We start from the raw sequence: 72,089 nt of genomic DNA on the forward strand, positions 1-72,089 counted from the left end.
TTGGCAAAAAGAAATTTTGAAAAAATTCAAAATATGATAAGTTATATTAATTTTTCTCATATTTATTTGACACGCTAATATCTCGCTTAATAAAGCGGCACAAACGAAAAAATCTTTTGATTTTAATAAATTAGTTATTTCTAATGTTGTAGGTAAAAGAAAAGTACTAATATTTGCTGTGTTTGATATTTTTTTTTGATGAAATTCGTAAATAAGTGTTAGTAAGGTAACTTGCCGCTGTGGTGCGCTCAGTGCGAGGAAAAGTTTTCTTTAATATCTTTTTTAATTTTTAAACTATAATGCTTAAATTTGGTGAATCGCCGGCACAATCGCGGCACAAACCAATGGTAAAAAGAAATTTTCAAAAAACTCAAAAAATAAAAAGTGGCCATACCAACTTGCCACTTTGTTTTGCTAATAACTTCCGTATTTTTGCAACACAAACGATAAAATTTGGTGAATCGCCGGCACAAACGAATGGTAAGAAGAAATTTTCGATAAACTCAAAAATAAAAAGTGGCCATACCAACTTGACGTCAAGTTGGTACGGCCACTTTGTTTGGCTAATAACTTCCGTAATTTAGCGGCACAAACGACAAAATTTGGTGAATCGCCGGCACAAACGATTGGTGCAGAGAAAATTTTAAAAAGTTAAAATAAATAGGTGGCCATACTAACTTGACGTCAAGTTCGTATGGCCACTTTGTTTTGCTAATAACTTCCGTAATTTAGCGGCACAAACGATGAAACTTGGTGAATCGCCGGCACAAACGATGTGCTAAATTTGGTTAAAAAACTCGGTGGTGGCCATACCAACTTGACGGACGTCATTTTATGTATCTACAACAGCATTCGGCTGGTACAATTGTTATTGTTTTTTGATTTTCATTCAGCTTTATTGTTGGCCCTTACTGTTTATCCCCCATCAGACCAAATGGAAAAACAAGGTTAAGTCTCCCCCTCACACCAGGATGTATTGGAGGAAACTCCACGAGTCCCGTTCCAGTCAGACTATAACTCTGACGTGCACGCAGTCAGGTGCAAGCATCTAATCGCCAGATTGGATCAATGGACCCGAAATGTCCGTGACCTATCCCCTAGTTCCCCTGAAGCCTTGGAGCTGGGACGCAATTACGCCTCCATGTTTTCCTTGCTGTCCTAGACTATGGACAGGGAAGCATGGGAGTGGATGTGTGCCCTGCCCCCGGAAGTCAGTGGCCCTCTTGCCTTGTCATTATCAGAAAGGCACGACCTAGCAGAGTCAGCTCAGCTAGCCATTATATTACCCTTATTGGCAACAACCCCCACAACTCACTCCCCCCCCCCACCCGACAAGTCAAAGGTCTCCAGTCCCAGCGACTGATGAATCCATCATTGAACTAGCCCGACGACAGCTCCAGGAGTTATACATTCCCAGCATAGCCCCATTCGAAGGAGATGTCCTTCGCTATAAGGCTTTTAAGTCGACCTTTGAGTCCGAGGTCCATAAGTTGTCCTTATGTGCTGCCAGGCGCCTCGAAACTCTCAGAACTTCACTAAGAGGCCCTCCTTTATCCATCGTTCAAAACGCTCAATCCTCTGAAGAGAGTTACCGCTATGCCTGGGAAATGCTCGATTCTCGTGATGAAGGAACATCGCCAGCGATGGAGGCCTTCCTGCAATTTCCGGGAGCTGATCCCAGCATAGAAACTTGCATAGCGTGGTTGTCGCGCAGACAGATCATGTTGGACTCTTTAGAAATCCCGCACCCCCTAGACTGTTGTGCTACGTCATTCTCTCTGTCCTCTCCCCTGCCTTTCAAGAGGAATTTAGGAAAAAGTATTTGGGTTCCTTTGACATACTACCCACCAGTGCCCAGGTGCTTGATTTCCTTAAAGATCAAGAGGACAGATTTTCACCTAAATTGACTCTTAGTCGATCAGTACCTACCTCCATAGGCCAGCCTACTCCTAGTCAGGTTTCACCTTCTCCTGCACCTCAACCTCGTTCTACTTCCCCCGTACAGGAGACTGGGACCGGAGCAGTGCACTCGCCAAAGCAGTTCAAGGGCTATACGCCCAAATCTGTCAGATTTGTATCCCGTCCTCCTAAAAGACTATCGCCCCCTCCTCACCGACACCAGTTCGTCAAAAGTCTCCTTCCACTACCCGTGCCCCAGCTTCCTCAACCTCCTCGTCCCTCCAATGCTACCTTTGCGGGGACTCACACTGCATGTCCAAATGTACCAAATATCTAAATATGTCAGTGAGTGATAAATGTAATTTAGTAGTGGAGAAGAAATTATGTGTTAATTGTCTCTCTATTTATCACTCCGTGTCTCGATGTCCCTGCCAGTTTGTATGTGCAAAATGCCATGGAGGGCATCACACCTCCTTGCACCCCCTCCACCATCTGCCAGTTTTAGTCAGGGAAGAGCCAATGCCGCCGGTATACCTCCATTGATGTCCCTGCACACTTTTCTGCCTCCAAAGTCTAGGATCTCCTCCCAAAAAAGTCTACTCCCAGGACTTACCTGAATCCCCCTCCTTTCCCATGACGCCCCCTTCTTCCAACCAGCTCTTTTGAGTCTCATTTGCCTTTAGGCAAAGCCAGGGAGTCGGAGTCCCGATCCTCGCTGCCTTCCTCGTCAGACGAATTGCCCCCCCGTACTTCCCATAACTTTTTTTGGCCGACATCCGGCACCTTCCCCCCGACCGAATTATAGGTCCTTGGCAAGCGCGATACCCCTCCGTTGTCCACCTTTGCCTATTGTCGTCGCAGACACTGTCGTCTGTCGAGGATTGTCAGCATCTAGCGGATAAACATTTAACCGACCCAACGTTTAATGAACCAAGCCCAGTAGATGTGGTATTTCAGCCTCGGTTTTTGATCCCATCGATCTTAGTCAGATGATTCGCTCAAAGAATGGTTCCCCCCATGCTCGATTGACAACCCTTGACTGGATCATGTCTGGAGAAGCTGCCCCCCGAGAAGGGTTTGTTTTGACTCGTCCGTCCAGGACAACAGGTCCAATTCTAAGCTGTACCGGCCCTATTATAAAATTTTGTTTAAACACAAGTATGGTCATTTAGCCGCCCCTAAGGTAATCATTGATCCAGCTATCTCAGAAGACAAGCCGTTGACAGGAACCCTTCCTTGCAAGTCTTAGTCTGAACCATCTGGCCAGTTTAATAACCCAGAATTTCTATTGGAGTCAGATCAGTCGGTTCCCTCTGGCATGTCTCTACCCTCTGCTCAAATTCTTTCAAATTCCCAACAGGAAGTCATTTCTCAGCAATCTGCTCCTCCTTGGCTAGTCAGCTTCCTCCTCCTAAACCACAACGTCTAACTAGAACGCGGCGACCGCTGCAAATTCTTATCACCCCTGATTCTCAACCTCTTCCTCCTACCATAATTTCTGCGGAAGTTTTTACAATGTAACAGCTTTTCCGTACGAAAATAATTTTTACAGTATGATTGTAATTATTTCAGGATTTTGTCCGGTTTAGTTAGTGAGAGTTCGGTAAAATCGAGGAGTAAGAAAATAAGCCTTGGAAATTTAAGAGAAATGAAGAATATGTTAATGAAATTATACTTGAAGAGCACATGGTTGTGTGAAGAGGGCAGCGGAAAAAAAGACAAGCGACGCGAGCAACATATGCAATCTGGAAAAAAGTATGAGTTGTGAATTGGATGTTGTACCGTTTTGGTTGAATCCCAAAACAAATTGAAAAATAAAAAAATCACCCAGGTGGAATTTAGCCGCACAATTCCGGGGGGGAAGAATATTCCGCCAGAGAAAAATCTCTGCTTCTCGAAGGGGAGCAGGACGGAATAGCGCCTGAGTTGTGGTGACCTTCCAATAACAAAACTGAAGAGAAGTGCCGATTGATATCAAAACTAGGCCTGGGATTGATGTAAGTGAGACAATTTTGTTAAGAGTGGGACTAGTACTCGTGTTGTATTAATGACAATTTGTTTTACATAACTTTATCAACCAAGTTTACTTCTTATTTTGTTCCACTAAATTTAGCATTAAGTAGGGTTTGTTTTAATGTATTTTTTTGTAAAGAGACTTTTTGGTTTTATGAACAATAATAAGTATTTTCTTAACCCTGAATCTTTTATTTGAACCTTTCCTAGCAACAACAGCACATGTATATGGAATTTAAATATTTAGTAGAATATTAGTGTGGCTGCCTGGTTCGAGTATCGGCCTATAGGGTCGCATAACACAGGTTCGCTTACTGGGGAGCGGTTACTAGGTAGCTATTTTTTTTTTATTCTAATCTGATTTATTTATAAGCATTATTATTTTAATTTTAATTTCAATTATTATTACTTTGTTGTTATTATTCTCTCTTGGTGATTCTGTTCACTGCCCGATAATCCACACAAAAGCGGTACTTCCCATCCTTCAGCATCGCATCGAGCTCCTTATTTATGGCCTCTTGTATAAAGGGGGACACTGGGTATTATCGCTGTTTCAGTGGAGGATGATCTCCCGTGTCGATGATATCTCCGACTCCTCTTTACTTCCTTTATCTCCCCTTTCCTCCTTACCCCCATGGCGCCACTGAGCTGGCCTCCTCGAGAGCTGAAGGTGGCGTAACAATTTGGCGCCCAACGTGAGGCTTGAATAAAACAAATAATAAAAGAAATTAAGGGACCATTTTAAGATTTTCATCTCGAGCCGGAAGTAGAATTTTAGGTTCCCTAAGATGGATGTGTATAGGCTGTTGAAGGAAGAGTTGCAGTACGAATTTGAAATAAGGAACATAAACTCTGAAGGTAAGTGAATCCAAGGATATTTCTTCTGATTCCAGTTGTATTTCAAACTTAGACACTAACACGGAATTCACAATTTATGAGAAGAAGTATCTGGTGTTGAAAGGAGCGGTGGAAGAATGTGAAGAAGGGGCCGAATCTAGTGAACTGAAGCGACTTAATACGCGGCTGTTGCACATGTTCCAGCGATGTAACCGGATCTTACCGGAAGAAGGGCTGGTAGGTCAAATTTCTGAGTTAAAGAAGGCGATACAGGAGTTGAGAATCAAGCTAAAGAGTTTAACCCTGGGTACATCATCGACGGAGCAATTTCCAGTGTCAGATTATGCAGGGAGAAAAGAAGGGAATCACGATAGTATCGTAGAAGAATTGGACCAACTAGAATTAGGGAGGAACCCCCAACCTACTCGGTCAGACATCAGATGGAGTGTAACACAGGAGGCTTTGTCACCAATTACCCTTCCCGAGATGCGAGCTACCGCTTCTACCTCTAACAAGAATGACGTACCTCATGTTTCTCGACGGGTCCCGAAATTATACAAGTGGGTCCTGACGTTTTCAGGTGAGGATGGACTTTAGTCAACTTCCTGGAAGATGTTGAAGAACGAATGGTCTCAAGAAGTGTATCGCAGGAAGACGTTTTTCGGGGATTCGATGATTTGTTAACCGGCACGGCTATTGAAATCGACCCTTCGCCTAGAGACAATATTATTGTAACGAAGTTGACCTCAGGAGAGAAGAAAGGCCTAGACTGTCCTGGGAGGTGGCTGACCAAAGTCAATAACGGTCCACCACTGTGTAAACAAAAGGCCGAGCTTTACCTGACCCGGAGAAGAAAGGGCTAGATTGTTCGAGGAGTTTAGTGACCGTAGCCTATAACGGTCCACTACTGTGTAAAAGTAAGCTAAGGGAGAGGCCCCATTTGGGGTGGAGGCAGTATGTGTTTTCCCAGCCAGTGAGTGGAAGGTGGAAGTGAGACAGACGGAATTAAAGTGGGGCAATCCCAGTTGGAATGGGGTAGTCGCAGTTGAAGTGTGGTAGACAGAGTTGCAGTCAGTCATGGTTGGAGTCTCGGTTGGAGAGAGTTAGTTTGGAGAGACGGTTTGGAAGTGACAGTTCGAGAGAGAGTCAGTGTTGCGGAGTGCTTCTGAGTTAGCCAGTTAGGCGGTAAATCAGTTACTGAAGCAGAGCTTTGTTAGTGCGATTGAGTCTAGCGCAGTTCGGTGCAGTGCGGACCAGTGGTCAGTCGTGGAACAGTTTTGTGGTGTTATGTAGTGAGTAAGTAACAGTAAACTGTAGTGACTGTTGTAAATGGTAACTATAATGAATAGCATTAGTTGCTAATAAATGTTAGTGTAATTAATGTTAATGTGTTAATAAATCAAATTACTACTTATAAGTTTAGCGAGTTTTATTATTTATCAAACCCACATAAATTAAATTAACTAGTGGCAGGCACTAGTTGCAGTGGTGAAGTTTTAAGTAAAAGGAGAAAAACGTTTATATTGGTGTCAGAAGTGGGATATGATAAAACCGCTAAACGAGTAAGTGTTGATTCTATTATTTCGAGTGAATTGACGAGAAGTTTTGGAATATCGCCTTGGTAGACAGAGGAGCTCTATAAAGCAGAACATGGAAGAGTTAATAGCACTGATGAAGGAGATAAAAGAAGATCATAAGAAGTGGAAAGACGAAATGATAGAAGATATGAGAAAGTGGCGGAACGAGATGAAAACAGGCCTGACGGAATAAAAGGTGAAATAAAAAGAGAAGTAAACGAGATACCAGAAGGAATGAAGGCCGAAACAGACAAGGTCCAAGAAGCGGACAACCTCCAAGAAGAAGACGAAGGCAGCAAGGATGATGCAGGAAGCAGGTTGGACATTAGAGGTAAATGTGACCAGGATAAAGGAGGACGTAGCCTGGTGGAAGTTTGAGAAGCTGCGTGGGCAAAAGAAAGAATAGGTACGCTGGAAAACTGCAGCTGACAGAAAGAGCAAGACCAAGGTAAGAAAACCATTGTTCAACTAGCAGTGGAATGGAGCCCTGAAGCGACCAGGGAGTAACAACTTCTGGGTGAGGACACGGGTCTGTCTCAAGTGTCAGGAAGAACCGGACTGGGAAGATATTGCACCCAGCAGGCGGGACGTAGGGAGCTACAGTATCCCAGCGGAATTCGCTCGCCATTGAAGTTGGCATTTTGTCGCGAGACCGTGAAAGCGTGGACAGAAAAAGAAAAGGGAGATAAGTACTCCTGCCAGGATCGAGAAAGGAAGTACAGCTATCGGAAATTTACAGAGGTATCACCGGGAGTAACTGTGAGTGAAGAGGGCATGGGCCAAGCGGAGGCTGCGGTTCTCTTTGGTAGGCTCCATGAGGATGGTGTAAACTGGGGTAGTCGCAGCACCGAGGGAGTAACAAGGAAGGGAACCAGCCGAGAAACCAATGGCGCCCTGAGATAGGACAAGGTAGGAACTTCGTGCAGGAGGATAGTCATCGATATGGCAGGGCCTTCTCCTGATTACAGAAGAAGAATGCGCTGTAATCTGGCTGCGATGGACCACTTCAGTAAGTGGGCAGAGGCCCACGTCTTAGCAGGTCAGAACTCGTCACCGGCAGCTGCAGCATCGACGGTCTACCAGATCCACCATCGACGGCACGGTGGAGCGAATCAACAGGACCCTAGAAGGCCATCGGAGGCTTTTGGGGAGTGAAAATCAGGAGGACTGGGCTGAGTATACACGTCCCATAATGATGGCGTACGATCGGCAGCTCACGGGACCACTGGGCGAACGCTTGCAAGCTTTGTGTTTGGTAGAGTGCTTCGACTGACCGGCGACCTTCTATTTGGCAGCTTATAAGCGGAAGAAGTCTTGAGCAGCTATGCTGGGGAACGCTTAAGCTACTGCCCTGCGTGACGAAAGAGGTTTCTGTTCGGACGAACAGTTCTAAGAGGGGGCAGTGTAACGAAGTTGACCTGAGGAGAGAAGAAAGGCCTAGATTGTTCTGGGGGTTGAGCGACCAATGTCGGTAAAGGTTCACCACTGGGTAAATAAAAGGCAAAGCTTTACCTGAGCTAGAAAAGAAAACGGCTAGATTATTCAAGGAATTTAGTGACCGTAGCCTATAACGTTCCACCGCTGTGTAAAAGCCAGCTAAGAGAGCGGCCCCAGTTGTGGTGGGGGCAGTTTGTGTTTTCCCCAGCCGGTGAGTGGCAGGTGTGAGTGAGACAGACGGAATTAAAGTGCAATCAGTTGGAGTGGGGGAGTCACAGTTGAAGTGTGGCTGTCAGTCTCGGTTGGAGAGAGTTAGTTTGGAGACACGTTTTGGAAGAGACTCTTCGAGAGAGAGTCAGTGTTGCGGAGTGCTTCAGAGTTAGCCAGTTAGGCGGTTAGTCATTAGTGAGTAGAGCTTTGTTAGAGCGAGTGAGTCTAGCGCGGTTCGGCGCAGTGCGGAACAGTGGTCAGTCGTGGAACAGTTTTGTGGTGTTACGTAGTGAGTGTAAGCGCGTAGGGCTTACACCCAGATGCAGAGAGGAAAGCGAGCGTAAACGCAGTTTAAGAATCGATAAGTGCCCGAGGTTGACACCGCGACAAAGTAACGCAAATAAGATAGATGAAATACTTAAAAGAAATATAGAAAAGAGAAGGGTAAGAATGCACTTACCTTTGAGGTAGTGTAGATGAAGGTACTCAGTCTCAGCTTGATGATGAAGATGATGCTGTTGAGGGGATGGCAAAGGAAGTAAACGGAAGAAAGGGGTGTGCTTGTTTGAATGTGTATTGAGTGTGTGTGCGTGTGTTTTCAGCACAGAGATGTGTAGGGGAAGTAAGGGTCAAATAGACGGAAACAGACCAGAAGTAATCCGTAGAAGGTTTCTAGGAAGCGAAGATGGCTAGCGGTGCAAGGGAAGGCGAAGCAGGTATAGAGCCCAGAAGTGCGAGAAGCGGCCGGTGATGATGTGTTGAAGCGGAAGTGCGGTAACAGTACTTGAAGCGAACAGCTGGAGCTTGCTGGCAGAACAGTGCTGTTGAGCGGGGCAATATGCAGAACGGCGGAAGCGCACTAGATGCGTTGTAAAGCAGGTACAGAGGCACATACAATCTAGCTTGATCAGTGTCAAAGGCGTACTGAACTACAGCTGACGGAAAAAACCCCACGGTTAAGAGAGAATAGAGAAGGGGAAGGTTGAAACCATGGGAACTGAGAAATAAACAAACCACAAAAGAGCAGAAAAATAAGATATTAGCGGCGACAACAAAGGAAAAGATTAACGAAAAATAACGCGTACTACAAAAATTGTTGGAATAAGGAGAGAGAGAGAGAAACAGAAAAAAGGCGTGATGGAGAACTGTCAAATGGTACGCGGCTTAACAGTGAGTAAGTAACAGTAAACTGTTGTGACTGTTGTGAATGGTAACTGTAATGAATAGCGTCAGTTGCTAGTAAATGTTAATGTAAGTAATGTTAATGTGTTAATAAAGCAAATTACTACTTATAAGTTTAGCGAGTTTTATTATTTATCAAACCCATATAAATTAAATTAACTAGTGGCAGTCATTAGTTATAGTTAAAGTTTTAGTAAAAGGACAAAAACTTTACAGTATATTAAAACACCATCTCTGTTAATGCAGATTAACGAGTATCGTAATTTGAGATGGAAGTAAAAGAAATATTACGGGATGAACTATTTTTGTGGCTATTGTAATTAATTATTCATGTCCCGCACTATTGTAATTAATAATAGACATTCTTATGTGTTATACTGGCTGTTATATTAAAACGATTGCAAAACAGGCGTTTTTTTGGGCATTATATTTGACCGTAAAATAATAATCCTTGTTGATAAAAAATAATAATTGTTATTTATGTAAAAAGTGTTCTGAAGATTGGTGGCGTCCCACACTCTCATTTCATCCTTTATTTCTTATTGCGTCTTATTCCTGTATCCCAATTTCTCCTTCTGTCCATATCCTTGCATAGTATATTCCCCTTATTGCAATTTTCTTCAATCTGGATGAACCATAATCCTGTACCTCTTAGAACTCGTGAAGATTTAAGAATATTAATTCTGCCTTGTGCACGAGAAAACGAAACCAACAGAGGGCAATCAAGTTTTCCCTTTTGGCCCAAAGGAGAGACGTATATAGCATCGGAAGGCACATCTACCCTTAATAACTCCTTGTTGAATTTCACGATGGTCTCAGGCAACACATCGACGGAAGTACTCTTAATACCCTTAAATATTAAATTATTTCGTCTCTCTGGGATTTCTAATTCCTCCAAACGTGCTTCAACTTTTATATTCAAAGTTTTTAAAGATGATAGCTCCGATTTCAATTGCAAATTCTCCTCCCTCAGTAAACTAATTTCAATCGCCAATAAATCAATATCAGTTTTTCTACTGAGAGGGGCCAGCTTATCCTCTAAACCTTCCACCACTTCATTTCATTTGAGAGAGAAATTCAGGAGATGAAATTTTGGCCATGGTTATGGTTTCTGTTGAAGAAATCTTTTTCACACCAGGTTGCGTATCACCAGGAGAACTTCTAAGCCTTTTTAGGGTAGAAGACGGTGAATCAGACATACATTAAATTAAGGCAATGTACAGTAATTACAAATATTTTTCTACAATTATAAGTAATTTCTTCTATATGTAATTAGTGAAACCAATTGGCAATGAAATCAACAGTAATAAATCGGTTGAAAATGAAATTGATAGGTTGTAATTATTTACGTTTATTTTTACGGCTATACAGACTTATACTTTTAGAGGGGCCTTTGAGACTTAGAACTCTGTGATGCAGTTTAACGGAGCGTGACGCGTGCCGCTTATCGCTGCCAGCTGACAGATAACTTATCGGCTTATGACGTCAAATCTCTCTCCTAGTAGTACGTCAAGCAAACGTAAGCAGACATACCTGAAATGTAGCTCCAATGCGAAATTTCTACAAATTATTTTAATACTTTTCACAAAAACGCCTTGGTAGATTTTCTTAAAAAATCACTCAATTGTTCAAATCACATTAATGTCAGTATTTGCAAATTTTGAACACTGAAAAACGTCTACAACCATACAAACTCAAAAAAAAAGTGAGGACAAGAAGTACTCAGTATCACAGTTCACGAGCAAACTCTGCTTACAGGTGTATCAATATTAATCAATGCAAATAATCGATATGGTAATCGACAGGAGTTATCGATATTACAACTGCCTTCTTTATTAAGATTTTAAGTTCAAAGTTCAATTAACTTTAACTTCATGATAACAAAAAATAATAATTAAAGTTAAAAAAGCAGTTAGCTACATGTCCAGACTTTTTGGAGCATGTGCAGGCAAATTAACTATAAAATGAAAACGGGAATAATATGAGTCTTCCTATGAGACTGCAACGACGTGTTGATACAGGTTTGTATAGTTGGTAAACAGAAATAATAAGAGATATGCTAATTAGTTAAGGCTGCGACAAGTTGCGTCATAATAAGTTCTTATTTCATTTAATTTTTCAAAATATTAATAAATGCAGCGCACATGTGTTAGAGTATAATAATAATTGTATATTTCTTATAGATTGAATCGGTATTAATCAATACATATAGTCGATATTGCTTCTGCCTGCTGTATTAAGGACTCATACAATTGGCTGGTGGTTGCGCATGCACAGATGATTATTTTAGCAGTGTAAATCATTTTCTTATTTATAAAACAGCTGTTGGCAATATATAAATTAACAGATATAACAAAAGCTGTGGAAGGGGCTTGTTACAGAGACTTGTCCAGAGAGGTAATCATTTAGAAAAAGGATGCAATTCTATTGGCTAGTTAGAATGTGACGTAATGTGATGTGGTGGGGGGATAATGCTAGAAGCTAGCTAGTATGGCAGTCCAAGTGTTAGTTCGCGTTTAGTTTTCAATGAGTATAGGTCGCGTCATTAGCAACGGAAGCTGACCAGGTGGAGGGGGTAAGTAAAGAATTTTTTATTACATAAATTGAGGTTAGCCATTATTATTTAAGTTAAATATTTTTTGTGATGGTGGGGGTAATTTAAATTTTAAAAACATTTTTTGGTGAGGGGGTTAGATTTAATAAAAATAATTCCAAGTTAAAACAAGAGAACAGCTAGAGAAGCGTGACTACCACTGTGGCCAACTGATAAAGATGACTTAACATCCAACATGAAGGTCGTAGGATCGAATCCCATGTAAGAAATAAAAAAGTACCCCTTCCATCGGTGGGCGATGGGATGGAGGTTAAAATAGAAGAGATCGTTCATAACTAGAGTTAGCGAGATTACCACTGTGGCCGACTGGTGAAGATGACGTGTCTACCAGTACGAAGGTTGTAGGATCGAATCCCAGATAAGAAATTTAAAAAATCACCCTCCTGTCTATCAATGGGCGAGAGGGGTGGAGGAATGTTTCATTAGCTAGTACCATCTTGTGGTCATCAGCTGGTATGAGGTCTGCCATCTAGTAATTTAAACTAAACCTTAATAGAACAAAAAAATTGAAGCAGTGAGGCTACCACTGTGGCTAAGCCGTTATGATAACGTGACACCCAGCACGAAGGTTGCAGAAATTAATGCCATGTTAGAAAAAAAAATATATAAAAAATACCCCTGTTCGATCCTCGAAAGTATGTTCGCCTAATGTTTAGTCATCTTTTCTTAGTCTGATAAAGTTTATTGTTTGAATTATATTTCTATCATTAAGTTACTTATATGTCTTGTCTAATTTTTGTTGTCTATTTTAAACTACTATTTAGTTGTCATTAGTCTATATATATATATGTTATGTCCTTAGTCTAGGGAAACTTTACTAGTTTTTTTTATTTTTTAATTTTATTGTACCTAAATCAAATTTCAGTCTGTGAGTGTCAAACCCCATTTGTCCGCCGTAGCCCACTTCACCTGAAGTCCCATTAACCTCCCATTAACAAAGTACTTTGCCCCCTTTCTCCAGCCCCTGATAAAGCCCAGTCCCCTTAGTCAGTCAGTCGGTAGTTCCCCATTGCCATTCCCTTAGTCAGTCAAAATTCGTAATGTTTCGGTATCAAGTCACTGTGCAACTCTTATATGAGCCAACTTCCAGACAGAAGAGCCAAGCTTCACTATTCTTTATCAGTATCAGCTTTGACTATACTAGCACTTACAACGTCAAGATTGCGCCCTTGCGGTTTGTCAGGTACAAGAGTTGTCTCGCCCTTACACATCAGGAGCACCAGCAGTCCAGTCAGCAAGCTGCTCCTGCCCCCAACTCAGTGGGTGGAACTCTGGCGAGTCACTACGGGGGAGGATGTTCGATCCTCGAAGGATGTTAGGCCCCTTGCTTAAAATTTGTCTGTTGGCGCTAACAGCGCATCATTTCGCAGTTGGCAAAACTTCGGTTGAGGAAGGAGAGGGGACCGCAGAGAGTGTGGAAAGCTCTGTTGCCAGTTGCCCTTGGGTGTCTCAAGAGAGTAGGGGGTTAATGTCTAATTTTGTCTGTGTGTCCGCCATTGTCAGGTTTTTAGCGTCGGTCTAGCTGGAACAGTTTTCGCCAGGGACTTGACAACCCCTTAGCCTCCCGGTTGAACGATGTACTTTCGTTTTCTTTTGATGTCTCGTGAGAGTTACAATAAGTCTAATTTTAAAGTCAGAAAACCTATAAGTCTAACTAGTTTTATGTATTTGGGTCATGATCCGTTTTGTGAGTTCAAAATTGTAAAATAAAATTTTATTGTATTTGTCTAAATCGGTTAAGGTATTCTGAGTGTCGGTGACGACCCCCACTCTTTCCTTTTTTTATTTTGTTATTTTATTTTATTTGTCCCATTCCAAAGCTTTTTTGAGGAAGGAGAGGGGACCCTTCTTATCAGTGGTAGCGTGGAGGGGGAGGTTAAAATAGAATAGAAATAAAATAGAACGTTCATAACTATAGCTAGTTATTAAATTTAACAAAATTTGTAAATGAAATGTGTCTCGCGTGAACTTTCCTGTTGCACCAATGATCCGGTTTTGAATTTTAAACCCCTAATTAAAGCCAAATTTTATGCATTTATTTTACGTATACACTATGAAGCTGTTTTCCGCCCACTAATGTTAAATACCAAGTTAGATTATATTATATGTAAATTACAATATTTTTATTGTAATGATACCTTATCAACTAAAATATCATCTAACCACGCTAATCTCCTTAAAGCACATTGAATAAATATAGGTTTAAACATCCTTATTTTACTACACATTTTCAGTATCTTTTCTAAATTAGAAATTGTTGCATAATTTGGAAATTTATCACTGAATTCTAAAAAAATAAGTTTTTCTGATTACCAATTTATTTATAAAAATAAAATCGTTCTTGCGCAATAAACATACTCGTATTACTCGTAAAACTGTTTGGTCCTTGCCACTAAAGTACTCACTTGACATTGAGACGTCATTATTAATATTAATAATAATAGTCTTTATTAGATATAAGACTGCTCCTGGTCAACGACCATCAAGGCAGTCGGTCATCTCATGCATTGCATAGATTAAATAAATAGCTTTGATATATTGCTGATAAGATACTAAAACAATACAATAATATAGAGATAAACAATATAAATGGAAATTAATGCAAAACGAATAAATAAAACTCCAAATCAGTTCTATTAAACTTATTTAATAAACTATTTAAAGGCGAAAAATAAGGCATTTGTCGAGAGGATGACCTCCGAAAAGGAAAGAAAAATCATATCCCGGTTTTTGATCTTTGAACATTTAACATCATACATACATAAAATAGCTAAATAAAATAGCCCAGGAGGATCGGGATTTCATGCAGGCAAAAGGCAAGTAATCCTCGACAACTTCAACCGCTGGGCCCAGCAGCGAAAAGTCCCAGGTAGGAAGGGGAATCTCCAAAACAGTGGCAGCCGGCAAAGAAGACTAAGGCCAAGGCTGGGGAGCAATCCTACAGCGAGGCCTTCTCCTTTGTCAAAGTTGCCATTGTGCAGGAGGGCATCCAGAGACTCAGCTGGCGCCGGAAAGGCCATCCAGTATGCCGTGCTGAGTGAATATGATAAAATACCGAAAGGCACCATGCTGGTGCGACTGGTCAAATTTATGTACAAGCCCGGTTTTATAATGGTCACCTGCTCGGACCAGTTAGTGCAGAGTGGCTTAGGGACATTGTCCCAAAGCTTAGACCGTGGGAGGGGTCTAAGCTACTACCACTTCTCGGAGTTGACATACCAAGGCCTGAAACCGCGACCGTATTCATCCCCGATGAATTGGGAAATAAACTAGAAGCCGAAGTGGTGCTCAATAGCTTGGAGGTGGGCAACGAAAAGTTGCTCACGGGCAACTGGAGAGTGTGGGGCTGTGAGCCTGTGGAGGGCGGCCGGGTTTGGACGTTTTTCATGGACAGGTCCTCACTCGAAGAGCTGAGGAGGCTTAATATGTCCCCCTTTTTTGGCTGGAGACATGTAAGGTTTAGAGCAGTCTATTAAGATCAAAGGCCCGGAAGAGGCAAAGACATCAGAGGATGAGGAAGGGTTGATGTCGGAAGCCACTGGCCCCGTTGTGCCAAAGGGACGGAGTGGCTTGGAGGGAGAAATGGAGACCCTCCAAACAGCTCTGTCAGAATTGCTCATTAGTAAGGGTAATTAGAGGATGGTGTGGGGAGAAGGAGCCTTCCATGGGCGGCCTCCCGGGTGGATGCGGAGTCTTGCCCCAGAGGCACCTATCTATCTTTGATTTTGCTCTCTTAAACAATCAGTTCTATTTAACTTATTTAATAACAATTTAAAATAAAAACAGTAAATATTAGAAAAAGTGTTCGTGACAAAACTGTAAATATTGGAAAAAGTGATTGTGAATTAAAAAAAAAAGATTTTTTTCCTTTCATTTTCTCTCTTTATTTTTAACGGTGAGTGAGTATGTCTGCAGATAGTGGGGGCCAAGGGCCTCCAGAAAATCAGAAGATAGCTACAGGTAAGTCAGAAATTATGAATTGTAATTCATAACAGAAAATTCAAACTCCCAACTAACAACTAACAATACGCTGACTGACATTAATAACATTAACCAACACGTTGAAATAGAAGAGGATTCTCTAACACCAAAAATTAACCCAAATAAACGACCAGCTGATTCTAATAATAATGGTTCAAGGAAAGTGCATATTTATGAAAATAAATTTTCGTTAAACCAAAATAATACAACAATAAAGAACGATTATATGAACAAAGCCTTAAATAATAGATATAAAATGAACGACAAAGGGCCTTATGTAGTGAACCTAGAAGACAACCGCGGAAATCTGGGGAAAGTGCATAGAATGGCACTAGGAAAGTGGCTATTGAAATCGACCCTTCGCCTAGAGACAATATTATTGTAACGAAGTTGACCTCAGGAGAGAAGAAAGGCCTAGACTGTCCTGGGAGGTGGCTGACCAAAGTCAATAACGGTCCACCACTGTGTAAACAAAAGGCCGGGTTTTACCTGACCCGGAGAAGAAAGGGCTAGGTTGTTCGAGGAGTTTAGTGACCGTAGCCTATAACGGTCCACCACTGTGTAAAAGTAAGCTAAGGGAGAGGCCCCATTAGGGGTGGAGGCAATATGTGTTTTCCCACCAGTGAGTGGCAGGTGGGAGTGAGACAGACGGAATTAAAGTGGGGCAGTCCCAGTTGGAGTGGGGGAGTTGCAGTTGAAGTGTGGCAGACAGAGTTGCAGTCAGTCACGGTTGGAGTCTCAGTTGGAGAGAGTTAGTTTGGAGAGACGGTTTGGAAGTGACAGTTCGAGAGAGAGTCATGTTGCGGAGTGCTTCAAAGTTAGCCAGTTAGGCGTTTAGTCAGTTAGTGAGTAGAGTTTCGTTAAAGCGGTTGAGCCTAGCGCAATTCGGTGCAGTGCGGACCAGTGGTCAATCGTGGAACAGTTTTGTGGTGTTACGTAGTGAGTAAGTAGCAGTAAACTGTTGTGACTGCTGTAATTACTACTACTACTGGCGCTACAGCCCATTACTGAGCCTTGGCCTCCTCAATCCGCTTCCGCCAGTCACTCCTATCCATTGCAGCAACCTTCCAATTCCTCACTCCAAGCAGGTCTCTGGCATCCACGCTTACCCCATCATTCCAACTCAATTTAGGCCTGCCCACTCTTCTGATCCTATATACTTCTTCTTGCAGAAGCCGTTTGGGTGTTTTCAAATCAGACATCCTTGCCACATGGCCTGCCCATCTGAGCCTGCCAAGCCTAATTATCTTTTCGATGTCTGCTTCCTGGAATAGATGCTGCAATTCCCGATTCTTCCTTCTTCTCCAAATCGCGCCCTCTTTAATAAGGCCAAAAATTCGTCGAAGAACTTTTCTCTCGAAAACTTGCAGCATCCCCTATCTTTTTTTGAAATCACCCAATCTTCGGAGCCATATGTTAACACAGGACGAATCAGGGTCTTATAGAGAAGCACTTTTGTATTTTTTGGTATTAAGTTGCTTCTCATATGCTTATTCAATCCATAATAGCATCTATTGGCCAACATTCTCCTTCTTTTTATTTCTAGGGATACATCGTTATCCCTAGAGATTAAGGTTCCGTGGTATATGAATGAATCAACTTGTTCAATCATATAATTGCCAAGTGTTACGTGCGCGGGATGATCTGCAGGTCCTTCGGCTCTTAAAAATTTGGTCTTGGCAGCATTTATTTGTAGTCCCACTTTTCCAATCACTCTATCCAGATTAAGGAAGGCCCTTTCCATATCTTGGAAGGATCTTCCAATTATGTCCACGTCAACTGCGTAGGCTAAAACCTGGACAGACTTGTGGAATATACTGCCGGATAGCGGGATTTCTGCCTCACGCATTACATATTCCAAAATAAGATTAAACAGTAGGCAGGATAGAGCATCTCCTTGCCTTAGACCTTTAGTGCTGTTAAATTCCGATGAAAGACACCCTTTAATACGCACTGCGCACACAGTGTCTTTCATTGTCATCTTACTCGTAATTAAGCGAACTAGTTTTGGGGGTATATTTAATTGTAGCAGGGCGTGGGACAGTTCTTCTCGTTGGACACTGTCATAAGCTGACTTGAAATCTATGAAGAGATGATGGGTTTGGAGACCATATTCTCTTCCTTTTTCTAGTATCAGTCTTGGTGAGAACATTTGGTCTGATGTTGATTTATCTTTTCTAAATCCACATTGGTATCTGCCTATCTCTCTCTCAGCGTAAGGAAGCAATCTTGAATACAAAACATTGGAGAATACCTTATATGCACAATTAAGGAGTTGTTGGGGCGCGGAGCGGCATCACTAGCGTTCACCCCCACCCTATGAAGAAGCACCCGGGTACTAGGGGTAGACGTATTCTAGACTAAGGTGTGTAAGCAGGGTGTTAGACGTAACTTGGTGTTAAACGTAATCCTTTCTCTTTAAACGAAAATTTAAACGAACCATTCATTTTTAATAATTTAGACTATTATTCAGTGTTTAAACGAACTATTGAATTCTTTTATTGTTAATGCCTAAACTTATATTTGTTACTTAAACGAACTCTTTCTCTACTTTTATATTTTATGTATCCTTATTTCATAAACAACAAATTTTTTGTGTTATCATGTAAATATACCGTTTGTATTCGACACCATTGTGTCCATGCTATCTTTCTATCAACATAGAAGATTTTGGTGACCCCGACGTGATTTCTGTTCACATAAACGACCATCAAGACATATACCATTATACTGGAAACGGCTCAGAAAAGAAGAGCTTTTTCAATTAACTACGTCAGAGAACTAGACATACAGAAGGTATTTGTTACCATATGGTCTGTTCCTTTCTATACTGCACACTTCCTTGCATTTTCCCGCTCTAACTGATAATCCTTACATTTTCCCGCTCTAACTGATTATCTTTTCGTTTTGGCGGCATTTAATACTTTATTTTTTAAACTTTAGAAGTAACATTAGAAGTTTTATTTGTTATATTTCTTTGAATAACACCGCATCTATAAAAAAAATATATATTTTTTATTCTTTGAATTTAACTTTCATAGGAATTCAAATACGTTTTTAGATTCTTTTCTATTTCGTTTATTTTGTTAATTTTAATAATAATTTTGCATGTAAATATTTTTAATTTAGCATTTCATTTTAGATATATTTTTTTTCTACCTTGTTTATTGTATTTTTAGGTGTTGTGACATATTTGTCAGTTATTTCTAGTTCTTTGTTTATATAGCCTATATTCGTTTAAGATGACCAAGTCAGGAGATGATTCGAACTCGAAAGAGTCGGCAACTTCAGGCGATGTAAGCGCTGAGTTAAGCATCTTAATCCGCAAAAGAGGATATATTAAAGCGAGATTAACAAGGTTAAACACATTTATTGATAATTTTGATCCGAAATGTCAGTCACCTTCAGCACTAATCATACGGTTAAGTAAAATAGAAGACTGCTGGAAACAATTCGACAATGTACAAACAGAGATCCAACTTCTCACTGAGGGTGACGAAAGAGAAGAAGAAGAAAGGGTAATTTTTGAAGAAAGGTTGTTCGATATACAATCTAAGTTTGAGGATTTAATAGCTGCCAATCAGCGACAATCCCAACCTCCTCCGGAGCTATCTGCTGAAGGGGTAGACAGGGTAAAGGGTGATGATCATCCCCAACTACCTAAAATTTCTCTACCGAGATTTACAGGAAGATTAGAGGAATGGATAGACTTTTACCATATCTATATTGATCTCATTCATGAGTCTTCAAGACTGTCTAATCTTAAGAAGTTTTATTATCTTAGATCGTGTCTAGAAGGTGAGGCATTAAACGTTATTAAGGAAATAAAGGTGACGAATGATAATTATGAAGCCGCTTGGTCTCTTTTAAAGGGAAGGTATCACAATAAACGGATCTTTGTCAAAACCCTTATTCAGGCGATCTTAGACATTAAATGTCCAGATAAAGGGTCCGCTGCAAACTTGAGACATATATACAATATTATTACTAATAAACTTGCTGCTTTAAAAAATTTAGGACAGCCCGTAGACGAATGGGGAACTCTATTAGAAACTATAATCGTGAATAAGCTTGACTCAGAAACTAAACAAGAATGGGAGGTTTGCGTGGTTAAGAAAGAAAATCATATGGCATCTGAAGACTGCGATTTTGATATTTCAGAAGTACCGCTGCCCACTTTACAAACATTCATCAACTTCCTCAATGAACAATGTAGACTTCTTGAAGCTAAAGAAGCTAAGGGTAGTCAATCCAAGCAGAAGGACTTTAAGCATGCACGGTTCACCTCTACACATACAGGGACAACTGTCCAAACGAGTAACAACAGAAATTGTCAAATGTGTAATGAACATCACACATTGTCCTTTTGTAAGGCTTTTGAAGCGCTGCCTATTAAACAACGCCATTCAAAGGCGCGGCAACTAAATCTGTGTTTGAATTGTTTAAGACAAGGACATAAGACGATACAATGCAAGAGTCCCTTCACTTGCAAAAAGTGCAATAAAAGGCATCATACACTTCTTCATTTCGAAATACAGACATCAGATTCAGTCAGTGAATCATCGAGCAAGCCTCAGCCTGATCCAGTGGTGGCACATTCGACTAGCAACCAAGAGACAATATTGGCCACAGCTATGATAGATATCATGGATTCCCAAGGAGAATTTCATACTTGTCGTGCGTTACTTGACAGCGGAAGCCAGTCAAGCTTTATGAGACAATCTCTTGCTGCGATGTTAGGCCTACATCAAACTCGAACTCCTACTTCCATTTGTGGAATTAATAGAAAATCAATCTCTGCGATGTATACAGTAACCACAACCATTAAATCGAAGGTTGCTATCTTCGAAGAGGAGTTAGAATTTTTGTTACTCAACAAAATAACCAATGATCTACCTGTAAGATCTCTTCAAATGGTTACAGAGATTCCGTCAAGTTTATCACTCGCAGATGATAAGTACTTTCAGTCTAGAAGCGTTGATGTGCTACTCGGAGCTGATATATTTTTCAACCTCTTATTAGAAGGGAGGATCAGAAGTGGGAGCAGCATGCCTGTGCTGCAGAACACCGTCTTTGGATGGATAGTGAGTGGTAGAACTCCAATTAATGACAACGGAATCACAAGTTTAAGACCTCTAATTTAGTGACCGAAGCAAACATTGATGAGCTAGACAAACTTATTACATCTTTTTGGAGAGTAGAAGATATTAAACCAGAAACTCAATCAAAGTACGAACGTAACGAATGCGAACAACATTATCTCTCCAACACTAAACGTAATGAAGAGGGACAATTTGTTGTGTCTTTACCATTTTCTCAAGATCCGACTCAAGCATTGGGTTCTTCTCGAAACCAAGCTACTAAACGATTCCTAATGCTGGAGCGAAGATTGAACAACAGTCAGACGTTAAGGTCAGCGTATGAAGACTTCCTAAATGAATATTTGGAGAACGATGAAATGGAGTTAGTACCAGAAAACGCTGAACCTGAACACAATTATTATCTGCCACATCACACCGTCATTAAAGAATCAAGCTCGACAACGCGTCTTCGAGTAGTTTTTGACGCGTCAGCAAAAACTTCGTCAAACAATGCTCTGAATGATATCTTAATGATTGGTCCTACCATTCAGCGTGATCTACTAACAATTTTGTTGTCATTCCGAATACATACTTACGTTTTTACTGCGGACATTAAACAAATGTACCGAAGAGTACTAATTCACGATACCCATCGAGACTTTCAAAGAATCCTCTGGAGGAACAGTAGTATAAATTTGGGCATACTAGGACGTTTTTCTGCGTCGGGATCGACGACCGCGCAACGCGTCATCATGACGTCACAAGCCACACCCCTCATCCTAATTTTGTGGTCCAGATGGACGAGGGGTTAGGGGTGTGACGTCATAATGACGTCACAATACGTCAAAATGACGCAAATTAATAGAGGTATTTTCCTCCTACGTCACAAGGAACGCAAGTCCTACGTCACAAGGTATACCCCCTCCCCCTTTATGAGTGCTAGAGTGTGTGTGTGTGTGTGTGTGTGTGAGAGAGAGAGAGAGAGAGAGACATAATATATAATAAAAATGCATGCACGAGGCGCGCATGCGTCCTTATCCCAAATTTTTTTTTTTAAACAAGGATCATACCACACAAACTGATCTTTTTGTGTACATTATTATTGATACACCTTGACCTTGAGCCTGCTAAATCAAGGACATATCCTGTGTACATCCACATCTCTCTCATTAAAGGTGAGCACATCCTATGTACTGTTGTAAAATATGTAATTATGATTAAATAATAATAATAATGTGTTATCTGGAGTAAGGTTGGGGAATAACGGCTTCACTGACAGGAAATGCGTCAACGTATTGTTCTTCATAAGACAAGAATAATGTGATTTAATACTTACCACCACATCAATTATACCAAAAAAAAAGCAGTTTATGTTAGTTTATACAAATGAAATAATACTTAATTTAAACTTTAACTTTGAGGGGGGGGGGAAACAGCATGCACGCGTGTTCCCGTAAGATTATGGTGTTGTTGTTGTTGTTGTTGTCTACATCGTTAAATAATACTAACAGACTGCACACATGCACTATTAAAGAAATAGAGCCACTGTCGCCAGCATACGTAACATCGACAAGGTAACGAAAACAAGAACGAGGAAGAATTAGATGTTAAAAGAAGGAAAACAGATTATTTGGAAAAGAAGGCAGCATTAAAGGAAGAATATTCTTCTAGAGAAAGAAGAAAAGATAAACCAGTTAAGGGAAAGATTAGAAGACTATTTTTACACCCATTGGAAGAATTTACATCCGAATGTGGAGTATAAGGTGTGTGCATTTACCGTTAATAATAAAGGTAAATATACGTATGTGGGGGGGGGGGGTATTGGTCGAAAAAGATGGAAATAAAGAGGTTTATTACTTAAAAGGCTGGCATGTTTATTAATGTATACAACAATAAAGAAGAACTTATTAAAGAGGGATACGTTATTATTCCGTACAACGGAATGGATTTAATTAGTCTACCTACCGAAGAAACGTTTGTGACAAATGGTCTTACAACGTATCATGGGCACACCTTCTCCAAGATAGAAAAAGTAAACTTTTACACAGATGTATGGAGAAATATGGAGAATATTTCTTTTACACAAGAAGACGTGAATCAAATTAAGAACATTAACATTAATAAAGAACATATTAACTTTCACGATTGTAGCCGTTTAGAAGAAATCACCGAAGGGACAGAATTGATAATTTCTGGTATTAAGTTGTATACAGGAAGAATCGACGATATATATTACAGTTCGAAAATATAAATAGGTTCTACTGCTCGAATTACTGGCTGGAAAGGGAATTGGCGGATGTGGATTTAAGATACAGAATAAAAATTAAAGTAGATACCTTTAAACATACGCCCAGTAGGAATAAGGAAATAGTGGTATTTTGCGTGTAACATTAGAGAGAGAAAACATGTAAAATAATATTATAATAAAAGATGTTGTAAAACGGATATTACAATAAAGTTTTGTAGTTAAATGTAGAATAGAATAGAATAGAATAGAAAAAATTCTGTATTTCGTTTTGTCACAATACGGGGGTTCTGTGCTAATATATAATATATAAACTAAAATAAATTTGCTAAAGACATAATAACTAAAATAACAGTTCCAAATCCAGTTAGAGAGAAAAATAATAATAATAACAATACAAATAAATAGAAAATAAAAATAATAACAATACAAATATAATAATAATAAGAAATAACCAAATAGTGCTCTCTACATATGTATAGTTTCTTAATTTTATTCCAAATGTATAGTTTTCAGAGCTACTATTCATTTAGAATAAACGATCTTATTTTTAGGGCCTCAATAATAAAATAGTACAATTTATTCAGATGGTCAAGAGACTCAATTATTAGCCATTTTTGGTCTAAATTAATTTCATTTTTATTGTGTAGTGCTTGAGGTAATTAATGTTTCCTGATAGAATCATAAATTGGACACTGGATCAAGACATGTTCCATACTTTCTGGTTTAAGCAGGTTACACAATGAACAGACGGAGTCAGTATTTATTGCATGAAATCCACCTTTTCTAAACCATATTTTAATAAGCTTATTGCTGGACACTCTTACTCGTAATTTATCAATTGCGCAATTATATTTTAGATACTCCTCTGACATCCCCAAGCCACTTATATCTCTATAAATATAAATGTAACTAGAATTGACCGCTCGCTGAACATCCAAACTAAGTACATGGTTGGTCCATTTTTCCAATATGTTTGGTATTGCCCTTTTGACATAATCTAAATCATTACAATAAAATAAATCGTATTCACCTAGAATACAAAACCATTGACGCAGCTGGGTGAACCAATTTCTAGTGCAGTGTTTTTTTATCTAAGCTGACAAATTTCCTTAATGCGTTGAAACAAAGTTTAGGCATCCGGTTTAGGCAATCGCTTCTCGGCCTTTTGGCTAAGATCAAAGTGTAGTATCTGTAGTTAAATGTATATGTATTAATAAATCTGCATTTACTACACTAATTTGCGTTATTTGTAATAGATCCCTACTCTCCTTATTCCTTTGGATATGGCATTAAAAGAATTTGTTTTAGATAAATTAGTACATGTGCTATTTGGTTAAGATGATAAATATTTGTTAAAATATTGGAAGGACTTCGGGTACACGCGTCAATCTTCGGAATTCAATTGGTGGAGAGGGGGTCGATGAAACTGTTTCGTGGATGGCATAGCAATCTAAAATCTTTCCTATATGATGAGCAAACCATACAAACCGCGCGTGTATGTTGGGTGATTCACACAAACTTGACACACTAATTGAGGGTGTTATCAAGTGTATTGGACATTAAAAAAATTATTAACGCATAAGGAAAAACAACACACTCGTTAATTATATAAACACTTACATAATGCCAAAAAATATTTAGAAATAGATATCTTACAACTGTCAATCATACATAGAAAAAAAAGAGTGTAGAATAATTATTATAAGTTTAATTTGATGATAACTATTACCGTGGTCTGTTAGAAGGTGCAATGAGTCATCCTGCGACATACTGAAGGCTAACTCTATTGCAATAAGATCTATGACGCCGTAGGAAATGATATCTTTCTCGCGCGCTTTTTTTTTCTTTTTATTAATTTTCCTTAAGTTTGTAATTGGTTGTGTTACCTTCATGCCTCCCATATCTCTCCCCCTCTCTCTCTCGAGCGCAGTATATAAAATCGGTGAATAGTTGTGAGGGTTTATCCAGTAGCTCTTATGTATTACTACATGCAGTACATCATTTGATTTTTTCATCATTTAAGAACCAGGTAATTAAGTTTGACATTTTTTTATTTTTGCTTTTTAACTTTTTTTTTTTTTCAAAAACAAAAAACATTTTTTCTAGAATGAGCGATGAACTGTTAAAAAAATTGCAACATCCTTCAACAAGCCACAACCGAACTTATAAAAAGGTATCAGAATTAGAGGTTGATAGACCTTATTTGATCTTCTCTTTTGCTAGAGTGGAGAAAACCAAATTTGGTCCTGCGATTGTGGTCCAGATACGGGATATTGATGATACAACGTCTTGGATTTTTTTACCGAGGCGTTATACATCCTCTATCACAGATCAGGATATACAACATTATATGGGTATTTAAAATGTATTTTTTATTTATTTTTACTTTTTTCTTACCTATGTAGTTAAAATAATTTTTCTTTTAAGATGGTGATTTGTCCCTTATCTATAAGGGGATAAGCAAGACAAGCAAGTGTTACATGATAGCATTCGAAGCATCCAAACAACAACAACAACAACAACAACAACAACAACAACAGGAGGAGGAACCGGCGAAGAAGAAGCAGAAGAAGAAGAAGGCGACCAAAGATTAGTTTTATTTTGTAAGTTCATTATGTCTAATCCGGCCTGCGTTAAATGTGGGAAAAGTTTCTCCAGACCGTACGATTTAAAGAGACATGTTGCGACATGTTCGCCAAAGAAATGCCCCAAATGTGGTAGTATATTCCACACTTTGCTCACCTTAAAGTCACATGTTTTGACATGTGCACCCAGGAAATGTCCAAACTGTGCTAGTATATTACCCAATTTGGTGTCATTATTAAATCATGTCTCTTCAGATTGTACTGCATGTGACGATGATACAACAACAACACCCCCAGTTAGGACTAGAGGAGGGAATGTACAAAATCAAAAGAAATATCGTCTATTATCCGTTCCTTTACAGGATGGTGTGGTGATTACCGCTTTAAATAGATCGGCTCAGAATATATGCATTAAAAATACTAATAATATAAAAGACCCTGTGCTATTTTTACAAGATAAACACGGGGTACTATTAAAGTATTTACTTAAAGCCAGAGAAGATCTATTGACCTTTAAATCATCCATCTTCCTAGAATGTGTTTATAGTCGATATAGGAATTCTGATCTTGAACAATATACGGATGGAAATTTTAAAACCTCGATAGAGATTATCGACGCTAGCACCAACCTAATTCACTACCTTCAAAGAAGTTTTGCAAAACTTTTGCGGGAACTACAGGAATTTGAAACTAGTGGATCAGGTTGGAAATTACATTCCGTAGATTCCCTTGTCCTCCGATTGACTAAATATCGCCCTTTAGGTGGAAGAGCGTACATACCAAAGGAAATAGCCAATAAAAAAGCAATTGTCAATATATGCAATACTGACGATTACTGCTTTAAATACGCCATTCTATCTCGTCAACTGGAGAAACCCCACCGTATAACCATGTATAGAAAACTTAAACACTATTACAATTTCGACAATATTTCCTTTCCCACACCTTTAAAGGATATACTTAGGTTTGAGAAAGATAATAATGTATCGGTTAATGTTTATTCTCTAACCGAGAAGGAGAAGCAGGTTTTTCCTCTGATGGTTAGTTCGAATTTAGCGGCTGTAGAACACTTTGACCTTTTATTTCTTCGTGATTTAAATACCTCTCATTATTGCCTAATAAAAAATCTCTCACGGCTTATATCTCCCCAACTTAGTGACCATCATGGTGGTGTTGTTATGTGTAAACGATGCTTCAAATCATTCACTCGTGATTATAGAACAGTGGATGGGAAAACAGCCGAGGAACGATTAGCCGCCCATCAACTTTTCTGTAATCAACACAAACCATGTCACATTCGCATGCCCACGGAAAATACACAATTACACTTTACAAACTATCACCATAAACAACACATACCCATAGTTATCTATGCAGACTTTGAGTGTCTACTTTTACCCGTACACAGCGCACCCGGATGTTCATCCACATCATGGTCCAGACAAACACATAAACACCAGGTTTGCAGTGTGGGGGCTAAGGTGGTCTCTACGCTAGCCAGCTATCAAAAAGACATTTTCCTATATACGGGCGATGATGCGGTCCAGCAATTTATGGAATATTTACATTCCGTTGTTAAAGATGTGGAAGCCCTATATAAGGTGATCATTCCAATGAACGCACTATCCCACCAACAACAGGAGGATTTTGCTAATGCCACACATTGTGGCATTTGTGAACAGGCGTTCAACGGGTTAGAGAAGAGAGTTCACCATCATGATCACCTTACGGGTGACTTCATCTGCGTGGCCCATAATAGCTGCAATCTCAAAGTACAATTGCCGAATTTTATTCCAGTCTACATGCATAACCTTAGCGGATATGATGCTCATCCGATTATATTGTCTTTAGGCGTTGATCCGGGAGATGTGTGGGTAATACCAAATTCCGAAGAGAAGTATATAAGTTTTTCGAAAAAGTTTTCCGATTGCCCATCCATATGGCTTCGCTTTTTGGATACATATCGGTTTCTACCGGATACTTTGGAACATCTTATAAATAACTTGACGGAATACCCACAAATGGAGAAACAATTTCCCGACAATGACCAGAGACGGTTACTACTTAGAAAGGGCGTTTTTCCATACGCCTATATGACTGGTATGGAGAGAATGGATGAACGAGCCTTACCAGCTAAACGCTATTTCTATAATGATTTAACCGATGAGCCCATATCCGATAGTGATTACCAGCACGCACAAAAGGTTTGGTCCTCATTCCACATGAACACACTTCGGGAGTACACAGAATTGTATCTGACAACTGACATAGTTCTCTTAAGCGACATATTTGAACAATTTCGACAGGTTTGTGAGTCTATCTACTACATTGATCCTAGTTGGTATTTTACAACACCTGGCCTGGCATTTGATGCATGTTTAAAGTGTACAAAAGTTAAATTGGATCTTCTAACGGATTATGACAAACTGCTCATGATCGAATCGGGGATTAGAGGCGGCATCACTTCTTGTGTAACAAGACATGCTAAAGCCAATAACCCCTACTTACCCGACTACGACGCTACCCAACCAACCAACTATATTCTTTACATAGATGTTAACAATCTTTACGGGTTTTCAATGATGGAACATCTCCCGATTGGTGGGTTTGAGTGGGTCGAAGGAGAACAGACCATCGACATAACCACCATTCCTGATGACAGCGATATTGGGTTTATTCTAGAGGTTGATCTACACATACCTACACACTTACATGACTATTTCGCTCAGTTTCCACCACTACCACATCATCACAATAAAAAACTCTATACCACACTAGACGATAAACACCATTATGTGATCCACTATAGAAATTTAAAACAGGCTCTATCCATGGGGGTTGTACTTAAACAAGTGCATAGAATATTAAAATTTAATCAATCCCCCTGGCTTAAACCCTACATTGAACTCAACACCAGCCTTAGAAAGGCGGCTAGAAATGATTTTGAAAAGGATTTCTATAAGTTGATGAACAATTCTGTTTTTGGTAAATGTATTGAAAACAAGAGGAAGCGTTTATCTATTAAGATTGTCACGTCTGAACAAGCGTTGCTCAAGCTGTCAAAAAGAGCAAACTTTAAGGATCGAACAATCTTTAATGAAAACGTTATTGCTGTTCATCTGCACAAAGAGTCCATTTACTTTGATCGGCCCATTTACGTTGGATTTTCCATTTTAGAACTTTCCAAACATTACATGTATCATTTCCATTACCAGGTCATGTTAAAATACTATACTCCTAAAGCATTAACCCTCCTCTATTCCGACACAGACTCATATCTTTATAAAATTGAAACCGACGATGTCTATGAGGATCTAATAGTATTAAAAGCACACTTTGACACTTCCAACTACCCGCCTACACACAAATGTTTCTCAAATCATAATAAGAAGGTGTTGGGCAAATTTTCCGATGAGACTGGTGGTGATCCCATTGAAGAGGTGGTTGCATTAAGGCCGAAAATGTATAGCCTTAGAATATTTAAACGAGGAATTATAAAGAAGGTGAAAGGTATCAAACAGAGTGCCGTTAATAAGATCACATTTTCTGACTATTTAAATATCTTACATAATAGAGATTGTGTTCTATATTCCTCGTTTAAAACTATACTATCTAAAAAACATCAACTATTCACCTTTGATTGCAATAAAATGAGTTTATCCTCGCTTGATGATAAACGTTTTATTTTAGGCGATGGCATAAACACGCTTCCGTTTGGTCACTATCGGCTAGACACATAACAACAACAACATGCACACTTTAGCCAATCTATGTTTACGCTTTACATGTGATGATGAGAGGTATTTCCAACCAATTTCACTGTTAGATATAAGTATGATTGAAATATGTAAGTCTGTAAATAGAAGAAGTGATATTTCCCTATTGGAAATACCCAAAACTATTAAATGTAAATTAATCGATGAATACTCCTATTATTGTATAGATACTTATAAACAATGTTTTATCGATTTGTATTGTTTTGAAAATATCGAATTCAATGCTGGTAAACGCATGTCTGTGTCAGATTATATTGCTATATCGTATTGTTTTCCAGATAATACTTCTTTATTTCTACAACATTTTAAATCGATTAGAATAACTATTAAAATGTGTTATTATAAAAAACTTAACATTCTTTCCCATAATATTACTAATAATGACATATTATTGACCGATAGCAATTCCAAGTATAATTTTTGTGTTCAATGTTGTAACTTGCTCACACCGCCTCCTAGCGGCATTTTCTGGCATTCTTACTGCACCACCATGTGCACAAACAATGGTAATCTTCTTCTATCCAGTATTATTTGTAACAAACTATTTTGGTGCTTTAATTGCATTACAACCCCACTATTTAGTGTGGACCATCTCCCCCACCCATAGTTAGCCCACCTACACCACAAGTGTGTTCAGTTGTATTACGATCGTTATTTAAAAAGGTAACAAAATGGAAGAATGGAAGCTTGTCATGTCACACCCTTTCTATCACCAGTTTCAAGAGGATTTCTCCAGCTTAACAAATAGTAAGGAGAATGCCCTTGATTTTATGCTATTATACGTTAAACTACAGGAATTGGAAACATTATCGCAGACATTTGTGCAAAAAAGCGATTATAAAGACTTCCACTATTTGAATTGTGTTTGGTCCACTCCGAAATGTGTGGAGGGCCCGGATACGTGCAAATGCTGTCATATCTCTAGTTTATGTTTTAATATTATTAGCAAATTAGATGCACTTTACCATTGTAATTACATCGAAGTGTTTTTGTCTAAAAAGGTAAATAATTTTAGTTTTACATAAATAGCGTTGTATATATTTGGCTTGTAAACTAGATGAAATAAAACATGTATATATAAAAAGATGCGTTCGCTTTTTATTGAGGTGTTACAATGATGATGATGATGATGATGATAATGATGATGATGATGTACAAATAATAGTTCTATAAGATTAAAAACAAAAAGGTACAAATTTTGTTTTTTATTATTTAATCATAACCCCATGATACTATTATTCTTAAATATGTGCTGATAGATGTACACAGGATATGTCCTTGATTTAGCAGACACAAGGTCAAGGTGTATTATTAATAATTTACAAAAATAATAATAATAATAATTGAGATAAGGACAGATGCGCGCCCCTCGTGCATGCATTTTTTTATTACATATTATCTTACAACAGTACATAGGATGTGCTCACCCTTTAATGAGAGAGAGAGAGAGAGAGAGAGAGAGAGAGAGAGAGAGAGAGAGAGAGGTGGATGTACACAGGATATGTCCTTGATTTAGCAGGTACACGGTCAAGGTGTATCAATAATAATAATGTAGACACAAAAAGATCAGTTTTGTGTGGTATGATCATTGTTTAAATAAAATTGGGATAAGGACGCATGCGCGCCCCTCGTGCATCCACACACACACACACACACACACACACACACACACACACACACACACTAGCACTCATAAAAGGGGAGGGGGTATACCTTGTGACGTAGGACTTGCGTTCCTTGTGACGTAGGAGGAAAATACCTCTATTAATTTGCGTCATTTTGACGTATTGTGACGTCATTATGACGTCACACCCCTAACCCCCCGTCCATCTGCACCACAAAATTAGGATGAGGGGTGTGGCTTGTGACGTCATGATGACGCGTTGCGAGGTCGTCGATCCCGACGCAGAAAAACGTCCTAGTATGCCCAAATTTATACTACTAGGAACGATTCCACTCAACCAATGCAAACCTTTCGTCTCAAGACAGTCACTTATGGAACAGCCTCTGCTCCATTTTTGGCAATTAGGCAAAGCTTGCTGATGACGAAGGAAACTTATACCCTTCAGCCGCTCTTGTTCTCAAAAGGGATTTTTATGTTGATGATGTCCTGACCGGTGGAGATAATCTACAGGCGGTGATTAACTTACAAGCACAATTGAATCAACTCTTGCAAGCAGGAAAATTTGAATTAAGAAAATGGTGTGCCAACCATCCATTACTACTTCAAAATATTCCTAAAGAATATATTGAGGCGAATTTTCTGGTTGACGAGGCTGATAATTCTATCAAGGCTCTTGGCATTTATAGGGACCCTCTTCATGACACCTTTCGTTTCAGAATTAACCTACCAACACCTCCTGCAATAGTAACAAAACGGATAATTCTTTCAGATATCTCACGTTTGTTTGATCCTCTTGGCTTAGTCTCACCAGTCATAGTTACAGCCAAATTATTTATGCAAGAGATCTGGCGTTTGAAGGTATCCAAATGGGACGAACCTGTACCAGAAAAGATAGCCACAAGCTGGATTCGCTATAGGAATGATTTATCTGCACTAAACGACCTTGCTATAGACCGCAGAGTAGTACAAGGAGGAAAAACAAATAGACTTGTCCAACTTCATGGCTTTGCAGATGCTTCAACCAAGGCGTATGGAGCGTGCATTTATCTCCGAACAGTACTAACTAACGGTGACATCATTATACAGCTTTTATGCGCTAATTCAAAAGTAGCACCACTAAAAACAATGTCATTACCAAGACTTGAGCTCTGCGGAGTGTTGCTCTTGTCGCAGCTTCTCCAAAAATGTCTTAATGCTTTGGATCGAGAAATTATTAGCGATATTATTCTTTGGACAGACTCCACGATAGTTCTGCATTGGTTGAATGCACCACCTAATACTTGGCAGACCTACGTGGCCAATAGAGTATCCGAAATTCAGGACGTGACATCAGGATGCATCTGGAGACATGTTATTATTTATTTATTCAAATTTGTACAAAGGTAAAACCTGTTACAAATGGAGTTCTGCTACTTAGTACTATGACAAATATTCCTAATATAATATATTAATCACAACACAAAAAACCAAAAGCCGGAAACTTAAAATAAATTAAATAAAATTAAATAAACAGAAACTTACACATAACAAAAAGAAATTATAACTGATCACTCATTTAGAACAAAGGCTCTTAATTTCAATACATTTTCAAGAAACTTATAGATACGATATATTGTATGTTCAAAAGGAGTATTAAAAAACAGATTTGTAAATTCAGAACTGGCATCGTTTTCTGCAGTTATATTTAATTGCTTTCTAAATAGCTTGTATAACGGACACTTTATAAATATATGTGTTAAAGTTTCAGGTTCGTTTAAATTACATAAAAGGCAAAGGTTTTTTGGATTAATTTTATAGGTAATTTTATTAAGTGTAAGTTTGATAAAATAAGGGCCAGAAAGTCTTATTTGGGCGTAAATTTTGATAAATTTGAAAGGAATAGAGCTCTGAAGATATTTCTGAGTTTCATTCAACAATACTGCATTATTCCAAAATATATTAAAAGATGACTTTAAGACTCTTTCTAAATCGGCTTGAATTAAATAATTTTTGTATCTTTCTAAAGTTATTTTAATGTTTCTCTTAACTCTGACCAGCTCCTGTAAAGGACCTAAATCGTCTATACTAATGCATTTCAGGCATTCCTTGGCTTGTGAAAACCAATTATATTTGATCTCCCCTGGTTTAAGTACGCTATAATTTACAAGGGTCGTAAAACAGAGATATAGAAAACTATTTTCGGCTGCATTACTGATCTTAAACATCCAATGAAGAGTTGATTTTAAAATATTAAATGAAAGTTTTAACTGGTCAGTCTCCAATCTAATTAAGTGATTTGGTGTGGTCCGCGGGAGACACAGTAAACGTTTATAATAATTCATTTGTACTTTTTCCAATTGATCGCCATGCCTCAATGCCCATACAGGGCAACAATATAGTAAACAGCTTTTCACTAAAGACTGAAATAAATACGTTCTAGACTTCCAGGAGTTAGATTTTCCCTTGCAAAGAATGTTTATCGCTGTTCCTGTTGCTGCATTCGCTTTGGCGATCGAGGAAGATACAGTATCGTTAAATTGCCCAGACCGAGAAAAAGTTATACCTAAGTAGTCGAATTGTTTTACTTTTTCTATTTCTTGATTATTGAAATAAAATTTCCTTTGTTTTTTGGGTTCCCTTCCTAAACCTAATTTTAGAATTTTTGTTTTGTTAACATTCACCGTTAATTCGTTATTTATACAATACAGATATAGTAGGTCCAGCTTCTTTTTTATGTCTGTATATGAGTCACCCATGATAACCAAATCATCAGCATATCCTAGTGAAATAATATCGTGGTTATTATCGATTTTTATTCCGGTGGCACCATTGCTTCTAAAATATTCCTCCATATTGCCAATGAATAGGTTGAAAAGTAACGGGCTTAAAATTTCCCCTTGAATTACGCCTCGGGAAATTTTCAGTCGAGAAGTCAGACTGTTGTTACTTCTAATTCTTGCCGTACACATGCTATAAATTTTTTGAATTATTCTGAACATTTTACCGAAAAATCCGAGTTGCTTTAGTTTAGTCCACAGAATATGGTGATTTAAGGAATCAAAGGCTTGCTTAAAGTCTATAAAACAAATAGAGATTCTTTTTTCGTAGGCCAAAATGAATATTTATTATAGAGTTTAAAATAAAAACATCATCCAAGGACCCTCTATTCCTTCTGAACCCATTCTGACTTTCTGGTAAAAAGTTATTAATTTCCGATAACTCATAGATACGGAAAAATATTATTTGTGTGAACAACTTAGCTATACAGTTAACTAAACCTATGCCTCTGTAATTTTCAACTAGTAACTTATCTCCTTTTTTATGCATCATAATCAAAACAACTTCTGTCCATTTCTTAGGAATTATTTCTGTTTCCAAAACTTTATTAAACAAAACTTCTAAAAATAACAACCAGTTTTCAGGTAAGCATTTATAAAAATCATACGATATTTCATCTAGGCCTGCCGATTTCCCTGCTTTTGATTTCATAATCGACTGTAAGATTTCAGATTTAGAAATAGGTTGATCTAGAAAAGGATGACACACATCAAAATAATATTTAGTAGCTAAATTTTTAATTGAAAATTGTAGACGGAGATAATCGTCCCATTCTTTAATAGGAATTGTATTATTTCCATTTATATTTTTAAACTTTAATTTGTTTACCGTTTGCCAAAAAGACTTTATATTTGCACAGTTTGATAATTCTAAGGTAATCAAGTTATTATACTCTTGTTTTTTTGGCTTTAAGTAAGTTTCTATAAGTATACTTTTCTTTAAGATACAAATGTAATATTTCAGTATCATATTTAGCTTTCTTAACATTTCTATACAATATTCTAAGATTTTTTCTACTATTAAAACAATCCAAATCAAACCAAGGCTTCTTAAATTTTCTATTATAGTTATTATTAACACAAACTGGTCTATTTTTAAACATATTCAGTGAGAAAGCAATATCTTTCATTGTTTTAATTAAATGATCGTTAATATCATTCGGATTTTTGTCTTCGAAGACATAAGCTATATTCCTAGATTTACTCATGGAATCATGAAACAATTTGGCAAGAGTGGGATTCCATTTGATTAACTTTTCAAAAATTTGAACTTCAGGTTTACTTTTTTGGGGTGATACCAAATGACAATCAAGTAACAAAGAACACTCAACCGGAAAGTGGTCAGAATTCGATATCGTCTCAAGTACTTTTAAATCTCGGATATATGGTAGACTATTAATGTCTGCCCAAACTAAATCAATGATTGATTTGCCAACTGATGCTACGTAGGTAAAGTGTGCGGGATGATCATTAACTGTTCTTCCGTTAAGCAAAATAAACGATTCTTCATCAAAAAAATTTAGTAATGTAGCACCCCTTTTTGAATGTAGATGATCGAGACTAATTCTATGTGTTAATACTTGGGAATGGTAAGTAAACTCTCTAATATTCTGATCCATATCACCCATTCTGCAATTGAAATTGCCCCCTATTATAAAGACGTAATCAGTATGATTATTTTTTATATTCTCCAAAACTTCAAGAAAACTCTCTAAAACAGGGTTAATATCTAAATCCGGCTTAAAATAGATGGAACCAATAATTGTATGCAGAGGGTACGTAGAAATCTTTATAAAAATCCACCATTCCGAACAGTCGAGTATTTCCACATTTTTCAAACGTTTATGACAGACAATCATCAGCCCTCCACTTGGCCTACCTTTACTTTTTTCTTTTAATGCATTAGAATAAAACAGATTATATTCTTTTAATATTAATGGGGGATTTGTTAATGGAGCTACCAGCCAGGTTTCACTCAAACAAATAATCTCATAACCCATTAATGAATCAAAATGTGTATGAAAATTTTTGAACCCATGAACATTCCAAAATAACAATTTAAAAGAGTTATTTATATTAGAGCCTAAGGTTTTATTTGAATTCTGGTTACTTACACTAGATTGATTTAAACTTGCTTCATCCAGATTTGAGTTTATTTGATTTCTCCCCTCTTGGTTGATACTATAAAAGGCCTCAACGTTTCCTGTAAATTTGAAGTTGATTTCCTCTTTTTAGTTCTCTTGTTGCCCATTTTGAAAGACTGTTCAGAAAAATCCGTGTCCAGTTCCCCATCGATGTCTGTCATCGTGTCAGTATAATTGGATGGGTAATCATCCATCTTTTTGACCATTGTAGGAGTACTTTGTACAGTACGTTGATACCACATTCTTTTTCTATTGAACCAAACGGAATGTATATGACCTGCGTCTTTCAATTCTTTACCTTTTTTAAATAGGGCATTATTGAAGGGTGACATATACTCACTGATGTAGATTGGGCGTGAATTGCCATCATTGAATAAATTGGTGGTTAATTTTGGCTTATTCAGTTGTTTTTGTTTCAAAAAACTATTTTTATCTTTCTCAGAAAGAAATTTAAGAAAGATAGGAGCTGAGTAATTGTTACGCGATTTCGTTCTGTAACAGAAATCTATTTTATCGGCATTAAAAACAAAATTTATTGTTTCGCTTATTTTCTGAACTGCTAACATAGGGTTATCATTTTCTGATACTGGAACATTAAGAATTCTGATGAAATTATACTGAGTGCTTTGTAAATTTTCGTTGATTAAAGAGTATGTATTTTCAAGTTCTTTTTTCATGGCATTCTTTTCTTTTTTTAACAATAATATTTGTGTAGAATTTTCCTTAAGTTTTTTGTTAACAATTTCAAATTTATTTGTAAGATCTACCTTAATTGAATTCACCGTTGCAATCAGATTGGTATGCTCAACTTTCATCGATGCCATATCAGTTTTAATAGAATTAACGTCCAAAGAAATTGAATCTAATTTCGATAGTAGTACATTAACAAGATCTTGACCCCCACCACTTACTAAAGGTCCCTCCTGTTGTTTGTTTTCTTGTAATTCCATAACTAGTACCTTTCAGATAAATAAATAATGGTTATTTGTTATTAGATATGTCGCAAGAGCCCCCACTCTTATCACATATATACGTATAATGTATACAAGTTTATATGAACGTACTTTGTTTCACTATTATAATCACCATAAATTAATTAATTTCACGGAAACGGCTCGTTAGAATTTTTTGAAAATTTTACAGAATATCAAAATCACTTTAAACTGCAATTTCACCAAATTTTATCCAAGTTAATAGCCTAGAACCATGTAAATTATCGAATTTTTAGAGAGACGATGTTCACAAGTCAAAGTCACGAACAGAACTCCTGGAGACATGTTAGATCACAATACAATCCTGCAGATCTAATCAGTAGATCAATCTCTCCTAAGGATATCCTTACTTGTGACATGTGGTGGAAGGGCCCATCTTGGCTTTCACAAAGCGAGACCCACTGGCCTGACAGTATTCTCACTACAGAAATCGAACCGGAAATCGAAGAAAGACGTAAATTGGTGAATGCAAAATTAGCCACAAACGATCCATTTACGTTAGCAGAGAGATATTCTTCATGGAATAAATTATTGAGAATTACGGCTCTTTGCCAGAGATTTATCTCTAATTGCAAGAATCCACAAACTAAACAAATTGGACATCTTCAAGCAAATGATTTAGAGAAGGCGGAATTAAGTTGGATCAGATATATTCAGGCATTGTCATTCGAATCAGACATCAAAAAACTAAAAAATAAATTGGAAGTTTCCAATCTGCTGAAATCGCTGTGCCCCTTTATTGATTCCGATGGTCTGCTTCGTGTTGGTGGACGGCTAAAACATGCGAATCTTGATCCAGATCATAAGTATCCCTTGTTACTTCCTGAGGATCATTACATCACTCGTCTCATCCTTAAGAGAATTCACATTAAGACGCTGCATGGAGGCCCACAGCTACTCTTGGCAACAGCTAGAACTAAATATTGGCCATTAAACGGCAGGAACCTCGTTCGTTCAGTGGTAAGGAATTGTTTGGCTTGCCGAAAGGTTGCACCTAAACCTTTGCAACACATCATGGGCGACCTACCATCTTATCGAGTCCAACCAGCCCACCCATTTCTACATTGTGGTATTGACTATTGTGGACCGATTTATTTCAGAAGAGTGCTGCAACGACGATCATCACCAGCAAAGGCATATGTTGCCATATTTATATGTATGGTTACAAAGGCAATTCATATTGAATTGGTCATCGATTTAACCACAAAAAAACTTCTTAAACGCGTTACAGAGGGTGATAGCACGCCGTGGAAAAATCCGTTATATATACTCGGACAATGCTACCAATTTTGTTGGAGCTAGAAATGAATTAGCATCTTTAAAGAAATTATTGGAAGCAGAACAACACCAGACAGAGGTAGCGAGTTTCTGCGCTTCTTCAGGAATTATCTGGTCATTCATTCCTCCTAGATCCCCTCATTTTGGAGGCTTATGGGAGGCAGGCGTTAAAACGGTAAAAAATCATCTTACTTAAACGTGTGATAGGCAAACAGGTTTTAACATTTGATGAGTTAGAGACAGTATTAATTTTAATCGAAAGTTGTGTAAACTCGCGACCGCTAACTAGTCTGTCTAGTGATCCGAATGACCTGAATCCCTTAACCCCAGCTCACTTCTTGGTAGGTCAATCCTTAACCTCTTTACCCATTCCTAATCAAGCAGACCTAACTTTAAACCGCATGAACCGTTGGCAGCTGATACAGGGATTATATCAGTCTTTTTGGAAGAGATGGTCTAATGAGTATTTATCTAGTTTGCAGCAGCGCTCAAAATGGACTAAGGACTTTCCTCCTCCTGACATAGGCACACTAGTCCTAATCAAAGAAGAGAATAGGGCTCCTCTACATTGGGAGCTGGGACGTATTGTCGATCTTCATTATGGCGCAGACGGCAAAGCCAGAGTCGCAACTGTAAGAACCAGCAGAGGTACCACTCGGCGATGTGTGACGAAGCTTTGTCCTCTTCCAAGTTCTTGAAGGTTTCACCTTCAACGGGGGCGGGATGTTGGGGCGCGGAGCGGCAGCACTAGCGTTCACCCCCACCCTATGAAGAAGCACCCGGGTACTAGGGGTAGACGTATTCTAGACTAAGGTGTGTAAGCAGGGTGTTAGACGTAACTTGGTGTTAAACGTAATCCTTTCTCTTTAAACGAAAATTTAAACGAACCTTTCATTTTTAATAATTTAGACTATTATTCAGTGTTTAAACGAACTATTGAATTCTTTTATTGTTAATGCCTAAACTTATATTTGTTACTTAAACGAACTCTTTCTCTACTTTTATATTTTATGTATCCTTATTTCATAAACAACAAATTTTTTGTATTATCATGTAAATATACCGTTTGTATTCGACACCATTGTGTCCATGCTATCTTTCTATCAACAGGAGTGATATTCCCCTGTAATTACTGCACTCTAACTGATCTCCTTTTTTAATGATGGGACATATAATTGCTTTTCTCCAGGAATCGGGTATAACTTCCGTAGTTCCGGGTTAAGATTATCACACCCAGGGGCCTTACAATTCTTCATTTTGTTAATAGCATCCCTGATTTCTTCTTCATCAGGAGGCTCCATTTCATCATCATTAGGGATAGCTAGCTGGGTGCTTTCGTTTCTTGTTTCATCGTTTAAAAGATTTCCGAAATGCCGTGCCCACCTATTAAGAATTTCCTTTTCCTCCGTAGCCGTAGACCCATCCTCCAGTCTACAGAAGGTACCGTTCGGCTTAAACGGCGCTCTTGCCTGATTAATATTCTGAAAGAAAGCTCGGCTATTTCTATTTTCCTTTTGCATCTCTAACTCCGAAATTTTCTTAGTTTCCCATTGCCTCTTTTTCTTTCTGTGAAGTTTCTTTTCAGCTGTTCTCCTAGTACGGTATTCTTCTCTAGAAGCTTTAGTCCCACTTCTTGCAATTAGTTGTTTATATGCCTTGTTTTTCTCATTGGTTACACGACTGCATTCTTCATCGAACCAATCATTTCTTTTTCTAGGTTCATTAAGCCCTATTATCTCATGGGCTGCATCGTTAATGGCTTTAGAACAGTGCTCCCACCTATCCCCACCAACAGCTGAGGTAGCTAAGTTTAGTTCAATTTTTTCCTGAAATCTTGTCTGGATTTCTTCATTCTTTAATCTTAGCGTATTGAATTTTCTTATCTTTTCATTATATTCGCATAGTGAATTATAAATTCTAGCCCTAAACCTTGCAATAGACAGTAATGATCAGAATCCACGTTAGCGCCTCTGTAGACCCGAATATCCATGATCTGTGATTTATGTCTGGCACTAATTAGCATATGATCTATTTGGTTCTGAGTAAGGCCATCTGGCGATCTCCAAGTAGCCTTGTGAATCCTTTTATGTGGGAATAGAGTGCTTCCGATTGTCATGTTTCTTGCAGCAGCCATGTGAATAAGCCATTCTCATTACACTGTTCATATGTCTCCCTATGATAGAGTAATAGAATTCTTCTTTCCCAATCTTGGCATTAAAATCTCCAAGGGCAATTTTTACGTCATATCCGACAGTCATCTAGCGTTTTTTTTCAAGAAGCTCGTAGAACTCGTCTTTTTCATCTGCCTCAGAATTTTCTGTTGGCGCATGACAGCTTAGTATACTGTAATTGGAGAACCTTTCTTTTAGGCGTAGGTAACACAATCTCGGAGTTATAGGTTTAAAATCAATTATTTTTCCCTTTAATCTTTTATTCACAATAAATCCTGTACCAAATGTATGAAGCTTATCGTGGCAGCTATAGTATATAGAGTAGTTCTTTTTCTCTAGTATCCCTCTGCCAGTCCACCTGACTTCTTGTATGGCTGCTAAGTCAACCTTGTACTTCCCTAATTCATTTAGTAGCACTTGAAGTGCTTCAGGTCTGTAAAGTGTCAATCATTCCAAAATCCAAAATTAAAATCCTTTAGACGGTCGCCAGGTCGTTGCCGTTTAGTCCTTCCAGCATCTGCGTTGTTAGGTCTCGTAATAATTGGTATTTAAGTAGAGTGGGTTATCAGCCCACAGCTACCGAGTCTAGTGGAGGGGCTGCCTCCTTAGAGTTTCTAGACAAACTCCCCTTTAGGGCACTAGGGACGGTAGCCCTAGAGTGTGTAATGTATTTGACCTTATCTGTAGTGTAGGATGTGTGGTGCATGAGTGTATGCTTGAAATGTTCTGGTGAATGTGCATGATGTACTGAGCTCAGGAAGCCGTGGGGACGCTACTCCCCAAGTAACTGCATACAACAGTTACCCCTTGCGGGGGACTGCTGTAATTGGTAGATGTAATGAATAGCAATAGTTGCTGGTAAATGTTAATTTTAGTAATGTTAATACGTTAATAAATCAGGCTACTTATATAAGTTTAGCGAGTATTATTATTTATCAAACCCACATAAATTAAATTAACAAGTGGCAGTCACTAGTTGTAAGTAAAGTTTTTAGTAAAAGGACAAAAAACTTTACATTATTGACATCGCTATGGGCGGTAAAAACCGTATAAAAATAAAAACAAAAACCCCTCAAGCAGCTAATAATCTTCCAACACTGGAAACCCTCAAAGAGAGGGAAATAACAGTATATATCCATAAATTCAGGGTGTTGGATGTGCGGCCCCCCGGCCTAGAATTTGTCTTTTGGCGCTGTTAGCACATCATTGTTCAGTTGGCAGAACTGGTGAAGAAGAAAGAGAGGGGGCTCCAGCTTGTGCCTGGAAGTTCTAGCCAGTTGCCCTTGGGCATCTCAAGAGCAGGGGAATGCAGACTGTCTTTTTGTAGAAGTGTTGAAAGCGTCATTCGGCTTGGCCAGAACTTGTTGTCCTTCTGGACATGTGTATTTAGTTTAATTTGCCAGTTGAAAATCATTTCCATATTAAATTGGCAATTGCCAAGTTTGTGTTTCTTGAGTCTGGAAGTGAATTGATTAAACTAATTTGTATATTGGGTCATGATCCTTTTGATTTAGCCAGGCAGGTTTGATATAACATTGTACTTATTTTTATAAATAATAATTAAATATTAAGTCAACATCCAATAAACGTGTTATATTAAATATTGTATTTTTAAAACCAGTTCCCAGTCTGTAATATGTACGTATGTCTTGTCTATCCTGTGTTACTTTTGAATTTTGTGCTAAAAGTTAATTTTGTATTTTAAACTAAAACATATTCAGTTGGCAGTCTGTATATATGTATGTATATATGTCTGACAGTCTAGGCAATTGATGATGTCTGTCTTTGTCATTGTTTTTAGTTTTGCCTTAAAGGTTGTTGTTCGATCCTCGAAGGGAGGTGCGCCCCCCGCCATAGAATTTATCTTTTAGTGCTTTATTGCCCAGTTGGCAGCACTGCACTGGAAAAGAGAACGGAGAGGGGGCTCCAGCTTGTGCCTGGGAGCTCGAGCCAGTTGCCCTTGGGCATCTCAAGAGAGTAGGGGTGCTAACTGATTATCTCTGTGTGTCCGTCATTGCCAGGTTTTCAGCGCCGGTCTGACTGGAACTGTTTTCGCCAAGAACTGGACAACCCTTTAGCCGCCCGGTTGAACGATGTACTTTTGTTGTCTTGTGATAAATCAATTTGTGAGTGTTATATAAGTTTAATTAAGTCAGTCAGAAAACCTGTCGGTTTAATTAAGTTAGAAAACTTGTCAGCCACAGTCCCCTTCTCCATCCAGACACTCAGTTCCGCCAATCGACCACAAGGCACATAAAAAAATTCCCGCAAGGGGGGCCGCATCTCCTTCCGAGGATCAAACATCCTCCCCCGCAGTGGACTCACCAGAGTTCCACTCACTGATTCGGGAGAGGGCACAGCTTCCTGACGGGGCGGCTGATGACACCGGACGCCATCTTCACCTCGGCCACGTTGTCTCGGCCATAATGCAGTTTGGCGATCCGGCCTAAGGACCATTGCAACGGAGGAAGTTTGTCGTCCATAATGGCCATCACTTGTCCTTCTGCCGCCGGGAAGGACAGTGAATGCCACTTGAGCATGGCCTGCTGCTCAAGGAGGTACTCCTTGTGCCACCTCTTCCGGAACTGGTTGACTGTGAATTGAACCATGGTCCACTAGGACCGGAGCGCGGTTCGAGAGGTTAAGGAGTCATCGTCTGGTAGTGCTGTCATGGGTCGCTTGATGAGGAAGTGACCTGGTGTCAACACCTGCAGATCATCTGGCGAAGACGAAACGGCTGTAAGAGGCCTAGAATTTAAAATAGCCTCGACTTGACATAAGATCGTGAGGAAACATTCCATGGTGGGCTCTTGCAGACCTAAGGTCACCTTTAGTAAGCGTTTTGTAGATTTGACCGCTGCTTCCCATAGGCCTCCAAAGTGTGGCGCTCTAGGAGGGATGAAGTGCCATTCAATGCCTCTTTGCCAGACTCCCTCAAAATGGCCTTCTGAGCCTTGTCGTCATTTACTAGTGCGGATACTTCTCTGAGTTTTCTTTTTGCCCCGACAAAATTAGTGCCATTATCCGACCATATGTGGCTTGGTACACCTCGCCTGGCTATGAAGCGTTTCAGGGCAGCCAGAAATGCCTGTGTTGTGAGGTCAGTAACCACCTCCAAATGGATGGCCTTGGTGGAGAAACAGATAAAAATGGCTAGGTATGCCTGCAAGAACTTGGCTAATCGTAGGGACGCAATTTTGAAGTTAAAGGGGCCTGCATAGTCGATTCCAGTAGTAGTGAGGTGCTGGCTGAGTGCTGGAGGGTGGGGAGGTGCTGGCTCTTCCCTCTGGCACTTGTCCCATGATGGGGTTGAACGGTGATGGTTTAATACTAAAACATTTGTTGCAAGAGGCCAATTGTATGCGTACAACGTTTTTTCCGTTGGTGATCCAATATTGGCGTTGTAGAAAAGCGTGAGTGGCAGTAGGATCTACGTGTAGGTTGGAGATGTGGGCATCCTGTATAACCAGGGCAGTAAAAGGGGTGTTGCGGGAGCAACAAGGCAGGGTGTTATGAGACTCAGGGATGTTGGCCAGTCTTAATCTCCCTCCAACTCGCAACACTCCATCAGTGTTGGCCTAAGGTTTTGACTAGGCGTAGTCTAGGCTTGGGGGACTGAGCGTCTTCAATTTCCTCAGAAAGCGAGTGCAACTGGGCTCGGACAATTAGAACTCGCAGGGCATCGCTGCGTTCCTTTACATTCAATGGACCTGACATCCGATGTATTGGATTTCAAACATTGTGCGCAAATCGCAAGCACCAGGCCACTACGTTTTGCAGCGTGTACAGACTGGAGAAGTTAGCCTCCAAATCCTCAGGGCAGGGCATTACACTTGACACATTGAGCGCCTGGGAGCGAATTTCTCCTCCTACGGGGTTTTGCGAGGAGGAAATGTGGAACCATTGCGAGGCAGGTACCTTTTCCAAGATGGCAGCTACTCTATTACCCACGAACACCTTCCAATGCGGAGGTCGGGTTGCTGTGATCCAAGCAAGGGCAATAGAGGAATCAGAAAAGGCTAGGATATTTTGAGTAGTTATCTGAGGGAAAAGCAAACTGACCTTATGAATTGTAAGAACAAGTAGATGGGAAGCACAGAGCTCCAGACGAGGGGGCGTGACAGGTTTCATTGGGGCCATTCTGGCTTTAGACATGACTAGGCTAATGACAGCGTCCTTAGAGACACGAGGTAAACCACGGCCGCATAGGCTCGCTCAGACGCGTCAGCGAAACCCACTAAATAGAATTTAGGAGCAGGTAAAGACAAAAATCTGGGAATGTGAATTTTGGACAGGTCAGGTAGTGAGACAGCAAACTGAGCCCATTCTTGGACAATTAATGAAGGCAAGAGGTCATCCCAATCAAAGGAGGCCTGACAGACTATTCTAAATATTGCCTGGGCAAAAACTGTTATGGGAATTAGACATCCCAAGGGGTCAAAAAGTTTTGCAATCTGACTGGCTAATTGTCTTTTAGTTTGAACATTAGGAACGGAACGGATCAAAAAATAGAAGTGTTGGAACCACAACTTCACTTTACTGCATAATTGAACAGCTACATAATTTTTGTAAATAGGAAAAATATAATTTTTATATGTATATAGGATTGTTTATTAAAGAAAAATTAAAAAGGAAAAGAGGCAAATAGCCCATTTTAAAAAGTCTTTCTCAAGACTCTGGAATGGCAGTGTGGTTCTTTGGGCGGTACAGAGATAGCGACGCAGTCGCGACGCCAGGGCGCGGCACGGTCGACTTCGCTATAAAAAGGGCAGAATCGGCCGTGTCTGCATCAGTCCAAGATAATTTTTCAATGGGAAAACATCCACAATAGCTACTTTAGCTGGAAGATTGCTGACTGGGCCTTACTCTCAAAACCTGGATCTCTGTACCGGCCAAAGGACCTCACTGTCCGGACGAGAACAAAAATCGATCACTTAACCCCTGTATTTTGAAGAAAGAAGAAAATGCAGCACACGAGCCGCCTTAGTTCAAGAGCTACGAAGGCAAGCCGAATCGCCAGCGCTGCCGCAGTGCGAGACAAGAGCGAGGACCAAGCCCAGCACACGAGCCGCCTTAGTTCACCAGCTACGGAGGCAAGCCGAATCACCAGCGCTGCCACAGGGTGAGACACGAGCGAGGACCAGGCCAATTGGTACCGGGGTTTATCGGGGTGCTGGCCACACTGCCGGGGCTCCCAAAGCCGGTTGACTGGTATTAGCGAACGGCCCTTTTCAGGGCCTCGCACATCACTTTTGCTGAGGCCTCGCGCTAGGATCAAGCCATTCCCGGAGCGGCGCAGTCACTTCAACCAACAGAGTGAAAGGCCCTTTTCAGGGCCACTGAACTGTACGGCTTCCCCGCTGGTGATATTTTTTGTGAATGGTCCTTTTCAGGGCCATCCAGTCACTTGTACCTGCGAGCGGTGAGAAGAAAAGCTTGTATACTGGACTTCTTCCCTCGGCCGCATTAGTATACAACAATTGGTGACCCCGACGTAATGACTGAAGCGAGGGACGCACCGCTCGAGCCTGCACCGGACAAAGAGGCTGTAAGCCTCGTGAAGTTACCCCAGTTCTGGGAGGATAATCCAGCGTTAAAGATAACAAATCGAAGCTCTATTTGGGGCCTACAAGTTCAAGAGCGAGGCTGGACGATTTCAAGCCCTGGGTGGTCAGCTACCATATCAGGTGCTTACGCAAATAGCCGGCTCAGTGCAGTCACCTGGTCCAGTGCCTTACACGTCAACGAAGGAAAAACTGATCGCTATCTACAGTCAAAGCCAGGAGAGAAGGATATTAAGGCTTCTGGAACAAACACAGCTTGGCGACATGACTCCTTCACAGCTGTTGCGACAAATGCAAAACCAAGCGGGTACAGCGATGTCGGTCGGCGTCTTACGTACCGTTTGGCTGCGAGCACTACCGCAGAGAGTGAGAGGGATTCTAGCCGCTATTGAACAGGACGACCTAGACAAGTTGGCCTCTGTGGCAGACAAGGTAATGGAGGTAGACACCAACACCTCAGTTCACGCTGTGAGGGATACTGACGGCGACAGACTTGCTCGACTCGAGAAGCAACTGCAAGATTTGCATGAGCAATTTTCTTCATTGGCCACTACGATTCAGCGCAGCAACCGTGGAAGAAGTAGGTCCCGTAACCGTGACCAAGGAGCTCCTAAGGATGGGTATTGCTACTACCACCACAAGTTCGGGGAGAAGGCCACAAAGTGCAAGAAACCTTGCAAATGGGGGACCACCAGCCAGCCGTCAACAAATGGGACGCGGTAGACGGGAAGGCGGAAGCCGCTACCGCTAATAAATTCCGCCGTCTCTTGTAACTGACATAAAAACAGGGACAAGATACCTGGTGGACACTGGCGCGGCGATATCCATCATCCCCAACTGTAACAGGGCTAGGGAACGAGACTCAGGATTCAGCCTGTATGCGGCTAACGGCACTCCAATCCCAACTTATGGAGAGCAAAGGAAGAGCTTGGATCTTGGCTTACGCCGACTGTTCCTGTGGGATTTCATCGTGGCCAACGTCACGCAGCACATACTTGGGGCAGACTTTCTCGCCGGAAACAATCTGGTGGTTGATTTGGCCCAGCGCTGTCTAATAGATCGGACCACAGGACTCACAACTATAGGGGCCATTGAAGTCGTGGAGCTACTAGAACTATCTACTGTACCACCGCACGTACCATTTAGGGAGTTGCTGCTACAGTTCCCTACCTTAACGTTGGTTGGCTCACGTAAGGTACGACAGAACAACGGGATATTTCATCACATTGAAACTACAGGGCCTCCCGTATGCAGCAGGGCGCGAAGATTGCCGCCAGGCAAGTATCAAGCTGTCAAGGAGAAGTTCCAGCAAATGATAAACGACGGTATCTGTCGGCCATCCAAGAGCTCATGGGCCAGCCCACTGCATGTGGTTGAGAAGAAGGATGGAACATTGCGACCTTGCGGTGACTACCGCCTGCTGAATAGCAAGACCGTGGCAGACCTATACAATGTGCCTAACTTGCACGACTTCACGATTCAGTTATACGGCACTAAAATTTACTCGGCTTTGGATATAAACAAGGCGTACCATCATATACCAGTGGCGGAAGAAGACATTCCGAAGACGGCTATAATCACACCGTTTGGCCTATTCGAGTTCGTCAAGATGACGTTCGGTCTAAGAAACGCAGCCCAGACCTTTCAACGATGCATGGACCACATTTTTAGGGAACTACCATTCGTGTTCGTCTACGTAGACGATATACTCATTGCGTCCAAGGATGAGCGAGAACATGAAGCCCACCTAAATGTAGTGTTCCAGCGGCTGAGTGAGCGAGGGCTGACGCTAAGGACTGATAAATGTGTACTGGAACAACCGACAGTCAGCTTCTTGAGGTACACCGTGTCACCAGAAGGGATCTGCCCACTCCAGCAGAAAGTGAAAGCTATGCGGGAACTACCAAAACCAGCCACCATCTATGATCTAAGGAGATTTCTTGGGATGGTAAACTTCTACAGGAAGTGCCTTCCCCACGCAGGGATAAGACGCCTATAGTGTGGTCGAGGGAAGCAGAAGCGGCTTACGAGAAGACCAAGGAGGACCTTGCGAATGCAACATGCATAGCACATCCTTCACCGGACTCTCAGCTATCAGTAGCTTGTGACGTCAGCAACATCGGCATGGGAGCAGTGCTACAGCAACAGGAAGATGACACACTGCAGCCGTTAGGGTTCTTCTCTAAAGCGTTCAACAAGGCGCAACAAAACTACAGCACCTACGACCGAGAGCTTCTGGCAGTTTATGAGGCAATACGCTACTTCAGACCCATGATTGAGGGCAGGCATATCCTGATATACACCGACCATAAGCCGCTAACCTACGCAATGCTACAGAGCAATAAGACCTTGAGTCCCAGGAGATTACGGCAATTGAACTACATCTCTCAATTCTCCACGGATATACGCTACCAGCGGGGAAAGGACAACACCGTGGCTGATGCTTTATCGAGGATTGCGGAAGTAACTGTACTAAACAACTTTCAGAATCTAGCTGAAGCTCAGAAACGGGACGAAGAAATCGATACCCAAGAGAAAAGGGAGACTCTTCGCCTCCAGCTAGTCCCAGTACCTGGTGCCGAGTACAGTCTTTTCAGCGAGACCACAAAGGGAACACCCAGGCCATACGTACCAGGTGAATTAAGGAAGCCAATCTACGAGCATCTGCACAACCTTAGCCATCCAGGGATCAGAGCATCAAGGAAGCTGGTAACCGCTAGATTCTTCTGGCCAAACATGGAAAAGGACGTAGCATATTGGGCAAATCACTGCATACCCTGTCAACGGGCCAAGGTCAACCGACACACCTCGACATCGTTTGGGACCTTCATGCCGTCCAAGAAATTTGAACACGTTCACCTGGACATAGTGGGACCACTCCCACCATCAGACGGGAAAGAATATCTCCTGACAATGGTCGACCGAGCGACCGGGTGGCCGGAAGCGATACCTCTGACTAGCATCACCGCTACCGCTGTGGCAGAGGCCTTCTACCGCCACTGGATAGCTCGATATGGAGTACCAGTCCGCCTAACAACTGATAGAGGAAGGCAATTCGAGTCGACGCTGTTCATCCAGCTAGCGCAACTTCTAGGGATCACGCATCTCAGAACAACGGCTTACCATCCACAAAGCAACGGAATGGTAGAAAGATGGCACCGTTCCCTGAAGAGCGCACTTCGGACGAGGCTCGAAGAGGCCAGCAAATGGACAAAGACCCTGCCTACGGTCCTGCTAGGACTAAGGTCGGCTTTAAGGAGAACCACCGGGTTAAGCACAGCAGAGGCAGTGTTGGGACAGCCACTACGTTTGCCCGGAGAAATATTCATGCCTCCTCGAACTCAAGAACCAACAGACGCCAGTTTACAACTGTTACGGCAGGAATGGGCACGAACCATCAGTCCAACGCAAACGAAATGTTTTGTCAGCCCACCTTATTTTGACACCACCTTATTCAGGACCGTACCTAGTGCGGAGACGGGATGACAAAACGGCTACAGTGCAACTACCCGGCAAAGAAGATAGAGTTTCGTTGGACCGACTCAAGCCAGCCTACCTACTGGAGGAGAACCAACAGGATGCACCAAAACCTCCGGGGCCTTCCACCGCCAACGAGGAAGGAAGCGAGCATCGGTCAACTAGACCATCGAGGACCATCAGGCGGCCAGTGCGATTTGCAACGTTGCTATTCAATTAGGGCGGAGGCATGTTGGAACCCCAACTTCACTTTACTGCATAATGGAACAGCTACATAATTTTTGTAAATAGGAAAAATATAATTTTTATATGTATATAGGATTGTTTATTAATGAAAAATAAAAAAGGAAAAGAGGCAAATAGCCCATTTTAAAAAGTCTTTCTCAAGACTCTGGAATAGCAGTGTGGTTCTTTGGGCGGTACAGAGATAGCGACGCAGTCGCGACGCCAGGGCGCGGCACGGTCGACTTCGCTATAAAAAGGGCAGAATCGGCCGTGTCTGCATCAGTCCAAGATAATTTTTCAACGGGAAAACATCCACAATAGCTACTTCAGCTGGAAGATTGCTGACTGGGCCTTACTCTCAAAACCTGGATCTCTGTACCGGCCAAAGGACCTCACTGTCCGGACGAGAACAAAAATCGATCACTTAACCCCTGTATTTTGAAGAAAGAAGAAAATGCAGCACACGAGCCGCCTTAGTTCACGAGCTACAAAGGCAAGCCGAATCGCCAGCGCTGCCGCAGTGCGAGACAAGAGCGAGGACCAAGCCCAGCACACGAGCCGCCTTAGTTCACCAGCTACGGAGGCAAGCCGAATCACCAGCGCTGCCACAGGGTGAGGCACGAGCGAGGACCAGGCCAATTGGTACCGGGGTTTATCGGGTTGACTGGTATCAGCGAACGGCCCTTTTCAGGGCCTCGCACATCACTTTTGCTGTGGCCTCGCGCTGGGATCAAGCCATTCCCGGAGCGGCGCAGTCACTTCAACCAACAGTGTGAACGGCCCTTTTCAGGGCCACCCAACTGTACGGCTTCCCCGCTGGGGAGCGCCATAGGCGAGTCAAGCGCCGACATATTTTTTGTGAACGGTCCTTTTCAGTGCCATCCCATCACTTGTACCTGCGAGCGGTGAGAAGAAAAGCTTGTATACTGGACATCTTCCCTCGGCCGCATTAGTACACAACAGAAGTAATCTTGAGAAGGGTTCCAACAAAGTCCAATAATTTTTATCTGAGCCTCCAAGTCATTTTCTAAAGAGACGGAGGACATGGCCGGAAGAAGATGCTCAGGGGGTATTTTATCTGGTAATTGAGGATGATTTGATGCCCATTTTCCAAGTTCAATTTGAGCTTGACCCAATAATTTAATTAATTGATCTCTGGATTGTAGTGCCGCTTCTGGAATAAGGCTTCCCCTATTATTAAATAACAAATAGACTAGAGTAGATAGATTTTGTCTGTTTCAGGACACTTTTCCACCCCCCCGGCCTATAGTGTGTGTAGGCAAAACATCGGTTTTTTACCCCCTCCACTCAGAAGAACAACAAATATAATTCTCTCTTTAGTTATCTTGTAACCTTTGTGACCCTATTATCTCTGATAACTGATTTACACTTGTTTAAATCTAATTTATTAAAAATATATACTATTTAATAATTTGACCCAAATTAAAAAAGAATTAGCCGGTAGTTTTTTACCCCCTCCACTCAGAAGAATCTCTCTTATTTAGCTATCTTGTAACCTTTGTGACCCTATTATGTCTGATTTACACTTGTTTAAATCCAGTTTATTTAAAAAATATATAAAGGTAAAGGTATGTATAGGTGGTAGGTATTAATAAAGGTATGTACTAAGGTGGGAGGTTAATGAAAAAAAAAAAATTTATTACAAAAACTTTATTATTCCACTAAATCATTTTTATTTATCCAAGAAGGTTTCTTAAAACCTAACCACTTTACATACAGCTTATTTTTTTTACGTCTTAGAATTTTTTCTACAAGATATACATCTTTATATTTAGTTTTCTGCAGTTCTTGTGTATAAAATGCTCCTTGAATAGACTGTCCTGTCAAATCTTCCAACAGGTAAGTGTATGGAATAGTGCTGCGAACATTTTTAATTTTAAATTTTTCTGTGCTCCAATTGGGTGTATAACCTCTGCTAAATATAGTTCTTTTTTTCGAAACACGTACATAGTCTCCTTCTTTAAATCGTTGTTTATCTTTTCTTTTTTCTTTAGAAGAGTAAACATTAGCTAGTAAGAATGCTTCATTGCCAGAATTTACTTCTGATGGTGTCATACCAATTGTACGGTGTACTTTGTTGTTGTAGGTATTTATGAGATCAGGTAAATGCTTTGTATAATTGTAGTTTCCTCTAAGACTAAACAATTGATACATCATAGTTTTAAAAGTTTTATTAAATCTTTCAACAATTGAACTTTTAACCTGGCTGTAAGTACTGTAGTGATTAATTTTCTTTTTATTTAAAAATGATTAGCCGATAGTTTTATTTGTTGGAAGGGGGTAATGGACCTTAAATTAAACTGGTAATGGGTGGGGGTTCAACTTGATTAAGTGAAACACAGCGTACTGATCAGTAGATTTAGACTTTCCTTCTTTCAAGGTAGTCCTAAGCAAATTAAAAATAAATTAATAAGGGTTATCTAAGCATCAAGTATTTTTTTGTTATAATGGCTTACTACATGAAACTACTTTCGGCAAGTAACAACTATAGAAAATTTATATCTTCTTTTCCAAACATTACATTGACAAATTTGGATGTAGCAAATTCTTATATCGATATTCACCACAAAATATTAGAGTTAGAAGAGTTGGCTAAAACGTATATTATGAAAGCAAGTAATAATCATTTTACAACGTGTATAAAGTCTGATCCTTATCTGGAAAACGTACCAGACACTTGTATGTGTGATATCATTGAGTGGTTATACTTCGAAATTGACAGTGGGATATATAAACTGTTCAAAAGTGGGGGAAATACAAGTTAATTTTTATATTTTCCTCTTTAACTTCAGTTTATTACAAAATGGCTTGTGAATTAGCGTTACAGCTCACCACCAGTTATCCTTTAAACAATTTCAATTCTAAACAGCTGGTGATAGGCTTATCGCAGGATTGGAAACCAGTTGTGGCTGTAAGATCAAGTAAGAAATGTGGGATCTATCTGAACGAAGAGGAATGGTTGACTTTGCAGAAGAAGAAAACAATAATTGAAGAGTTTTTCAACAACAAGTATGAATGCTGTCCTGAAGAAATTCATCTTCAAAATTCGATCATCTTTTTTGAAAAATTCACCCATAAAACTATTGTTTTAACAGCAAAACCCTCATGGTTGGAAGAACTGTTAACTTATAAGCCAACACAAATAAATTTATTAAAGAAAGAATATTTTACCTTAGCAAATCGGTTTGAAGTTGTTAGTAAACAATTTGATTACTTAAAGAAAATTGTTGAGAGATGTGTTGAAACTTAAAAGTTGTATAAAATAAATAAATAAAGGAATTATGTTTAAATATGTCTTTGTTTTTTTTTTTAATAAGAAATCATCCAAAACAGGACAAAGAGTAATGACTTCATTAAAAGAATTATATTAGATGATTATTATTATTATCTAAAGTGTTTAATTTCTAAAATAATCTATATGGGAATACACAACTAGAGTTTTAAAAAGGAAAAAAATATTAATTTGTAAAAAACATGTTTACGGAAATAGAAAAAATTTGAAACAGTATTTAAAGGTTCGCTAACTGAAGAAGTGCCATCAATACTAGTTGATCAGTCTGAGAACAAGTATTTATTACCACAGTGAGTAACATCTTATATTTTTTTTATTTTGTATGTATTTATGTTACTTGTATTGAATTTTTAATGTGGCATTGCACACAGTGCATACATCTAATCTTTTGTAATATTATTTTGAATATATTTGTAATACTTGTAGATGGAAGATTTGTTGAAGACAAGTTTAAACCAAGCTTCCATCCAGCTACATACGAAATCCATTAAGGAGTTAACAATAGGTGAAAGCAATAAAGTAATTTCTTTCAAGGCCGTGAAAACCAAATTTGGAAGATCAATATTGACTGAGCTTGAAAACTCATCATTTATAAAGGTATAAATTAACACAATAACTCATTTAGCATTGTCAACTAGGTATAGATAATACCTCTAAATTTATTAATTACTTCTCACTTATTCAAATGGATAATCGTATAAAGAAAAACATCTGTAATAAATGCTCAACAGATTTGTCAAGCATAAGAAAAAGAAAACGTCATGAAGAACAATGTCGAGAAGAATTTGAAGGACTTCGTACGAAATGTGGAAACCAATTTGATAATTATTATAACTTAATTCGACATGAAGCATACTGTTCCAGAGCACCACCACAAAAGAAAGCCAAAACAGAACCTAAGAGGGGAACTCTTTTAGCGCAATCTCATGATAGTGAAGGTATTTTACCATATGAGACTGGATTTTCTGACCGATTAAAATCATTTTTTATACGATCCAAACATAATTTTGATCTCTATTCATTTCATTTAAAAGAAGCACTCCAGGAACATAATAGTATTAAATTCAACATATTTGTTGAATGTAAATTGTACAATCACTTAGGAGAAGAATTAGAAACAGCAGTAAAGACCAAAAATATTATTGCAGTAGAAGAGACAAATTTAGAAGATGTGTTGAATAAAGCTTTTATCAAGTTACAAGAAGAACTGGAGGAGACACAATTAAAAAAAAGCAATTGGTCTTTATTTGGAGTCGATGGAGCTCGTCTAAAAATCAACAAGTACAAACCACTAAAAGGTAGTTCATATATACCTTTACCTACCAATGTAGCTCGTAAACGTGCTTGTATTAATGTTAAAAGTAATGATTTAAAATGTTTCCAATATGCTGTTTTAGCTAAATTCGTAAAAACAACACCTCATAGAGTAAGCAAGTATACTCCTGATTTATTGCAAAGGTATGATTTTTCAAACATTACATTTCCCACACCTCTGCATGAAATAAGAAAATTTGAAAAAAAGAATAATATATCAATTAATGTGTTTGGATTAGATAAAAAACAGAATGTTTATCCATTAAAAATCTGTAAACAAGAACTGGGCGATCATCGCGATTTATTACTAATTAACAAAGATAATGTACAACATTATATATACATTCAAAACTTTGAACGTCTTATTCATAGTCAATTAACCAGGAATACTGGTAAAATAGTTACCTGCAAGAGGTGTTTCACACACTTTTACTTAAAACACGATGGGAAAAGAAAACTGCAAGAACATCTGGAACTTTGTAACAACAATAAACCAGTTAGAATAGAACTACCAACTGATAAGCCATATATCAAATTTGAAAATATGGAACGAGGTACGAGAATACATTTTGTAGTTTATGCAGATTTTGAATCAATTTTACATCCTATAGAGCATGATTTGCAATTGACTGTTAATAGAAAAACAATACCATATCAAAAGCATGAAGCCATGAGTTTTTGTTTGTATGTGAAAACAACAGATGATGTGGCCAACATACCTTCAAATATACCTAAAAAACCTTATTTATACCGAGGAAAAGATGTGGCTGAACAATTTATAAAATGCATTAAAACTATAGCCGAGGAAGTTTCAAAACTCTATAAATTAAACGCACCAATGATTCCTCTCACTCAGGAAGAACAAACTTTATTTGAATCTGCAAATGAGTGTTTTATGTGTGGTGAAGCGTTTCAACTTGATGATAAGAAAGTTCATGATCATTGCCATTTGACAGGAAAATTTAGAGGAGCTGCCCACAACTCCTGTAATTTAAAAGTTAGAAATCCGAAATTTTTACCAGTTTTTTTCCACAATTTAAATGGGTACGACAGTCACTATATAGTGAAAAATCTTGGATACGACAATAAAGAAATATTTGTGATTCCAAATACCGAAGAAAAATACATATCATTTTCCAAGAAAGTAAACGATGATTTTTCAATTAGATTTTTAGATACATACAGGTTCATGCCTGCAAGCTTGGACAGTTTAGTGAGAAATCTACCCACATTTAGAGAACTGGAGAGATTTTATAACGAGGAAGAGATTAAACTTTTAACTAGAAAGGGTATTTTTCCCTATGACTATATAACATCTTTTGACAAATTACAAGTGACTACCTTACCTTCAATTGAAGAATTTTCTAATAAATTAACATGTTCCTCAATAACAGAAGAAGATTATGAACATGCCAAAAAAGTGTGGTCAGTTTTTAAATGTAAAAATTTGGGTGACTACAGCGACCATTACTTAAAATCAGATGTAATTTTTTTATCAGTTATCTTTGAAAATTTCCGTGATGTCACAATGAAAACACATTTTCTTGATCCTGCTCACTATTATACCTTACCTGGACTATCGTGGGACGCTATGTTACGTTTAACACACGTGGAGCTCGAATTACTCCAAGATTATTCTATGATTTTGATGGTTGAAAAAGGTATTCGTGGTGGAATTTGTCAAGTTTCTCAGCGCCATTGCAAAGCCAACAACAAGTATTTACAAGATTATGATCCGAATTTAGATAGTACATTTATCTCATATCAAGATTGTAACAATTTATATGGTAATTCAATGATAAAACCATTACCTTATGCAGAATTTACATGGATATCACCAAAATAAGTAAATTTAGAGAATATTGAGGAAAATTCAGACTATGGATACATTTTAGATGTAGACTTAGCTTATCCAAAAGAATTGCACCAATTACATAACGATTTACCTTTCTTGCCAGAAGTCATCAAAATTAACAAACAAACAAAGTTGGTTCCTCATTTAAACGATAGAAATAATTACATTGTTCATTACGTAGCTTTAAAACAAGCCCTAAGACATGGGATTATTTTTAAAAAAATAAATAGAGTGTTGAAATTTCGTCAACGTGAATTTTTAAGACCATTCATTGAATATAATACCAATCTTCGTGCATCTGCATCGAATAACTTTGAAAAAGATTTATATAAGCTTTATAACAATTCAGTTTATGGGAAAACGATGGAAAATCTGCGAAATAGAAGAAATATAAAATTAGTATGTGACGCCAAGAAATTGGAAAAGTTAATTTCAAAACCAACATTTATAGATCGAACACTTTATGGAGAAAATTTAGCAGCAGTACATATGGCCAAAACTGTTATAAAATTCGTGAAACCGATATACATAGGTTTAAGTGTTTTAGACTTAGCTAAGTACACTATGTATGAGTATCATTACGAAGTAATGCTTCCTAAGAACGGTCCAGAGAAGCTCTCGCTTGCATATATGGATACAGATTCATTCATATACTTCATAAGGACAAACTATTTCAGGATATGCTAGCTATGTTAGATTATTTGGATACTTCAGATTACCCTAATGATCACCTCTGTTTTTCAACTAAAAACAAGAAGAAACTCGGAAAATTTAAAGATGAAGCTTGTGGGAGAATTATTACAGAATTTGTAGGTCTTAAAGCGAAAATGTATGCAATCCGTTTTGAAGATAATTTCAAGGAAATTTTAAAGGCTAAGGGAATCCAAAATTCTGCTTTAAAAAAATTTATTCAATATAAGGACTATTTGAAGTGTTTACAAACCAAATGTGTGATGAGAACACCAGTTAACAATATAAAATCCTTAAAACATGATATGTTTACTGTAAAAATAAATAAAATAAGTTTATCCCCACATGATGATAAACGTATAATTGATGCTAATGGAATAAATACTAAAGCAATAGGATTTAAAGAATAATTTTTTTGTTTGTTAGATGTCTTAAAATGTGACGATGATGCATATTTAAATGAGGAAATCCTTCAGATAATTGAAAGAATTTTTTTCCATCCAATGGATGAAGTTTTAGAAATTATAAAACGAAATTTGAAAATGTTTGCAAGCTTTAATATAGCTTCTTTTGCTGTACAAAACAATACAAATGAATACCACATTTTTGTAAATTTAAAAAACTTTTATTCTAAATTATTTATTCCTCATATAGTTGCAGTAAACAATTTGAAGTTTTTAAACCGAAAAAATGTGAATGGTATTCCATATTTATCTTTTTTTAACAAATTAACAGTTTTTGTATTTATTTTTAAAAGCATTGGTCCTACTTCATTGAATAGTGTAAAGTACTCTTTAAGATTAAATCATACTTCAAGCAGAAATCCTTATGTTGTTATATGTAAGCACAATTGTATTATACCATTACTTTTTAAAAATGTAAATCCATTATCTTTAAAACTGATAAGCATTTACGCTTTACTTACTTGTGTTGAATAATAATTTCTGCTTTTTAGTAAAAAAGGCTGAAAAGAAAAAAAAATGTTTTTTTTTTCCTTAAACTATATCATAATTAGGTTAGGAAAAACAAAAAAAGTAAACAAGAGATTAAAAAAAAATTGTTTATTCTATTAAACCATTTTTTACAAACCAAATGCACTTTGGATTATTTAATTTATGTACAGCACAAGGGCAAAAGTGAATATTGTCTAAAAGTTCAAGCCCGCAATAAATACATTTTAACGTGTGTTTTCTTGTGTAGAAGAAGCCATTAAATGAAAGTAAACTTGCATTCACTGATCCCGTCCAATGATTGAATGTTTTTTCTCTTATTCTTGCATCATAAAGATCCACCTTTGATCTATTATTTGAAATCCAATCGGCTAATATCTTTGCAAATTTTAATGAACAGTTGGATTTCTTTCCACAATGGTAGATACATTTAATAAATTCCATTGTTGAAGTGAGACATTTCAGTGATGGGCAGCCAAAATCTTGAAGATCAAAGACTTCTTTTCCAATAAGTTTTTCAAGAAAAACAGATTTTTCAAGACCTTTAGCAAACAATATCGTGAAATTTTCTGTTGATTTTTGACACAAGCTTCTTAATTCAGAATATTCTACATCTCCATCATACCAATTTATTCCATGAAGGTTATGAAATACCCATTTGTTTGTAGATAAATTTTGGATATCTTCTTGAGAAGGAGGTTTGAATAACCAATGCCAAAACACTGAAGGAGAGTCCACATCTATGATAGTCACTTCCTTGGCAATATAACAGTTTTGAGGAGTAAGATAACCCTGGAAGTCAATTACACCAGCACGCATTATGAACTGATTTTCTCCTCCAAATCTCCTCTATTAATACTACCTCCCCTCCCTTATATTCTTCTAACTAAACCTGTTAATGGATTATATTCAACTAGTGCATCATGTAAAATTAAAGCGTAGGCTGTTGTACCAGCTTTAAAATTTTCTGCAGCTTCCAATTCTATTCTAATGTCAACGGAACTGGCTTTAACCGCTTCTATTTGACGCGAGCAATCTATGACGATAATCGGTCCCTCATCCCTGAACTGTTCCTTGCTTAAAATCCTTTCCATAATAACTGTGCTGGAAATTTTGATACATATAGTATAGCATTGAAAAGTGATTCTTTGAGAAGTCTATGTTAAGATCATCATAAGGATAAACCTCTGAATTTAGGTGCAATTTAACATTTGATATATTACAATGATGGAACTCAGACATGTCAGTCTTTAAATTATTCTTTTTGTTTGTCTGAAATGCAATTATAACATATCGAGGTTTTTCTAAATTTGTTGTAGTTTTCACCGCCCAAGTATGCTTCTTTGTAGCAGGTAGAGAGGGATATTCTATTAAATCCCATGATCGGAATGCCATGTGAACCGTTTTTCCTTTGTTGACGAAATTTAAAAATTTTAACCTTTGTTTATCAGAAACTTTAACATAAGGCATTTTCCACTGGACTGATTTTAATTTAATGGAGGCCTTAACATCAGCGTGTTCCCCTACAACTTGAATACAATCATTATCCGTTCTGCTGCGATGTAGAATTAATTCATGTTTTCCCTATAGAATTATTTGATTATAATCTTAGAAGAAACCCATTATGATGTCTAGTGGGATGCAAGCGTCAAAGTTGCCTTTTTCATCAGCTAATTTCACATATTCTTCAGGCATCATCCAACCACTCATTTCTAATCCTAATGCCTTGTCCGGGCTAAGAGACGCATAACCTTTTAATGTACTAACAGTTCCAGGATTCCGAACATGGTCAATCAATACACCATTCAACTGATACTTGATTTCGTCAAACAAAAACAAAAATCCATTTCTTACAAATCTCAATACACTTGGATCTATAGTTGCTTTTCCTTCTTGAACCAATTGTCCTTGAATGTAGAGAAAACTCTTGGCTGGAACAGTGTAGATGTCTTGCTGTTGCACGGCAATTATAATTTCATCAGAATTTTCCAATGATTGGTTATAGGGTTGATGGGTGTGATACTCAAAATCCGTTATTCTCTCCTCAAAACTCACTCTTTTGTTCACATTTAGTATTTCTTCCATTTTGGTTTAATCAAAAGTCCTATACTTTGTAGAAAGTAAATATTTGATGGTGTTAACGCTCGGTAAGGCGTTCTTTGAATACTAGTTGCTTTCACCGCAGTGTAATCCATTTTATACTTTCGAAAATCAATACCCATTTTTCTTTAGATGTAATCTGATGGTGATTGTCTCTCATCGAAAATCCACCAAGTTCTGGCTTTGATCTGTTATAACAAGTGTTATATTGCTGATCACTTCTCCGATAACTGGAAAGTAAATGACTGGAGATGGTTCTTGTACGATTTTAAATCCTGGTGGAACTAATGGAGAAAATTCATATATAGTATGTCCTGGTTTCCCGTTTCTATATGAACCGTATGCTATATTAAAGTTAATAGCAACTGTATTGACACTATGAATCTGTACAATTTCGCCTGATTCATGAGTGATCATTTTCTCTAACACCTCATGTTTAGTAAACCCCAGTAAAGGGCCAATCGAATGTTCTTTATTGAAGTAAACAGGTTGTGTACATGTTAATTCCACCTTCAAAGTATTGGTATTACCTTTCAATTTCAATGAATCTGGTGATTTTATATGTGATTTTAGATAACGTGCTATTGCTTGTACTTCATAAGTTCCTGTAGGTAAACTAATAACATTGTCTCCATAATGAAAAAGATTGTTAAATCCTTCAATGATATTCGGTATGGAATTGTATGACTGAAAACTTAGTAAACCAATGCTAAAAGCATCATCTAAATTAATTGGTGGAAACAGATCGGCACTAAGAATGCTTGAAGTTCCTGTTAAGGTAAACGTATAAGACATGACTGAATTCCGTAAATGCTTATTCTTCATTATTATATAGAAATTTCAAACACAAATGCCCACAATACGGAGTTCCGAAATCTTGATGTCTTTTACGGTTGTAGGTAACATCGCAGTTTCTGAAATAATGAAGGAGTTCTAACGGCGGTCTTAAATTTCCATAAGGATCGAAATAATTTACTTTATTACTTTTTTTAATATAGGCAACCCAATGAGTACCTATGTTTTGTGTTGAATCTAGATTTACAATACCACATTCATTAGTTTTAGGATAACTTGGCAAAGAATCACGCATATAGACACCTCTAAAATGAGGTACGTTTTTAGCAAATTTCATCAAATCTATATTTGTGAGAGCTCTGTCAGGAAGTAGTCAATCTTGCATAATATAAAGACCATATCCTTTTTTATATGGTCTATGGTAAAAACCTTGACCAATTTTCTGTTCTTCCATTTTCCTATTGTGACGTCTCATTTCTTCCAAACGATCTCTAGCTTCTCTTGTGTCTTTAACTGCCTTCGCAACCGCTGCTGCTCCACCTGCTAGACTTCCTATAGCAGACAAGCCAGCAAACAATGGTATTAGAAAAGGGAGAACACCTCCAATTCTTGGGACTGGCAATATCCTTGGTAATTTGTGTAATTTTGATTTTGCTAAAAACTTTTTAGCTTTTTTGAGTGCCGTCTTGGCGGCTCCACTAGTTGATGTAGGTGAAGTTACGCGAGCTGCACTGATTTTATCTTTGATAGTTTTTTTCTTCTTCTTGATACCACCACCACCTAATTTTACTTTCACTTTCATCGCGTTTGTAACTGCCCAAGCAGCTGCTTTTTCGCCAAAAGATGAGTCACTTGCCTTTGTTCTTTGCCAAGCTTTTTCCGCTAAGATGCGATCAGCTTTATGCCTTGATTTCAAATCTTTGTTTTTAAAATATGCAATGTCGTGTTCCTTGCAGGCCTCGTCTAAGGGATTAACACCTTTATCACCACGGTTTAGTCTTTCTTGTAATTTCGTTCCGGGGTCACAAAATTTATATCCTGGAATATGCATTTCAAATGGAAGCTTGTTAATCACTGAATTTATTAAACCTTTCCCGGTCGTTTTCTTTCTCATTATGATGACTGTTTTTAGGACTGATTCTATTTATATAAGCTGAAAATTAAACTCACCATCATCAGTATGCGATTGGAGAAGCAAAGTGAATGTTTACCTGTTTATAACTTATTTCCTTCAGGTGAAGATCATGAAGCAAATGAGTGTCGTCACGGCCAATAGTTGCCCGATAATATACGTGCACTTATTTGTGGAAGTTCAGGGTCTGGTAAAACCAATCTCATAGCTTGTTTGCTTTTACAACCGAATGGGTTAAAATTTGGAAATGTATACTTATGTAGCCGATCTCTCCAACAAGAAAAGTATTTGTGTTTAGAACAAGTATTCAAATTAGCACCAGAAATAGGATTTCACAAAATCAACGATACACAGCAGGTAATCACTCCTGACAACGCAGAAAGATATTCTATTATTGTATTTGATGATATTTCAATGGATCAACAGGACATAATCAGACAATATTTCAGTATGGGTCGGCATAGCGGAATTGATTGTTTCTATTTGACACAAAGTTATGCAAGGATCCCTAAACATCTTATACTTGATAATGCCAATTTTATTATAATTTTTACGCAGGACGATTTAAATTTAAGGCACATTTATAATGATCACGTAAGTTCACCAAATCTGTCATTTAATAATTTTAAAAAGATGTGTGAGGTCTGCTGGGATGAACCCTATGGTTTTCTAACAATAGATAAAACAAGAGACTTATACAATGGGAGATTTCGAAAAGGTTTGGATACATACATCTATATATAGAGCAATATTTTCCATCGGTCTATCATTTTTCATTATGGATCCTAAAGTTACACAACATCTTATCAAAACTTCTAAATCTCTGCGAGAAAAATTCAAAAGTTTAAAGAGAGGTCTTCAATTATCACAGCAAGATCTGGAAAGAAGTTTAAAGCCCATTACAAAACCGCTTCAAGAGTTAGTTGAACAGAATAAAAAGCGTTCTAAAAAAGCCGCTTTAAAATCTGACGCTACGACTTCTACGACATCACTTGAAGAATATGTTAAATTACCGCTCAAAGAAGAAGAAGAAGTAAAATTACCGCTTAAAGCTTCAACTCCTATACCACGAAAGGATGTTTTAGATATTAAAATGGAAGAAGAGACGTTTGAAGATGATGATTCTCCTCTAGAGCAAATAAAACAAATACATAGTAAAGAGGAATTGGAGAAAAGCTTAGAAGAAGTAGAAGATATAGGATCTTTAATAAAACCATATTTATTGAAACATATGACTTCAGATACTAAAGATCTAGATGATAGATACGGCATTAGAGTGTTACCTACTGGAGGCATGACAATAGGAAATTCACTGGTAGCCATTGATGATAATAATATCAATGTAAATGGAAACTGGTATAAAGGTACTCCTGGGTTATTACAATTATTATTTTTAAAAAAGCCTAACAAATACACTGTAGAAGATTTGGAAAATTATAAGGATATTTTAGAAGTTAGTAACGCACATAAACAACAATTTAGTGATGAAAAACATCTTAGCTCAAGCAAAGGATTCAAATACAAAAATATAATAGCTCCTTTATTTTATCCTTCTAAGGGTGAACAGTCGGCTCAACCCTATTTCACACCACCATCAACTGCAGATCAAGTTACTAGGACACCTCGGACTACAATTGCAACAAAGCCTATTAAAAGAAGATACGGTCTAAGACATACGACCACTACTACTGGTAATGGTATGGATGTGGGGCAAAATGTTTATGAACATTGGGATGATCCAAATGAATTAGTGGATCGACTTCGGCTCTTATATGCATCAACAAATGCTGGTCACACTGGACATGGAAATGAAATTCATTCTATAATCGAAGAGTTGAGAGAGGCGGATATTATTTATTAGGAATTACTTGTGGAATAAATTATCAGTTGTTGTTTGGTTTTCGATTTGTCTATAGACAAGTTTGACAGACCTTTGCATCACTTAAAAACAGTATTTCATGCTAGTGATGATGAAGATGGAGAATATATCGACTTTGAAAATAAACGATTACTTGGAATCAATAGTCCAGTTGATAGTTCAGATGCTGTTAATAAGATTTATCTTGAACAATTTGTAACTAAACAATTGGAAAAGTATATAAAAGAGTTAGATTTAGTAACAAATACATATTTGCAAGAACACTTTGTTAGTAAACGTTATCTTTTAGAAACGTATGACCAAGCCCGAAAAAAAGTTACAGATAATTTTGTGCGCGGTTTATTCACTGTTTTTAGGAACCGAATAAGTTTGTTGAATCCAAATGTTCCTATAACTGCTGCTACGCTTAAAACGATTTTTGAACCATAAAGTCATGTCTAGCAAAGAGGCTGTAGTTGTTGAACTTCATAGACCAGCACGTTCACGATACCCTCGAAGGCGTACATTGCTCAAAGGTATTGATGATTTGTGGCAAGCTGATTTAATGGAAATGATACCATATGCTCGTCAAAATAGTGGTTACAAATATATATTAGCAGTGATTGATTGTTTTTCAAAGTACGCCTGGGTGGAGCCTGTTAAATCCAAAAGCGCTAAAGATATCACTAAAGCTATGAATGATATTTTTAATTCAAGTGGAAGAGTACCGAAAAATATTCAAACTGATAATGGGAAGGAATTCTACAATGTTTCCTTCAAGAAACTCATGGAGAAGCACAAAATTAATCACTACAGTACTTACAACCAGGTTAAAAGTTCAATTGTTGAAAGATTTAATAAAACTTTTAAAACTATGATGAATCAATTGTTTAGTCTTAGAGGAAACTACAATTATACAAAGCATTTACCTGATCTCATAAATACCTACAACAACAAAGTACACCGTACAATTGGTATGACACCATCAGAAGTAAATTCTGGCAATGAAGCATTCTTACAAGCTAATGTTTTGTTACGCTCAACTTCCGCTACCCCGGCGTAGCTTCAGTGGTGACGGGGTGGGCCGAGGTGTAGGCATCAGAGATAAATAAATAAAAGAAAAGAAAATAAAGTGTATAAAAATTGGAAATATATATATACGTATACCTGCGTTATATTTGGGCGCCACGCCGTTTTAACATGAACTTCCGTAGTAAACGGCGAAACCTACGGGGGAAGGGGGAGCAGGAAGAAAATCAAAGAAAAGGCAAGTAGGAGTATATAATGCGTATATTAAAAACTATTAAGCACACGAAACAGAAATAACAGCAAATGCAACCTAGTTTACTTGTTCAAGTTTGAACGTTACGCTAATTACCTTAATTACGGAAGCTTCCTTACACAGACAAAAAAACTAGAACTTATATAAAAGCTGAATGTTAACACAAAAATACTAGAAATACTTTTCAAAATGAAAACCTTAATACCACAAAGACAAATTAATTACATGCAACAAAAGAAAGAATCAAAATAATAAAACTAGTAACTACTAAAAGAAAAGGTAAAGTTCTTTGATTGTCCCAACAGAGCCTGTCAGCAGACGCTTCTCCGGGAAACAGTTTGAATCAAAACGGGACTTACCCCAGGCCTGGTTGTTGTTCTTTTTCAGTTAGTAATTCATAGAGTGATATTTACGGAGGTGACCGCTGTCTTCTTTCTTCGGGATCCCCACGATGCTGTTCCAGAGCTTTTTCCAGCACAGTCCTCCTCTCACTTTCTTCTTCCCTTTTCACCCTTTTTATTTTGTAGCGTACAATCCCTGCTCAGGGGTATCTTACCACGGCACTACTACTACCACTGGTAACTCACCCGCTACACAATTTTTCCTAATTTCCTAATAAGGAAAAATTAGGAATACTAATCCGGCCTAGCCGTAGAAAACAGGAAAATCCGGTCCTTCACACCGCACGCTAGCTCTCACACTGTCCTCCTAGCCCTTTCCTTTCCAGAACTTCCCTAATTTCCCAACCAGGAAAAGGTCCAAATCCGGCCTAGCCGCAGGAAAAGGTGGCCATGTGCCTCGCACCGAGCTCCAGCGCTCACTGACCCTCACCTCGTAACTATATGCCGCTCTGCTTTTTTTTCCCTTCGTCAGCAGTCCGAAGTACACCTTTACTCTATTCTGTTGTTTTGTGCATAAAAACTACGTATTGCTTATGCTAGGCTTGCATTTGCTTTATAGATTAAATTATTTAAAATTAAAATTATAACTAAATTTTGTTACCCGAATTTTAGTCGGTAACAGTTTACTCTTCTAAAGTAGTCTAACGCTGGGTGAGCAATATTTGTCTCTTAGGGTGCCAATTATAAAGCATAAATTAACCAGTCAAATGAGGTTATGTCAGCCTCGTTCATTTCAAATCACTTCTTCTGGTTTCAGAAACAGTTTTCAAACAGATACCTCCAATTGCCCTATATGCAGTATTCCCGAAAGAGAGGATTTACAGCACTTTTTATTAAAATGTTTAAGGCTGCAATCTTGTAGAGATAAATACTTGAATAAATACATCTCTAGTATTTCAGATGTAGATGTTCAAGTGCAGACTCTATTAGATGTAGCCGATATTGATAAATTAAATAATTTATTTTATTTTATAACAAGTGCCTTCAAAATGAGGAATTTCGTTTTGAGTTTATAAAAATACTTTTATAATTTTGTTTTGTTTCTAATTTTTTATGTTTTTAAATTTTGGCTGTTTTTATTTCCATTCGATTGGAATGTATATTTTTAGTTTTAAATTCAAGTTTTTATTTATGTTTTATAAGGTTTTATTTTGTTGTATTTAACCAAACTCCATTTGTATAGGGTAGAACCCTTAAAACAAATAAAATTATTCTATTCTATTCTATTCTACAATTATACAAAGCATTTACCTGATCTCATAAATACCTACAACAACAAAGTACACCGTACAATTGGTATGACACCATCAGAAGTAAATTCTGGCAATGAAGCATTCTTACTAGCTAATGTTTACTCTTCTAAAGAAAAAAGAAAAGATAAACAACGATTTAAAGAAGGAGACTATGTACGTGTTTCGAAAAAAAGAACTATATTTAGCAGAGGTTATACACCCAATTGGAGCACAGAAAAATTTAAAATTAAAAATGTTCGCAGCACTATTCCATACACTTACCTGTTGGAAGATTTGACAGGACAGTCTATTCAAGGAGCATTTTATACACAAGAACTGCAGAAAACTAAATATAAAGATGTATATCTTGTAGAAAAAATTCTAAGACGTAAAAAAAATAAGCTGTATGTAAAGTGGTTAGGTTTTAAGAAACCTTCTTGGATAAATAAAAATGATTTAGTGGAATAATAAAGTTTTTGTAATAAATTTTTTTTTTTTCATTAACCTCCCACCTTAGTACATACCTTTATTAATACCTACCACCTATACATACCTTTACCTTTATATATTTTTTAAATAAACTGGATTTAAACAAGTGTAAATCAGACATAATAGGGTCACAAAGGTTACAAGATAGCTAAATAAGAGAGATTCTTCTGAGTGGAGGGGGTAAAAAACTACCGGCTAATTCTTTTTTAATTTGGGTCACATTATTAAATAGTATATATTTTTAATAAATTAGATTTAAACAAGTGTAAATCAGTTATCAGAGATAATAGGGTCACAAAGGTTACAAGATAACTAAAGAGAGAATTATATTTGTTGTTCTTCTGAGTGGAGGGGGTAAAAAACCGATGTTTTGCCTACACACACTATAGGCCTCAGCGGTTTTCTTGCCTTCTATCTTATAAGTGTGCCCGCTACTTCTTGCGTAGAATCAATTATTAGTTCGTCACCATAATTGCTCTTTGTAGAATATAAACTGTTCATTATTTTGGCGTATTTCATTTTGAAGCCCTTTTATTAAATTAGCAATATCCAATAAAGATAACTAAGAAGACGTATTTTTTAAAAAAATCTAAGTTTTCAATTAAATTGAATCTTTCTCAAAATTTAACTTTATTTTATCTTTAAATGGTATCAGTTTGTATGAATGATGACATAAATAAATCAGCGTAAAATTAGTAAATATTTAGAGCAACAAAGTTTACAGCCCGCTAACACTGTCCACCTTAATATTCCGCAAAAACAAACTTCTCCCACCACACTTTTTTAACAGTAATACTTTTTCACTAATAACTAAAAAATTAGTCGAAAATTTTTTTGGATTTTTTCAAGATTAATTAGGAAACAACCAATCCATAAATGTGCCAAACATCGCTTTTTAAAACAGTCAACAACCCAACCAAAACCACAAAAACACAGACACGATCTTAACAGTACCAAGTACAGAACAGAATTTGGACTAAATAGTGTTTGGCATTGTAAAATTGTTTGAAGGGCTAAGCCGGCCTACCAAGACAATGACGATCTTTGGGAGAGCAAAAGGATTAAAAATTAGAAGACAGACAATTAATTAAAGGGAAATTAATTGTGGTGGACGCCGGTAGGACAGTTGTATAAGGGTTGCTCGTCAAAAACTGAACGAAAAAGCGTATCGTTGAAAAACACCCAACTTTGACAATTTTTTCTCCTTTTCTATAAAAGAAAAAATTCTCAAATTTTCTTTAAAATGTAGGGCAGATCTTTCTTTATAAATGTAATTTTTTGTAACAACCCAGATCAAGTAGGTTTTGAGAAAAAAGTTGCCGAAAATGAGCAAAAACGGCATTTTGAGAAAATGTTCTTGTTCTTGTTCAACTTCTTGTTGTTGTTACCTTTTTTGAAAAAAACGTACCGCCTAAACGCACCAACCGATTTTCATGAATGAGGAGTCATACGATTCGGAATTTTATGTAGATGTGCCTTTTGGGGTCTCGACGCTGTACATCAAATGGGGGGGAGTTAGCCCCATATATGTGAGGCCCCCTCCAAAATTATTATTATTACTAATAACTAGGGAACGGATTCGTATGTACTTACATATTTTTTTCTAGGCAATTTACAGACGTTTTTCAACTAGAAGTATTCATACTGACACTTTTTAAGCCGTTTGAGTCTACTTTTATTTCACATATTTCCACATATTTGGATGTTATCGCATATTTATACATATTTGACTAAAATAAATAAATATTTCTACATATTTAATCAAAATATGTACATATTTTTCATTTTGGGCATATTTTCATAATTGGGAGGTGGTTGACAGGAACCGTGAACCACAGACTGTAGGGCTGTGAATCACAGTGGGTCCAATGGTTATTGTAATTTACACAGAATGCTGCTAAACAGTGACGGGCACTTGTTAGTTCTTTGAAGTTGTCTGACGTTGTCTGTTCTTTCAGCTCGTTCGTTGAAGTGTCCAATTCATTTCGTTCTGTCACTTAGTGTATTCTTTTTTGGGTGAAATGCCACGAACATCGGCCTCAAACAAACAACTGGTTGCTAAATATCTTCGCGAGTTTCCAGCAGAACTTTTACGAAGTGATGGAGATATTTTGTACTGCACAGCTTGTGACAAGCGCGTTTCTTGCTCTCAACGTTCCCAAGTCACCCAACATATTGCCACCGGGTCGCACATAGAGAATAAAAACAGAAAGAAAGAGAGGACGTCCTATCAAGCCTTCCTTACATCTCCATCATCAAGTAAGTCTACTCTGAGTACAGATCTGTGTCGGGCTTTGGTTAGAGCAGATATCCTTTTCCACAAACTTAAAAATCCTCATTTCAAAGGATTCTTAGAGACCTATATTGGGAAAAAAATGCCTGACGAGAGCACTCTGCGGAAAAACTACCTGGAAGATATCTATAAAGATACACTAACCAAAATTCGAGAACATATCAAAGATGGACCGATTTGGGTGTCAATTGATGAAACCACTGACGTTGAGGGCAGGTATATTGCCAATGCAGTTATTGGAAAACTTGACAGTGATGCTGATGTGGATTCAAAGCCATTCCTTTTGAACTGTGAGGTTCTCGAAAAATGCAATCATTCCACCATTTCACGATTCTTCGATGCCTCAATGCATATCCTATGGCCCAGTGGAGTTTTGAACGAAAAAGTTCTTTTGTTTCTCTCTGATGCTGCCCCCAACATGGTCAAGGCTGGGCAATCTATTCAGGTATTTTATCCTAAGATAATTCATGTGACGTGTATTGCTCATGCCTTGCATCGAGTAGCAGAAACTGTCCGATCTTTGTTCAGTGACGTAGATTCCTTAATCTCCTCGGTTAAAAAAGTGTTCTTAAAAGCACCAACTCGCATTAAAATGCTAAAAGATCTCTATCCAGACTTGTGCCTTCCACCAGAACCAATATTGACAAGATAGGGTACTTGGCTGGAAGCAGCTCAGTATTACTATGAAAACTACAATAAAATCAAGAATGTCCTTTCACATCTCGAAGACGAAGCAGTAGCGATAAATACAGCCAAGTCTTTATTCGAGAAACCTAAATTAAGGAACGACCTTGCATTCATTTCTGACAATTGCGTATTTTTGCACAAGCCATTACCCAACTTGAGTCCCAAAATGTTCGACTGACAGAAAACGTGTCCAACGTTAAAAAAGTCATCTAAAACATGGAAGGAATACCTGGGAGTAAGGGAGATCTGATCAGATCAAAACTGGTAGAAGTACTGAGCAAGAACAAAGGGTGGGAGACCATCTGCCAGCTTTCTGATATTATAGTGGAACAGAAGTCACCTCAGAACATCGTGTACCCTTTACAACCAACGAGATAACTTCTTTCAGCAAGGCACCTATAACATCTGTAGATGTTGAACGGTCTTTTAGTCGTTACAAGTCCATCTTACGCCCAGATCGTCGTCACTTTACGTTCCAACATTTGAAATTTCATGTGGTTGCAAACAATTTCGAAGAGTGAAGTTTTCAAAATTGAAAATTTAACACATCTTTTTATAAATAGTAAAAATGTTTTTTGTTGTATAAATCATTATAACTTGTAAAAACAAATTATTTTGTTCCTAATAAATTATTATAAATTGTAAAAATGTTCTTTTCTTGTATAAATAATTATAACTTCCCCCCCCCCCCCAAAAAATCCATTTTCATAAAAAAAAAATGTCCATTTTACTTAAATATTCCAGAAAATATTTTAAGAAAATCACATATTTTCCACATAATTGACGAAAATTAATGAATATTTTAATTAAATATTTGGCATTTTTAAATACATAAAAATCCGTTCCTTACTAATAACTCTACTCTTATACAACTGTCCTACCGGACAGTTTTAATAAATCTTAACCCGATTTTGATAAAATTTGGCAGGATGAAAGGGTTAGGGCTCTCCTACGTAACATTAAAGCGACGTTCTGCTCTCACCCTTAGTAGGGGGAATTATGGCAATCGTTTCAAATGATCGACGCATGAACTGATTTTCATGAATAAAGTGTCATTCGAATCGATATCATGAACAGATTTGCATTTTAGAAGTCTCGACGTTGTGTCTCTACAGGAGGGGGTGGAAGGGGTAGAGAGGTGAGACTCTCTTTAACACTATTATTACTAATATTTCTTTATCGCTTAGTCCGATTTTGATAAAATTAAGCACGAAGAAATGGTTAAAGCTTCCCTACGTGTCTTTAAAACGCCATCATGCTTTTACACCTAATAAGAGAAAGTGCTGCAATCGTTCAAATTATCGACACGTGAACCAATAAACGTTAATGAATGGTCATTCGATGCGAAATTTTATGTGGATATAGCTTTTGTGGATATCGACGACTACAATATTAGAAACGGAGTTTGCCCCGCTAAATAATCAATAACCTTTGACGAAGTTTGATTAAATTTGGCAAAAAGAAGTGTTTCGACTTTTACTGCGTTACATTAAAATGCCATCATACTCTTACAGCTACTAAAGAGAAGTATTGCAATTGGGCGTATTTGAAGTATAATTTCTCTTTCCTTTTAGGAAGAAGTACTGTAAACGCGCTATAATTTTTCTTACTCCTTTTAAAAGGAAGTATGTAATCGAAGTACCTTATACCGTGGGGTTCTGGTCACTCAGGTGACCTACTGTGCGTCGGTTTGGGCCCATCGGGTGGGGACCGCGATTGTGAGGATGCATCTTATGGCCGTGCAACGTTCTATTCTGTTGCTCATGGGGCGTTATAGCCGGACCACATCCACGGAGGCTTTGCAGGTGCTCACGGGATGCTTGCCATTGGACATGGAGGTGGTTAGGGCCGCGGTGAGATATGGTTTGCGAAGGGGCATAGAGGTGCGTGTCCCCATGTTGAGAGCCTTACGATTGTCGGTGGCTGATATGACCGAAGATTACCGGTTATGGTTTAGGGAAAGAATG

At 38.3% G+C, this 72,089-nt stretch overlaps 4 protein-coding genes and 1 pseudogene across 4 annotated transcripts; 4 read left to right on the forward strand and 1 right to left on the reverse strand.

The window, feature by feature from the left end:
- The first annotated feature begins 18,032 nt into the window (after nucleotides 1–18,032).
- LOC141452080 (uncharacterized) lies at nucleotides 18,033–31,511 on the forward strand. The gene is made up of 2 exons (XM_074123901.1): nucleotides 18,033–21,515; nucleotides 31,386–31,511. Exon 1 carries the CDS (start codon nucleotides 18,993–18,995, stop codon nucleotides 20,892–20,894), a length of 1,902 nt encoding a protein of 633 aa, XP_073980002.1. The 5' UTR covers nucleotides 18,033–18,992; the 3' UTR covers nucleotides 20,895–21,515; nucleotides 31,386–31,511.
- LOC141452082 (U2 spliceosomal RNA) lies at nucleotides 24,229–24,348 on the forward strand (annotated as a pseudogene).
- LOC141452079 (uncharacterized) lies at nucleotides 24,928–30,636 on the forward strand. The gene is made up of 3 exons (XM_074123900.1): nucleotides 24,928–25,108; nucleotides 25,186–25,433; nucleotides 25,507–30,636. Exon 3 carries the CDS (start codon nucleotides 25,694–25,696, stop codon nucleotides 29,402–29,404), a length of 3,711 nt encoding a protein of 1,236 aa, XP_073980001.1. The 5' UTR covers nucleotides 24,928–25,108; nucleotides 25,186–25,433; nucleotides 25,507–25,693; the 3' UTR covers nucleotides 29,405–30,636.
- A 5,748-nt stretch (nucleotides 31,512–37,259) lies between the features above and the next one.
- LOC141452066 (uncharacterized) lies at nucleotides 37,260–38,318 on the forward strand. Its single transcript, XM_074123886.1, has one exon. The coding sequence runs from the start codon at nucleotides 37,260–37,262 to the stop codon at nucleotides 38,316–38,318; it is 1,059 nt and encodes a 352-aa protein (XP_073979987.1).
- Nucleotides 38,319–57,946: 19,628 nt separating this feature from the next.
- LOC141452081 (uncharacterized) lies at nucleotides 57,947–60,098 on the reverse strand. The gene has a single exon (XM_074123902.1). The coding sequence runs from the start codon at nucleotides 59,936–59,938 to the stop codon at nucleotides 59,462–59,464; it is 477 nt and encodes a 158-aa protein (XP_073980003.1). The 5' UTR covers nucleotides 59,939–60,098; the 3' UTR covers nucleotides 57,947–59,461.
- Nucleotides 60,099–72,089: the final 11,991 nt, after the last annotated feature.

Source organism: Rhodnius prolixus, unplaced genomic scaffold (genome assembly GCF_049639745.1).
Source record: "Rhodnius prolixus isolate KJV_2025 unplaced genomic scaffold, Rpr scaffold_32, whole genome shotgun sequence".
Classification (NCBI taxonomy): Eukaryota; Metazoa; Arthropoda; class Insecta; order Hemiptera; family Reduviidae; genus Rhodnius; species Rhodnius prolixus.

What these genes read in the sequence shown, in the direction of transcription:
- LOC141452080 (XM_074123901.1), top strand. Translation starts at nt 18,993, where the DNA reads ATGACCAAGTCAGGAGATGATTCGAACTCGAAAGAGTCGGCAACTTCA.
- LOC141452079 (XM_074123900.1), top strand. Translation starts at nt 25,694, where the DNA reads ATGTCTAATCCGGCCTGCGTTAAATGTGGGAAAAGTTTCTCCAGACCG.
- LOC141452066 (XM_074123886.1), top strand. Translation starts at nt 37,260, where the DNA reads ATGTTCACAAGTCAAAGTCACGAACAGAACTCCTGGAGACATGTTAGA.
- LOC141452081 (XM_074123902.1), bottom strand. Translation starts at nt 59,938, where the DNA reads ATGGAAGAAATACTAAATGTGAACAAAAGAGTGAGTTTTGAGGAGAGA.